Here is a 72,089-nt window from a genome sequence, read left to right as displayed (position 1 = left end):
CTTAATGTAAACTATATGGGTCTTTGTTGTTAGTTTTAAATGGATCTTCGATAGATAAAACAATTACTACAAGAATAATGTAACTCTTACTTTTATTGTCGAGAAGCTTTGTTCTCTAAGTATTGCAGATCTCTGGGACTGTGGGTGCAGAGTCAACTTCCTTATCTTGTATTGCTGATGATTTGAGATGACTTCTTCATAACCCTACAAATTATATATATGATGGAGAATTTTTTATGATAAACTGGGTGTAGACTGTTGAGACAAAATGTTGTGGATTGATGATGTTTATTCAGTGATCTGTACATTCTTTATATACAAGGTGGAGAGTCATGACCCTCGAAGAGTCTTGGTGCCACTTAGAGTCATGCCTCTTCACTGGCATGATTATTGTTATGTTTAGTTAAGACAAAACAAAACACAAATGTGTGCCCATATATGATGTATCAAGGATCCCCATCACATATAATAATGTGACAATATAAATGTGGTTGTCGATAAGTAGACTATTATCTATCGATGCTTATATTGAAAATGTATATTATCCAAAGCATGTGTGTGTGCACGTGCGTGTGCGCATATAGATTTAATAATCAGCAGTATCAACTTCATCTATTAAACATAAACATAGATTAGTATATCAAAAAAATATGAATTACTTCTACTGATGCTAAAACATTAACACTCCCTCTTTAGCAAGGGAGAAGTAAAATACCATTAGAATTTTAACATAGAAATCTAATCACTTTATCTGATCTTTACACAATGAAATAGTTAAAAGTTAGAACACAAAATTATGAACACTTATCATAATGTATATTTAAAATCTCTAATTGTCTGAAACAATATCTAGAGTAGCCATAATGAGAATGTTATGTATGATCTCTAATTTCTCAAGGCAATGTCTAGAGATGTCCATAGTAATAACATAGGATTTCATGATCTCTAATTGCTTGAAGCAATGTCTAGAGATGTCCATGAAAATTTGTTACTCATGATTCTAATTGCTCAAGGAAATGTCTAGAGATGTCCATGATAATAACACCAGTTTGTTATCTATGATCTCTAATTGCTTGAAGCAATGTCTAGAGGTGTCCATGATAATAGGCCTATTACTTACAAGATTGTCACCTTGTAAATAATTACCTTTTGAATAAATATGTACATGAAATATTGTCACCTTTCATTACATATGATGCTACTAACAAAAAATAGAAGCATAAAAACACATGAATTTAAATTTGATATAAAATTCAATATTACAAATTAATCATACCAAGTTTTTCTTTGAAGTATTTCAACTTCACTTTAGCAAGAGGCTTGGTAAAGATATAAATTGTTTGCTCGTTAGTACAAATATACTCTAATTGAATGATTCTTCGATTCACCATATCTTGAATGTAATGAAAAAGAATTTCAATATGTTTGGAACAATTGTGGAATATTGGATTGGTTGAAAGCTTAATGCAACTTTGATTATCACAATGAAACACAGTGGGCTTCAAAGGTCTTTTAAACAAATTAGCCAATAACTTTCATAACCATACTGCTTCTCTAGCACCTAAAGAAGATGTGATGCATTCTTCTTTGGTGGAGCTTAGTGCAACTAAAGTTTTTTTTCTGCTGGACCAAGAAATCATGCCAAATCCTAGATTGAAACAATATCCAGAAGTAATTTTATGTTCAATAGGACTGCCTGCCCAATCAGAATCAGAATATCCATGAAGTTCGATGTTGACCTTCTCATATTTGATTCCCATTCCAATAGTACCACTCAAGTATCTCAAAATGTATTTAGTTGCATGTAGATATATCTTCTTTGGTGCACACATAAACTAACTCAAGGTGTGAGTAGCATAGCATATGTCAGGATCAGTATTAACCAAATATATTAAAGATCCAATAATCTACCTATAGTAAGTAGAATATGTAGGTTCTAATTTGATCACATCATCTTTCAACTTATGTAAATTTACTGCCATAGGAGTAACTACAGGTTTACATTCCATCATCCCAAATTTAGTTAAGATATCTATTGTATATTTTCCTTGATTCAGAATAATGCAGTTATCCTACTACCAGACTTCTAATCCAAGAAAGTAGTGAAGTAGACCTAAGTCATTCATTTCAAATTCTACTGTGAGCTCTTGTTTGCATTTTTCTATGAGATATTCCTCACCTATTATCAACAGATCATCAACATGTAACACATGAATAATCATATCATCATCATCTATTTTGAAATATAAGTTGGGATCAGCTTCATTTTTGGAATATCCTAACTATAGCAAGTAGTTGTCTATCCTTTCATACCAAGCTTTGGGAGCCTTTTTAAGACCATAAAGTGCTTTCTTTAACTTACATACATGAGTTTTGTTTTCATGAGTATTGAACCCTTCTGATTGCTTGATATAGACTTCTTCTTCAATCTTGCCATTGAGGAATGTTGTTTTGACATCCATCTAGTGTACCTTCCATCCCTTGGATGCTGCAATAGCCAAGATGGTTATGATAGAAGCATATCTAGCAACTGGAGCAAAAATTTCTTCATAATCAATGCCTTCTTTCTGTGAGAACCCTTGTGCTACAAATCTGGCTTATTTTTCCCAAGGATGATAATGCTTGGTAGTGAAGGTGACCTAGCCTTCTATGCCAAATTTCAGTGGAGTTTGAAGTTTCATGACTCAGAGCTAATTTTGAATTTTGGCTATTATAGAGTTTATAAAGACTTCCATCTCTAAATCCAATAGAAATTGCTTTCTTAATATTAGAATTCTCGGGCCAAGCTAGAACTTTGTCCTCTAGAAATGTGATTTTGAAACCTTGATCAGCAAGACCAGAGATAGAAACTAGGTTTCTTTTAATTCTTGGTACATATAAAACATTCTTGAGTTTTAGTGTGATTCCTAAATTTAGTTGAATTTAACAGGAACCAATTCCTTTAATAGGATGAGTGCGTTATCTCCAATGGTAACTTCTTCTAAGGCTTGTTTAGAGAAGGTTTCAAATTTGTCTTTAAAATCGGTGATGTGTCAAGATGCTCCACTGTCAATTATCCAAGTGTTGTTATTAGAGTTTAATTCACTTAAAAGGGCTAAGTAAAAGGCATAGTTTTCTCTTTCTTCTCTCTATTCACCCTCTTCTTTGATTTCTACTAGGGCTGCTTAAATTTTTTTCTTTTCAGGACAGAATTTGTGGGGGTGACCAATTTTGTCACATTTAAAACATCTAACTTTTGACCAATCATGTTACTTGTAAGATTTGTTAGACTCCTTTTTATTGTATTTTAATTTTCTCTTCTTATTTGATTTTACATGAAGTGCTTGGATTTCTCCCTCTTGATTTATACTTAGTCCTCTTGAGACCAATCTAGATTCTTCTTGAGTGCATTCATTTTTTAATATATCAAATTTTGGAAGTTATGATCGAGAACTTAACCCTTGAATAAATGTTTCCCATGATAGTAGAAGACCTCTTAGTGTTATCATGTTGAGTTCTTTGTCATCAACTCAACTGTCCATTGTTGCAAGTTGATCTTTTAGTTTAGAAATTCTTAAAAAATATGAGGTGATTGATTCTCCATTTTTCATCTTTATGTATAGTAGATCTTGTTTTAAGGTTAATAATCTACTAGTATTATTGATTTCAAATGTATCTCAAATTGTGGAGAACATTTCAAATGCAATTTGGAGACTAGATATGGATGGTAAGATATGATCTTATATGAAATCTATAATGATCTTCATTGCTTTGTTATTATGTATTTTCCATGTTACTTTCTCTAGTCCATTTTCAGGCATAGCCATGTTTGATTCAATAAATTCTTCTAATTCCATTTCCCTTAATATTATCATTACTCTAATTTTCCATGAAGAGAAATTAGATGCACCCTCAAGCCTATCTTCTAGTCTCACATGATTCACCATTTTAATAATTTAGAGTTTTAGCCCCATTTTCAAAAACTAAGATATATATATATATATATATAGCGTAATGGTTTTTCTTATCAAAATGGCTATGATACCATGTTAGTTTTAATTGGATCTCTGATAGATAAAACAATTACTAAAAGAATAATGTAACTCTTACTTGTATTACTATTTAGCAGCCTTGTTCTTTGAATATTACAGATCTTTGGGGCTATGGGTGTAGAGTCGACTTCCTTATCTTGTATTGCTGATGATTTGAGATGACTTCTTGATAACCCTGAAAATTATATATATGATGGAGAATTGTTTATGATAAACTGGGTGCAGACTGCTGAGACAAAATGTCATGGATTGATGATGTTTATTCAGCGATCTACACTTTCTTTATATACAAGGTGGAGATTCATGACCCCCGAAGAGTCATGGCTCTACGTGCAGAGTCATGCCTCTTCAATGGCATGATTATTATCATGTTTAGCTAAGACAAAATGAAACACAAATGTGTGCCTGTATATGATATATCAAGGAGCCCGATCACATATAATAATGTGACAATATAAATGTGGTTGTCGATAAGTATATTGTTATCTGCTGATGATTATATTGCAAATGTATATTATCCAAAGCACATGTGTGTGTGTGTGTGTGTGTTTGTATGTATATGCATATATATTCAATAATCAGCAGTGACAACTTCATCTATTAAACATAAACACAGATTAGTATATCAGATAAATATGAATTACTTCTACTAATGCTAAAACATTAACATTTATTGCAAGATTAGGAAGATATTGAGTAATGTACACTATCATCTAGTATACCATATATCCCTCAATCATAGAACCCTCAAGACATGCTCTTTGTCGACCAAACCCTTCAAAAAATTTAAGTGTCTCTCAACCATCCACTTTGACCTAGGTTGTACAAGTCCACACAATTCAATTTCCTCAACTTGGTGTATGAGGTAGTGTTCTTGTGCATTGGAAAAAGTTGAAGGTAAATACTTTTGCATTTCACACATTAGTAAACAAATTTTTTTCTTCCAATATTTTATATCTTCTTTATAGATTTCATTAGATGACAAACACCTACAAGGGATTCAAGACACAAAAACATATAAATATGAGACTTTACAATATATTACTTTTTTCGTATATTGAACAAATATCACTGCTTACCTCATGTATTTTCCAAGATCATATATCACTTTTTTGATATTATTGTCAAATTTGTTTGGGAGCGACAGGGGTAGCACATACTTCAACAATTTTCAACTGATCATTTCATTCTTTTCTAACATAATAGAATGAAAATTGAATGCAGTTTCACAAATATATTGTAAATACAAAAGATCGTGACTTACCTTGATGAAGGTATGCCAATTATGCATTTTTAGCCCTAGGTCAAATTCACTTTTCTTTGATATGAGATTTTTTATATTCACAGCATATCCTATAGGAAATTGATTTTTTCGTATGACTTCTTTTATAGCATTACGTTGCTGCTCCATTAATAATCAAGGAAGGGCACTTGCATTAATCTGGTCTCCATTTCTATTTGATTCAATGATATTTTTCATTGCAAGATTGGAATCATGAATGTCACTACAAATTTTGGCAAGTAATTCTTTGTCACACCTTCCATCCAATTATTTTGATAGGGTCTCTGTTACATTCTTTCCAATATGCATAGTATCAAATAAATACATAATTTGTAGTTACTCGTAGTAAGGCAGCCTACTAAATTCTCTGGGATAACATTTTAGTCCCTTTGGAGGGTGGTCAATACCAATGCCTTGATGACCTTGAATTCTATTATATTCCAACTTCCATAGGTGAGGTGTCATTCTTGAAGGCTTTGATGTAGTCTCTTCTTTCCCATTGAAAATATATTTTTTGACACTTCAATACTTATAATTTTTGTCGAGAAAATTCCTATTCTCATCAAACACCTGCTTTCTTAAACTTTTGGAATGACGATATTTCATCTTTGGACCACACATTGGACATGAAAATTTTTCTTTTCTTTGAAGACCTACAAGATAATGATACAATTGGCTTATATATGTTCATTTTTGGAATTAGTATTATCGCGTACAACTAGATTTCACCATAACATACCACAGAAATGTGTCAACCCTAGGGCATCATGAATTGTCCACACAAGCATTACATGGAATTGAAATTTTTTTTGTACAATTCATCTAAAGATATCATACATAGTGAAATCATTCCATAACACCAGCAACTCGTCGATAAGGCACAATATATACATTCATATCTTTCACTTGGTACTTACCTAGTTGAATGAACAACATCAATTAATTATTGTGGTCATTTTACTCCAAGAATTATAATTACATGTAGGTAACAATAAAATAATAAAATACCTGGAACAATCACTGCCAACATAATGTGCTCCCTCTTTATTGACATCCATGGAGGAAGGTTATTGTTGATAGCAAAAGTATGTCATACTGAGTAAACGGATCTTATCTCTCCAAATGGATTGACACTATCAATTGCCAGAGAAAGATTGAGGTTTTGAGGTTATTCTTTAAAGTGTGGCCACTTTTCCTCTATGTCATAAATGTTGAGCCATCTACAGTCATTCAAATAATGTCATCTCAGCTTCTATTGCGTGCATGGTAATCCATAAATTGTGCCAAGATACTACACCTGAATAATTTTTTAAGATGTGGAATAATGGGGATGTAATGAAGAACCTTGTGAGGCACCTTTTTTGTCACTCAATCATCTTGATAACTACTCGTATGGCATTCAGGGCATTCTATTGCCTTTTTTTGTTCTTAATGATAAATTACATGATCTTCAAGACAAGCATCTATTGATTGATACTCTATTCCAATATGTTTCATAGTGGCACATAATTATCGGTACGAGCGAGGGAGAACATTTGATGGTGGTAACAAATAGTCACCTATCAATCTATAGCAAAAAAATATATCGTTAGTATAAACAATCTTAATGGTACATATTTCATCTTTTATATACTATAATGACGTATATCACAAACTTTAGCATACATGACATTGTTATGTTGGATAAACCATTCTTAACCTTCAAATTCACCAACAACAATACAACAGAGAGAAGAGTTGATTGGGATCCTTCATAAAGGGTCATGTTTTCCTTCTCAAGTAGAGGTATATCATGGATGACCTCTATGTCATCCTCATCATATTCATCATCAACAACAACAATAGCAGCACCACCAGTACCAAATGTGTCGTGGATCAATGCATTCATACCATCATCTTCAAATGTATTTTCTAGCACATGGTCGTCATCTTCCATGGGATCATGATCTTCTTCTTCAATACTCACACTTCCAAGTTCCTCCATATTCACACCTTCATGCTCCTCCATATTCACACCTCTATGTTCCTCTAAAATGTGGCAGTCCATATCACATACTACCCTGGGGAGATCAACCTATATAAAAATGATGATAATCAAACCTCCATTTTTGGTTCATATGTATATTAATTGCGAAAACAATATAACATAAAACTTACCAATGGATAATAATCAAACCCCCCTTTAGTGTGATCATTCTCCCTACAATGTCTCTTAGCTGTTTTGATTTTGATTCTTCTTGACTTTAAGTCATTACAACTCTTGCAAGGACAATAGCATTTGTCATTGCCTTCTCTTTGAAAGTTAAACAACAATCTAGTCATTGTCTCCCTATTTTGATCAAATTCCCTTGTATTATCTGACATGATCTTTCTTTACATAAGTAACTTATTCTTGTACCCTTATTGAGTTGGTTGTGTACATCTGCAAAAATATTGGACATGTTGTACTTAATGTTTATATCTGCACATATGGTTTTGAAAGAAAAATTTGCTATAATCAAAGTGTATATCTATAAAAAACATTTGACATGTTTTATTTAACATTTATATCTGCACATTTGATTTTGATAGAAGAATTTGGTGTATTTATGCCTCTTTATTTTGATTTTGTTCAAGGGAAGCCCGTCAATGGTAATAGAAAACAAGAATGCATAGTCTAAGAGTTTACAATTGTTCAACAAAATTAATGTTTTATATGAAAATGTACCTGAAGAACTATTAGCTTAGAAGCAAGAACATGGTGTTAAAACAGTATAGAAAGTGCTTGACATGAGAGGTCTGCAGGTGAGAGTGCTGACCAATCTTGAAAACTTGAATGCTGAAATGAAATCTATTGAGGATAAAAAACCTATGCTAGAGTTACAACACAATGTGAAGTTGATTTTAGATATGGTAGAGGTGGGTATTCAAATGTTTGATCAAAATTTAAGGCAACAGAGAGAGTCTGTGGCAATATACCAGAAGAAGAAGAAGTGGCTTCAAAAAGAGACTACATGGCACAAACAAAAGCTTGACAATGTAGAGGATATTACGAGAGCCCTTGATAGAATCTAGGAGAGTGTTGTAGTAAATAAGATTGCATGAAGAAAACCAAATCCAAAGGTAAATATTAGATCTGGGTTGTTAACTCCTAATGGCTGGTTAGGCTATTATTATTTATCCCCGTCACATTCAGTTTGATAGCCATGTTAGGGAGGTGATCTCACCTAGTTCATCCTCGTGACTTTGAATTCATTAATCATGATCTTGGGTGCTCAAATTAATGTCCAAGACATTTGCACCTTAGGGCCTTATTTGATCATCATTTGAAAGGACCTCAAATTCAACCACAAAATGTCTCTCAATATGTTGTTCTTTACTTTTATTAGAGGGGGAATATGTCTCTTGCTTAATTGGACATAAGGGTGACCTTTGCTTCTTTTTAGGTGGCCCTTGTCCTCTATCCCCTTCCTCTTGATTCATCTTGTTTGTAACTCCTTGTCACTCCCTCCATTCTTCTTCTTGTTTTGGCCTTCTTGTTTTCTTGAACATTCAGGGAGTTGTTCGCATGATTCCTGATTTGGTTCTTCTACATCTTGCATTAGTTCATATTTCAATGAAATTATTTTTTCCTTCAACTTAGCCATCTATTGGTTTACCCATGTGTGAGTTAATGGTGTTAAAAATGAATCATTATTGTGTAAAAACTTCATCTTTGTTTGACCAATCTATAGTAAGAATTACATTCTTTCTTGTTGTGTCATGATCACCTTGGAAATAGCATCTGCATTTTCTTAAACCAGCATATCCTAATATCTTAAATGCAATAAATTGGAGGTATAGTAACTAAACTATATGAGTCGCTTCTATAGTTGATCACTACTTTCATTCATACTAATTTTCAACATACTCTTTTGAAACTTTTGAGCTTATATGTGTTCTCTAATTATTTGTAGTCAAACAATGCTCTTTCCTAGATTTGGCACGAGATCTTCAAAAAAAAATACACTTCTCACAAGATTCTTACCCTCCAATTTATTGCATATAAGATATTAAGATATTAGGATTTGTCATGATCACCTTGGAAATAGCATCTAATCATCTTGGAATTTGTCATGTATTACATCTACATTTGTTTTGCCATTGCTTATAAGAATGTTTCAAGGTTGGGAACCACTTCAACATCCTTTGCATGGTTTAGATGTAATTTCATAGTGGCAGAGGCTTCTACAAGGGAATGAGCCTCATGATTATGGAATTTACATAGAAGCAAAACTTGCTTCTTCAACTCCTTTCAGTCAACTCTTCACTAAAGTTATTCTTCCAACGGTGAGAATAGCTGCTACAAATTCTTGGGAGCCAAGGGACCCTAAACCTATGCTACATTTTTTGGAGACATGGGATAGATAAGTTACTATCAGATACAGTACTTCGTAACATTCTAGATCATATAGGATGCCCAAATTAACAGCAACAATAGATACTTGGGATCCTCGCAAGCAGATTGTGCCAATACATGCATGGTTACATCCTTGGCTTCCATTGTTGGGCCAACGTATGGAGCCTTTATATCCAACCATTCATTATAATTTGGAGAATGTACTTCACTCCTGGCATGCAAGTGATGCATCTACATATGCAATTTTATCACCTTGAAAAACTATATTTGATCCTGCTAGTTGGGAATAGTTGATTGTTCGTTTCATTGTACCTAATCTAATGACAATTCTACAAGAATTTGTAATCAACCCATATAATGAGAAACTAGACCAATTTAACTAAGTTATGGCTTGTTTCTTTCTTAAAATATATTCTATGATTTTTATTTTTTAAATTTCATGTGAACTCTGCCCATTTTTTGTGGTCTGCATTATTTTTGTACAGGATCTTAAGCTAAGTCACTTAGCACGGGTTAAGAAAGTTTTATTGTTTTATTATTTGGATTCTAAAATATGTATGCAACTGGATCAATTTTTCTATTGTGCTAATATTTAATAAGCACCTTCAAAAAGATCTCTCTGTATATATAAAGACTACAAGTTGTGCAATTTGTCATATATTGCATCTGCATTTGCTTTGCCATTGCTTATGAGAATATTTCAAGCTTGGGAACCACTTCAACATCATTTTCATAGTTTAGAGGTAATGTCATTGTGGTAGAGGCTTCTACAAGGGAATGAGCCTTGTGATAATGGCATTTACACAGAAGTAGAATTTGCTTCTTCAACTCCTTTCACTCAACTCTTCACTAAAGTTATTCTTTCAGCAGTGAGAATAGATGCTACAAATTCCTCAGAGCCAAGGGACCTTGAACCTATGCTACATTTTCTGGAGACATGGGAGAAGTTACTACCATATTCAGTACTTCATAACATTCTAGATCATATAGGATGCCCAAATTAATAGCAACAATAGATACTTGGGATCCTCGCAAGGAGACTATGCCAATACATGCATGGTTACATCCTTGGCTTCCATTGTTGGGCTAGCATATGGAACCTTTATATCCAACCATTTGTTATAAGTTGGGGAATGCATTTCATGCCTAGCATGCAAGTGATGCATCTACATATGCAATTTTATCACCTTGAAAAATTGTATTTGATCCTGCTAGCTAGGAACAGCTGATTGTTTGCTTTGACGTACCTAATATGATGATAGTTCTACAGGAATTTTTAATCAACCTAGCTAATCAGAAACTAGACCAATTTAACTAGATTATGGCTTGTTTCTTTCTAAAAATATCTTCTATAATATGGTTTTGTAAAATTTCTTGCGAACTCTGGCCATTTGTTGTGGTCTGCATTATTTTTATGCAGGATTTTGAGCTAAGTGACTTAGCACGGGTTGAGTGAGTTTTATTGTTTTATTATTTGGATTCTGGAATATGTATGTAGCTAGATCAATTTTTATGTTGTGCTAACATGTAATAAGCACCTTTAAAGATCACTATATATATATATATATATATATATATATATATATATATATATATATATATAAAGACTAGGTTATGGCTTGTTTCTTTCTAAAAATATCTGTTATGATATGTTTTTGTAAAATTTCTTGCATACTCTACCCATTTTTTGTGGTCTACATTTTTTTGTGTAGGATCTTGAGGTAAGTCATTTAGCATGGTTTGAGTGAGTTTTATTGTTTTATTATTTTGATTTTGGAATATGTATGCAGCTAGATCAACTTTTATGTTATGAGCTAATATGTAATAAGCACTTTTAAAAAGATCTCTCTAAATATATAAAGAGATACATGTTTAGAAGGAAATATAAAGACATGCACGTTAAGAAAAAGAAAAGAACATTTACATAGGAACCTCTTCTCGCCTTTGAAGAAAATCGTAGAGCAAGGGCACATAGATCACAAGGGCATGGCATGGCAATGAAATTGTAGGGCTACAAAGACACGGCAAAGAAATACAGATATAACGAGGGCACAGCAACGAAATGCATTGATCATAAGGGCACAGCAACATTCACAACTCTCCACCCTCGTTTGCAGCTCTCTACCTCTTTCACGTGCATCTCTCCACAATCAAAATGAATGGGGAATGATTTATGTCATGTTTTTTTTTTTTTTTTGTGCTTATGCGGGCATCGCAATTATGATGTCAAAGTAGGTATTGCAACAGCATTGGGGATAATTGCAAAAAAATATGAAAATCGCCACAAATTACACTACTCGTCGCAAATTGTCATCACAATTTGACCCCAAATGTTGTAGTGTGAGATATTGAGGTATTTATTCACACCATTGAGGTTAAACTATGAAGGATTTTGAAATGAAGGAAATGGACCCCTCTTTATTGCACGATGTCATGGAAAAGCCAAGGTATAAGTTTAAGAGTTCAATTGCACATTTAGAAGATGACCCCACTAGGGAATTTTCACAAATTATATATGGAGTGTTTGTTGTGGAGGATATAAAGTATTACATACACTAAAAATTTGAAACCTTGGGAGATTTTGATATTTCAAATGAATTTGATGAGATGTATAGGCAAGACATGAGTGTTAAGGATGAATTTGAGTACCTAGGGCAATTAAAAATTGTACACTTCATATTCTGCCATGAATTTGATAATGAAGAATGGGCAAGAATTATTTTGAGTAGAACTCATGATAACAAGTTTTGGATTGGAGATCGAATCATTGAGATAACTAGTGACCTAATCCATGAAGTGATAGGTTTAAGCAACAACGGAAAGATGCCTATAAGTGAGAAAAATGTATAAAAAAATTGTACTGGAAAAAACAAAGACTAAATGGAATGGTAGAGGTATGATGCTAAGTTCGATAAAGCAAGATATGTAAGGTTTAATTGTGAGATCTTAGCATATAAGATGAGTTCCATCTCTAAGGAAGATGAATTATTAATGGGCTACATTAATGCAACATATAAGATGTGTGTTAATAAGATAGAAGTCAACCTTTGTGAAATTTTGAAATAACAACTTCTTGATAATCTTGAGAGGATAAAGAAGAATAAATATGTTACATTTTGATTTGGGTCTTTGATAACCTACCTATTCCTCCATGTCATGAAGAGATTTCCTACAATGCCAATATCATATTAGAATTCAAATAAATGCACCATGGAATCAATTAGTTATTATTACATAAAGTCATCAGAAGATTGCATGAACAATAGCACAACAAGTATGATTAAGATACTTCACATTGAGATGAGTAAGAGAGTATGGATACCTAAATCAGTTGTAGAGAAATACAAAGAAGTGATATGCTTTATGGTAGAGACTGACAAGACTTGCATGGAAGCAATGGAAGCAAGAGTTATGTTTGTCAACCCTTTAGGATATGAGGTAATAGGAGAATAAATTGATGAATATGCAAAGAGATATTAAAATCAAATAAGGATGATGATAGTGAAAGATGGGGAACAACAGAAGAAAGCTTGGAAGAGGTTCAACGATTACAGAGCTCTAAAGAATCTAAGAGAAAGGTAGAAAATGTGGTAAATAAAATGCTTCAAGACACTCATATAACAAAGGAAGAATATGTTGAAGCTATAAAAATAGTTGCAGAAATAAAAGCAGGCAACCAAAGAAATATCTTATTAGTACACCCATTTTTAGTAGCACCTGCTGCAAGTTCTCCACCACCAGTAGTACCTACCCATGAAGCACCAAGTCCTATCAATTTCCTACCATCAACAATAGAAGCATAACCAACAGAAGAAGAAAATGTAACAATTGTTAGCGAAAAGAGTACCCCTTCAATTTCTAGGAGGTCTACAAGAACCTCTCCATCAATGACTTTAGCTCCTGTTAAGAAAGAAAAGGAGGGGGGAAAGTAGGAAGTGATACCTAAAAGGTGTAAGAGAATCAAGGAGATGGCTACTGGTCTTGGACCTAAGAAGAAGCCCAAAGTACTGATGACCTATGTTGGAAAGAAGACTACTGAACATGAAAAGGAATAAAATGCACCAAAGAAGATGAGAGGTCAGACTACCTCACCACAAACTCAACCACAAAAGGGAGAGAGCAATGAGAAGGAAAAGAAACGTTGGAATCCAGAGATTGGGAAAATGAACCAAACAATAATAAAGGATAGAAACCTTACCGAATTGAACAAGTATTATGACTTGTATGACCCCTTGTGGAAAAAACAATTAGAAAATGCAGTTATTAGATATATGATTGATTTAAGAAACTTTTTGTGCACATCCATGGAACATCTAACGCTGAAAATTAATCAAGTACATAGGAAGCTCAAGGAATGCATAGAGGCCAAAGAATCTTATGGAAAACTAGTATGTTCTAATCTTAATGCAGTAGAAGTTGCACTTTATGGCTTATGTGCATTGATCAATGTGTTTGAGATAGTCAAGGATAGAGAATTTTAGAGAGTGCATGGTACTTATGAGCATTCAGCAAGCATAATGAGAAAAATGTAACAAATTTTTGATATGTATATAGATTTTGACTTGCCTTTTCCATTGATGTCAAAAGGAAAAGAGAAGGATAAGAAAACTGTTACGTATACTTTATTGTAAGGAGTTATAGATAGGATAAAGTATAGTCAAAAAGGGGGGAGTATAATATGAATATAGGATGGTATATATTTTGAAGATGATCCATAGTTTTGAAAGTTTTGAAATTTTCACAAGGTCTCAATTTTGAAGGCTTTTTGTAAATTAGCTAATTTTTCCATATGTTGTCATCAATGCCAAAGAGGTAGATTGTTGGTAATTTGACTAAGAGGGTGTATGAGGATGATATGGGGTTGTCATTTATTACAACATAAACCTACTACAAAGAGGGAAAACATATTGTGAAGTTTTGGACTCTTGGACATAGAAAATTGTCTAAGTGTTATTCAACAAAACAGTAAATGATCAGAGTATTTTGTTTAGCGCACTTCACATGATTCATTTTAGCATGTGTGTGGTTAACGGAAGATAGAATGGGCAATATAGGACATGTATACAAAAGCACAAACAAATATAAATTTAGGTATAGCAATAGTGCTTTAGTAGCTTTTGGCACTCAAATAGCATAATAACTTTTACTCAAAAGATGGATCAATTATGAATGATACAGGGTTCAATTTATGGGCCAAGGGTAAGGGAAATGGATGGCCAATATGCAAAGTGGAAAGGTTGTGAGGGAGGGCTAGGATGCAAGGAAAGATGAGCACATGGATTATGCCTTCTCAAATCCATAGCCTCATGACAAGTATCGCAAGGAGAACGAGTGTGAGGAGATATGAGTTTTGGAGGGATAGTTAACTGAAGAAGGTGTGAGATGGACTTAACTATTCTTAGGTGGGAGAGGGAGATATGGCATGGAGTGGACTTAGGCTTGAGTTAGGAAGACTTAATTCATGTTTTAAAGTGTGCAAGTGATCTAGAGGAGATAATTAGACTCAAATAAGGGGGATGATGTGGTTGAGACAAGAGGGTGATGTAGCTTAGATAAAGGGGCGATGTGGCTAGTGAATTGATTTGTCATAAACAATCATATGGGAGAATTAATTAAATAAAAAGAATTATTTAATTTAAAATGGTAATTTTTGGTGCATAGGTGAATTTAGGCTAATTGTTGGGTTGAAGGTTAGTTGAGGTTTGAAGGAAATAATTACTTGAATTAATTAATTAGATGGGAGAATTTGGAATTAAATTAAATAAGTTGTGTATTTACTTAATATAATAGAGCAATGGGGATTGATTAATAAATTAGACTATTGGTTGTCATTTGATTGATAATTGGACTATAGTTATTTAATTAAATTAATTAACTGTGAGATACCATAAATTAATTAAATATTTAATATTTAATTAAAATGCCTGAGGTGACTAAATATGACTACATATTTGTGTGATCAAATTTAGGTGTCTACAAAGAGATATTGTGATATATTTAAAGTTGATGAACAAAGAAAGATAGAAGAAGCGTGTTTAGCATTAATAAGGCTTTGCTTGAGATAAAATGACAAGCCTCACCTTCATTGTATAATACTCTAGAAACTAGATAGAAGACAACAATAAAGCAATATAAGGAGATGATTAAATATATGTGTTGAAGAAAGTAAAGTTGCATCCAAAAGAAATCAAAAAGATTCTTGGTCACACTAGACATTACTTCAAAACAAAGAAGAGGTTGACTAAACTACTATGTGGAGAAACAGAGTCGATGTAGGTTGAGACTAAAGAGATTTTGAGAAAAAATCTCAAACTCAATGAAGAAGAAAAGGAAGAAGAGGTACGTGTTGTTCAAGATTAACCAAAGAAGGATGAGCAGGGTTGTCCCAAGATCACTCATACTACAGGACGTTGGGAGATAGGGAATGTAGATATTGCGATTGATGGTTATATTCTTCACATTGTTGATGATCAAATCATCGAAGTTCCTAACATGATTGGAGCTGATTAAGTTGTGAAAGAACTCAGTGTTGAAGACATTGTTCATATCACTGTCGATGAACAAACACAAGACATAAATGATGAGGTTATCTGTGATGAAATAGGCAAAGATGATTAGTAGGAACAACTAGCACAAGAAGAGGAAATTCAAGAAGAAGGGAGAAGGAAAAACAAGAAGACAAAGAGGCAGAAAATGCTACTAGTGAGTTAGTTTAGAAACAAAAGAAGCTGTAACAGTCTTATCATCTCTTAAATGAAGTAACGATAATGATAACCTACCATGCATTAAAGGACCAATAGATTTGAACACAATGAGTCCAAAGGAGATTATGAAAATGGCAATAGTAATAAAGTCCAAAGCCAAGAGATACAAAAAAAAGGAGGAACAAATCATTGAGTCAGCTAAAAACATACTTTTAGACTTAGCGCATAGCACAAACTATGATGAAAATGCAACACCTATTGAACAATTTGGTTGGTGTTTGCAACAAGTGAAGAACTAAAAAGTCTTGAAGAGGTTGCAATCCAAAGTGTGGAAATGGATTATGAAAAGAAAAGTTCTCATATTTTAGCTCAAAGAATAGTATTAGATAGAGGAGCATTGACCATTGGAGTCAATAAGTTGAAGGTAGCAAAATACTAACCACCATTAGTGATTTCACAAATTTTGTTAAGGATGTAGAAAGAGATGTGAAGCTCAACATGAGATTAGATTATTGATTGCAAATTTTGATCCCTATAAGCAATTACTAGTTTTGGAGCGTCGATTAACTAGGTAAATCACAAGCTCAAGTCATGTGTTAGTGAACAAGAGAAGGGAGTCAACGATCTAATAGACCTTCAAAATCAAGTAATTCCCAAAGTTGACATTTTGCAAAAGGGAGTTAAAGATGTTGAAGTTGTCTTAGCACTACAAGAGATAAGTAATACGAATGCTTTGGAGGAGTTAGCATATCATATAAGAAATCATATTGTAATAGTTGAAAATCTGAAAACAAGGGATTTTGATATATACAAGTTTAAAGACAAATTTTGATATAGTGTTTAAGAGTCTATGGGCCTATATTGATAAAATATTATTTTGCAAATTTGAAGTTGTTCACACCTACGTCATTGTTGTCAAAGGGGGAGGGGAATAGCAGAGAAAATTTTGTTGTTTTGCATATAATTAGCGGATGAAACAAAGTAGAGTATTAGATCGAATGTGTATAGGAATCACAAGGAGAGATGTGTAATGTAAAGGGACATATATGTAACTAAAAAATTTGTTTTAGACACTTCGGAAATTTTCTCTAAGTGTTGCCATCAATGTCAAATGGGGATATTGATGGCATGGTTATGATAAATAAGGTGATTAGAGTTGTTAGTTTGGATGGATCATCATTCCTATGTTGTTGCCATTGGCAACTAAATGATTAGATAAGTAAAATTATTAAGTGTTGGATGAATCAGGTAACATAGAGATAATTTGCAAGTGACAAATTAGATACATCAACAATCAAATTGATCAAATAGGTTAAATGGTAAGTGTTGGAGGAACTAGGTAGAGACAAATATGGTAATTTGAGTGTCGACAACTTGGAAGCAAAATCGTAATGTATGGCTTAAGAAATATCATCTACAGAGATATTTACATAGAAATCTAAAGGAAAATCTACCATAAATATAGATAATATGAAGGTCTGATGTGATCTACAAGACAAATTGAAGAATACTGAAATGGTGGAGTACATGATATAAATCAATAACATCAAATACAATTTATGGTGTTGATCAATAAAACAGAATAGTTGTGATGAGACTAACATGAAGGCAGACAATTTGAAGAATTATCTCTTGCTCATAAGATTTGAAATGGTTGAGGTCAACTTGTTAAAACACATTCAGAATTTTTCCACCGCCTCAAGAACAATATAAAAGTGATGAAAATCAATGCATGATAGTAGAAGTTGGTATGAAGTGTGAAGTTTGAAAAGAATAATTGCAGTACATTTTGTTAACATTGGAAGTGAACAAAGAAGTGAACAAGAAACAATTGGATCTATCTAGCAATAAGTGCAACTTTCAAATCAACTAGCACTAGTTGATTTTAGCATATTAATAAGAAAAAACCTCTAACAAGGTCACTCCTAATAGGGTGCGCAAAATCCTTACAAATCTAAACAAGAAATCATATAACTAGGTGACTCTTAGGAGTTTTAAATCGCTTAATAGTATAGATCCTAACAAATCTTATTGTAAAGCTTCTAACAAGGCTTCACACTCTTAACTGATGGATTTAAATGCTCCTAGCAGAAAAACATATTGTAGCAATAATGAATACTACTTCTTACTGTGATTTTTCCTCTAACCAAGAGTTTCCACGTAAAAATAATAGTATCTAAGTGTTTCATGTGTGACTGTTTGAATTACTTTTCTATTACTTGTGTGATTCCTTTACATGTTTCATATTATGAAAAGTGATGGTGAAATTCATTAGATCTTTGGTCACACCGATTCACTCCCCCCACCCCAGTGTCATCTAGCCATAACAAATTAATATCACAAATTAGGTATTTAGTTTATAATGAAATGTTTACACCCAACAAACTTCATCTGCCTCTACAATTACAGATAATTTGTGTTGTTAAATTATAATTACTGTACCTTAACTTTTACAAATCTATCACAAATATAAAGAGAAATATGATATATTCTTTAAGTGCTGCAATTTATTAAATGAGTATATCATTTTTATTAAAGAATTTTTATTTTATTCTTTTAAAACAGAAAAAACCCTACTTTAGAATTTGGTGAAGTTTTACTTGGATTTTTAACAAAGCAATTCAGAAAATGTAGCAGGGCCTGATTTTGTAAAGTCTAAATTTGAAGTACAAGATGGTTAAGATTATCAATCTCTCAACTTGATACATACATACTCACTTCCAAGTTTATTTGGATTATGTTACATGTCAATCCTACTTTACCTGCCTATTTTAAGGCATGACAACACAACACATCTTTCATCATCAAATCTTCTTAGCATCTGAGATGGGTACATGGCAATTGCATGCGAACATCTGGACCTGCATTAGTAAATGAACGACACTCACATTTCTGTTCAGTTCTAATCATGTTTTACAAAAGCATATCCGCACTCGGCATATTGCAAGCTCCTGTGATAAATCTCTCCAATAGAAACATGATTACATCAATTGCGATTAATATTATGTAAAATGAATAATATAGTTCGATATTACAACTTGCAATAATGTTGTAATACTTAAGGTCATAATAGGAATCACTCAATGAATTATAAAGATAAGCTGCCGCATCCTATGTTTCATGGCATCAGTTACCAAAACATGAATAGACGTATCTACGAAGAAGTAGATTCAGCAGCCTTTTGCACTCTAAGCATGCTTTCTATAAAAAACTCTCCAGCCCTGTACGATGATCTAACCTGGAATTCCAACAAAAAGGAAAATTATGTCTTCACTCTACCCCTAAGTTTGTAGCAATTTCAAGCAAAAGATTTTTCCTACATGGCACTCATATGGAATCAAAGAATTTTTCCAGTTTCTAGCTTAATGATTGACAATATATTTCAAGTTCAAAACAAAATATACAAGGAACTTCAGTGCAAGAAGCTCTACCAAAGGTCCACTTGCAACATATCTAAATCCAATCGACTCGCCGTAGTCTTTCCAGAAGGCAAATTTTTCAGGAGTCACAAACTCTTTCACGGTCAAATGCAAAGGCGTTGGCTGCAAAATAACAGGGTTTTGCTTAAAACTATAGGACCTGATCTAAATGTCAATATACAATAAAATATTTACATTTTGTAAATGAAATGAAAATAAATCACTACAGTCTCTATTGTGTTGTTTCTATGGCTTAATTAGTTTATCAAAAAAGATAAAAGATAGACATTTGATGGATAATCATCTTCATAATAACCACTGGTACTTTAGTCTTTAAACATACACACAGGCAACATGATAATAATCAAAAAAGATTTGGCCTGGGTTGTGATATCTATCCTTCACGGACACAGTTTTTCACTAAAAAGTTTTCACTTCTCTTCAATGGTTTAGGAATAAGGCAAATATGTTTCCCAGTCTGATTTCTTGAATGACAGTTTGTGACATGCTCCTAATACAAAACAGAAAATAAAATAGAATAAAATGAAACTTCAAAGAAGAGAATTCTTGGCTGAAAATGGTAGGTTTTTAAAAAACACCTCCATTTGCTGAATTTGCTCCAGCCTTGAATCCTATTCCTTTGAACAACTGTATACTTGTGATATTGTTATCAAGATTTAACTGTGTAGTTTTTGATGCTCCAGCCTTGAATCCTATTCCTTTGAACAACTGTATACTTGTGATATTGTTATCAAGATTTAACTGTGTAGTTTTTGAGTCAAACTCATTGACCCATGTTTCATGAGTAGTGATTCACACAGATCCATCTCTTATGAGAATAAATGGAACACTTAGCACTCACTGGATCTAGGTGATGCTCACAGAGGTGAAGCGCCAGGACTTCCCTGGAAGTCACCCATCCCAGTAGCACTCCAGCTTGAGCGTGCCTAACTATGAAGTTTCCTCCATGGTTAAATCTACTCTGCTTGCAACCCCATTTGCAAAACCTTCACCAAGTGTTGAGCCTTATGAACTTTTCATTAGAAAGCCCCTTAGATCATCAATTGATAAGTAGGAGATATTTTCAACAGCAAGTCAAATTGTGATATTGCTATCAGGATTTAACTGTCTAATTTTTGAGTCAAACTCATGGACCTATGTTTCATGAGTAGTGATTTACACGAATTCATCTCTCAAGAGAATAAATGGAACACTTAGCACTCATTGGATCTGGGTGATGCTCACAAAGGTGAAGCACCGGGACTTCCCAGAAGGTCACACATCCTAGTACTACTCCAACTTGAGTGCGTTTAACTACGGAGTTTCCTCCATGATTAAACCCATTCTGCTTGCAACCTCATTTGCAAAACCTTCACCTAGATCCAATGAGTGCTAAGTGTTCCATTTATTCTCATGGGAGATGGATTCGTGTAAATCACTACTCATGAAACATGGGTCAATGAGTTTGACTCAAAAACTACACAGTTAAATCTTGATAGCAGTACCACAATTTGACTTGCTATGGAAAAAATATCTCCTACTTATCAATTGATGAGCTTAGGGGAATGGTTCATAAGGCACAACACTTGGTGAAGATTTTACAAATGGGGTTGCAAGCAGAGTGGGTTTAATCATGAAGGAAACTTCGTAGTTAAAGCACACTCAAGCTGGAGTAGTACTGGGATGGGTGACCTCTCGGGAAGTCCTAAGTGCTTCACCTCTGTGAGCATCACCTAGATCCAATGAGTGCTAAGTGTTCCATTTATTCTCATGAGAGATGGATTCGTGTAAATCACTGCCCATGAAACATGGATCAATGAGTTTGACTCAAAAGCTACACAATTAAATCCTGATAGCAATATCACAATTTGACTTGCTGTGGAAAATATCTCCTACTTATCAACTGTATACTTTCCAAAACTTTTTGTTTCCAAAACATATAGTTTATATAGATAATCAACTTCAATATTTTCTAGGCACGCTTTAGAGCAGAACTGCTTGTCTCCACCTTTTTGGTGGCAGTGGGGATTATTAACTCTTGACGACCATCTCTAATGATGCTCATGCATATATAAAAAGCTAGACAATAACTAACTAATTTTTTTTTCATCATCCATAAAAATGTATACCATCTGAGATATTCAGAAGTTTGCAGGGATATGAGTTAAACTTTCACAAGGAATCCTCCTTTAACAAGTGGTTCCAAAAAGCAGTTATAGCTTCATTTAAGCCCGTAAGTATTCAATTACAGTAAAGATCGCATAACTTACACCATAGCAGCAAACTATTGGGAAAAATAAGTAAATTTTGGATTTTCAAAAAAATATAAAAAGTTGCAGGAAAGAGACGAAAACTATTTTTTTTAAAACTTCGAGAGCATTTAAATAGCATAGAGATATAGAGCACAAATAAAATAGGGTTTAACCCATAAGTGGTAGAAAATTTCGGTCAGCTTTTTAAGCAGTAGTTGTGGCATAAGATCAAATATTAGCTTAGTCTATGAAGTAACTGAGATAGAAAATTATCACACTTTATAAGAGAGAAGTGGCCAAATAGTAGTCTGCAAACAAATACTAGCTATATCTATGCAGTAACTGAGATCAAAATTTATCAGACAAAGACTTAGCTACTGTTAGGAAAATTGGAAGCCATTTTTAAGTTATCCAAGACTTTCCTTGTGATTGAAGGAAAGAGTTTTGTAAGGGTAGTTTCAACTTTTGCGACAACTTATCAAATTCTATTCCACAACTGCAATGTTTTATGTTCCATAATGGATATAAGGTAGAATTCAACAAAAGACAATTGTTTAGTTCAAGTAAAAGATTCGCAAGCAACTGGAAACTACTATTCTGGGTGGAGACAAATGTTAATAATAAAATTAAGTATATTAATTATAAATTAAAGGGCGCACACATGTATAATTAAAAATTGATATATTAATTTTATATTAAAATCAAATATATACATTGTAAATTTTACATTATTTCTAATCCATAATTTTATTATATAACTATTAATATATATTAATAGTCATTACTAGTTTAAATTTTATAACTACTTTACAATATTGATTATAAACTACAGAGAATTGCTCCTCCGTCAAAGTGCCATCTATAATAATGCATAATAGTTTGGCGACAATCTATAAACGGCAATTGTGGCGGGTAGTGACTCACTATTGAGCCTTGTTGAGAAAGTTGTATCCCTTGCCAAATGTATACCCCAATTCGTTTGCTAGCAAAGAAAAGACATGTCTTATATGGGTGATGTATCTGAGAAGAGGTGAAAAAATATCAATTTCCCACAAGATTCAGTGGTGCATGTTGTTAAGGCCATTCTTAGCGATGAGTTTGTGATGACGTACCACAGATGCAAGGTCAACAGCAATGTCTCAGTGATGTTTATCACTGTGAAGCTGGACATGGGGGAGCCAAGAATTGATGTGAGGATGTTGTGTGAGAAAGTTTTCAAGACTGCTCTCTTGGGAGAAATAGATGAGGTGATTGAGAGTTCTGACAGGGGAAAGACCATTCCAATGCCCCAGGATTTCTCTGAGGTGCAGCGCATGGAAAATTGATCAGGAGGTTCCCAATTATCTTCTCCCTGAAGCCGAAGAAATATGAAGAAAGCCAATTATTGGCCGCAATATTGTCTTCCTGAAAAAGCTTTTCGATCTCATTATGAATGAAGGAGAAGGCTGGATAAAAACTACATCAGAAGCGACGGCTTGGAGAGTGACATGGAGGACAAATCTGCCAAAGTGATAATCATCAAAGAAGGCCCAGCAGTGGAGGAAGACCATGAAAGGGAGAATCACCTCTACTGCAGACCAGGCTGCTTCTTTTAGGCACTCTGCTGGCAAGGAGGATCCTGGTCACTGTCCAGATGATTGTCTTGGGTCTCTGAATACAGTCCTAATTCTAAATACATAGATTATTTTCAATATAGTGACAGTAATAGATAGGGTAGAGACTATATTTTGTAGCTATTACTTGGTAGTCTTGTGCCCCTAGGATTTTGGACAGTTATGGACACTAATAGATTTTGTTTCCATTCTGGTAAAGATAGTTGCCCCACTTTTTGGGGCTTAGGATGAATTTGCATCCTAGCTGGATTCCCAACTTTCTTAGATTGCTGATGTAAGATTTTATATTGATTAATATAAATGGGAGGTGGACCTACCAGGTATTAATCTACAAAACACAATAGTGATTTTAAAATTAGTGTATAATATTAATTACATACTTCAACACATCAAAATTCATAGGGTGGGGCATGTGGAGAACTCATATCATATCAAAGCCACAATTTAGATCAGATTCATCAGTTGCTTCTACGGTGGCTCACATGCCCCACACAATTTAGGATAATTTGAGGCCCTTCCAAATTCAATTGATGAACATCATTGCTCCTCACTCCTCAATTTACAGTTTTCCTAAAGTTGGAAAGAAAACTGAGGGGCAAAATAACAAATTGTCTCCATGTCGATTCTGCACTGACCTTGATTCCGTCCAGGCTGGCCCTGTTTCTTATTGATTCAGCAATTTCACAAATATCTCAAGGGTTTGCTAGGTTTTTGCAATGACTTTTTTGCTTTTAGCTTTTTTTTATTTTTTAGGGATTTTAACATCATTTTAGTGAGCATTGAATGCAAAAAATCATTGAAAAATGGGTCAATTTTTTCACAAATTGGAATTTTGGAGTGAAAAAATCAGCTGGCTCCAGAATTAGCGATTAATAGGGTATAATTGCGATCTTTTGCAGATTATTGCTTCTCTGGTTTATATGTTAGGCCGCGTCATTTGTATTCAGGTACATATCTGAGCCCTTTGTGTACAAAGAAGAAAGGCTAGACTCAGGTTAGAACTCCAAGTATTGTTATTCTCGCAGATCATATTAGAACTTGCATTGGATAAATGCACCAAAAATGTTCGACGCTTATTGAAGAGCTCGCCTCTGTCTCTCTTTTAAAGGAACAAAAAAATAGTTCTAGACAAAACAGAAATTAAATGCCTGATGTTCGTACCTGCAGATACTGTCCCAAAGTAAGGATGTCAACTCCTACAGCACGCAAGTCGTGCATAGTTTCTTTTATCTCCTTATCTGACTCTCCAAGACCTAGCATTATTGAAGACTTGGTAACCATTCCTTTCTTTGAAGCCTTGGCATGCTTCAATACAAGCAAACTTTGATCATATCTGTGCAATGACCAAGTCAGAAAAAGTGATTCCAAACAGCTGTAAAGTAATAAAACAGAACAGAGAATACACATTCAAAAATGTACATGACTATAAACAAAAGGTAAATTGCGAGAAATTGTACATACAGGAAGGAATATTGAGATCCTTCTATTGACCATGTATAAAAATGCATACTGCAAAAGCAAATTTTTAAGCATACAATATTTCTACTGAAGTAGCCAGAAGTTGAGCATATTTCCATGATCCTGAGACAAATTAAATATAAAAGATAGAGAGCTATGTTTTGTGTTGAAGATTAGTAGCTGCAATAGATATCTTTTACCTGTATTCATCTGGTTCAGCTGTGCTCAGAACATGGACATTATTCCTGAACTTCGAAATTGTTTCTCAATTTTGTGCATATGAAGTATTTATTCTTTGGCATCATATGTGATGAAATGGCACCATATTTGACCATGGATTAGCTGGCCGTCTTGTTCAGAATCTAGCGGATTTATTATTTTTCATCAAGTCATTTTTCTGAAGCCATTGTTTGTGTAATGCTTGCCACTGTTCATTATGATCTACCGTTATTTATGTTGGTCACATCTTTTGAATGGATGGGCCTTCTTTGTATAGAAACTCCCCATGATTATTGAGTGTTGTTGATTGTACTATTATTTTTTATCCTACTCATTAGGTTACTGTTTTTCCTTTTCTTTATGCCGTCAGCGGTTTGGCAGTTTGACATGGCAGAGCCTCCTAGAGGTTCTCTACAATGTCAACTATTGGAATGACAATGGCTCTTTATGGTCCTTGCCAAGTTTTTTTCAGAATGCCCTTTGGTTTTGCCGACATTCTCCTTGTTATAGAGACTCGTTCTAATTAACCATCTTCCCCCCTTTCAATTCTCTCTAGATGACCTTGTTCACCTCCTTCCTTCTCAACAAGAGTTGAATGAGCATGTCAAAACCAACATTTATAGAAAGTATATTATCACGACATGGAGTAATCCTCCAAGAGGACTCCGCCCCAAGATGGCTTTCTACGTTGAGCACTACATGGATATTTAGGACGGGCTTATTGTGCACCTTTGGTACCTCACTCGTCGCTGGACTCATGCTCTTTACATCTCTTTGGGATCTTTCGGAGGGGATTCTTATCAGTTACATATTCAAACAGAGGACAGGATTTTCCACCTCTACCTGCTTGGGGAGGCAAAATCGGAGACCTATTTTGGTTTTTGTTGTCCCATCTTTTACAAGATCAAGAGGTTTCAATGCCTATTAAAAGAGTACAAATCTCTTTCATCTTTCTTCAGATACAATGATCGGTGGTGTCTTGTCCTTTACCTGCAAGAAGCCCTGCAGCTCTGTGCTTGCACTCTATAGCTTCAGCTACCATCGACACAGATTTCAAACCAACTCGTCACCTCCTCCGCTCCTAGGTCTGTCACCCGGGAGACGAAGTGGTTCCTCGACCATGCTTTGGGCGACACTAGGTTTGTGAGACCTAGTAGAGGGTACACTTGGCAGCAACACCAACCTACTTCTAAGTTCTAACAGCTCCTTAAGACAGTCCGAGGCACACCCTTGCCCCGAAACGAAGCCTTCGATTTTGGACTATTTCTCACCTGTGAGAAGTATTTAGGCTCTCTTGGTTTTGTTCTTTTGCTTTCCTATTTTGTTCTTTCCACAAACACAGATTGGTGCTCCTATTGCTGGCATTTGCCCTTTTTCTACGTTTTTCAATCGCATAGACCCTTGTGGTCTCTTGTTGGACATTAATAATTTTATCTTATCTCCTGGATTATGGATCGATTGATTTTCCATCATCTGTCTTTGCAGGGGTAGTGGAGTTGAGCATATTTCATTTTCTGATATCTCTCTCTTAGTCTGGTACTATTGTAGTGTATGATTCGCAATTGTACTCTGTTATTTTTGTAATCAGTCTTACTTCATTTGAGATACTTAGTTTATTACAGAGGATTATTGATTGGTTGACTGGTCTTGAAGACTTCAATCAATAGTAGCAATTTCATAAGTTTGAGACTCTAAACAAAGGGTTCATATTTTTGTGGGCTAGGTTGTTTCCCTCTGTAACAACCACTTTTTTCCCAAGCATTAACTAACAACTAACATATCAAAGAAATACATTATTACTTCATTTTCATAGGAAGACAGTTATATTAGTTACGTTCAAGTGAATGAGATTAACGATTACAATCAGTTAAATGAAATTTCATAACCAACAATTGGAAACACCATCAATGAATTTACTATGGAAATTAAAATCTACATACCATGGAATTGGAAACCAAATTCAATATAGGGATGCTTCTATAAACACTCAGGTTAGTCCACAAATACCACACAAAATCAAATGACGATTACCATCCAATACCACTATATCAAAACCAAATGATGATTACCATCAAATACCACTATATCAAAATCAAATGACAATTACCATCAAATAACACTATATTAATATCAATTGACAATTACCATCAAATACCACTATATCAATTAGGGTATCGATTACCATTGAATCATTTAGGGCATCTATTATCATTAGATCAATTAGGGCATCTATTATCATTAGTTCATTTAGGGCATCACATACCACTGTGTTAATTAGGGCATCCATTACCATTGGATCATTTAGCGCGTCAAATACCACTGTATCATTTAGGGCATCAGATACCACTGTATCATTTAGGACATCAGTTATCATTGTATCATTTGGGGCGTTAGATACCACTATATCATTTAGGGCATTGTTGATGTCAGTTTTGCACCACTACATAACATATAGCGATTGAATACTTGACATGGAATGTCGAACACTTCCCTCTCTTGAAAAGTTAATACTCATGAAGACATGAGAAAAACTCCAATGTTCTTTAAACCTATGGATACTAACTCATTTATATTGATGTGATTTGCTGGAAATCATGTAGGCGGCATTACATTGTTCATTCAAGGATGACTTGGGTTTTGGATGATGGTGATGATTTTGTATGTGTCAGATGATGTTGATGGTGGTGGTGATGGAGGCAAAAATGCTCTAATGACTTTTACCTTCCTAACTTTCTTAGAATGAAATCTGACTACTCAACTACTTGCTATTTACTCCTACTCCTATGAATGGAAAGATTAGCAAATGGACAGGGATCGAATTTGATGAAAGCTAACCAACGACTCTACCTCCATAGATGCAATGATTCAAGGGAAAATACTAGTTTACCACACAAGGCTTCCCAACAAGCCGCTAGGATGCTAGTAGCCTAGTTTATAAATCCTTATCAAACATCCACTAATATTATCATGCAACTATCCATCTACTCTTACTCTTACTTAGCAACTTCTGACATGAAATCTACTTTAACAGCTTCAAAGGAAATCTAATTCTAACTATTGGAAGTAGAAACCATGCAATAACACCAAATGTTCTTAATCACCATGCAAGTCACAACAATGATAAAGAGAGGCAATTTTGGTATTATCTTAGCAACAATTTTCTCCGACCCTTAACAAATGAGAGTAAATGGCCTTATATAGAGGCCAAAATTACAACCAACAGTAGAGATTAAGAGGCAAAACCAACTATCCAGATTAGATCCTAGAAACCCTAATTAGGGTTGCCACCCCATCGGCCAATGAGAAAATGCCACCTCATCAATGGACCAATGAAAAAAAAGAAAAGGTGGCAACCAATGAGAAGGCACCAAAATGGTAGCCAATCAGAATTAGACACCTATCCTACCCAAGAAGAAGGAGAATTTGCCACTTGGGCTTACATCAAATGATCTTCTAATATAGTTATACCCCTTTCTTTCATCTTTTTAGCCAAAGCAATGAACTTGGCTAGCTTGTCGTTGACTTCCTTCATGGGAGGGCAAAGTGTATGTTTCATCTTGAGTTCAATTGAATTCATCATGTTGCTCGCTGCTTGCAGTGTTTTCTCATGATCCTTCTCATATTCTTTCGAGTATCTAATAAAGCCATTAAGGGAGGCAAGGGTGCCCAAATGTTTCTTCTTGATGGAAACCTTCCCCAACTCATCCAATCTTGATTTAAGTTCTGTCTCATTGATGTTCTCCTCTTGTCCACTTGAATTATCCCTTTGGTCTCTAGCCTCAAATATTTTCAAATCACTTCGTTGAAATTCACTCTTCCTTGAGATTCACTTTTCAATTTTCACCGCCTCTAAATCAAATAAAAAAGGTAGGACTCCATATAGAATTGCTTTTGATTTTACACGGTCCTAAGTTGCAATTCTAAATTCTCGCTTATAATCCTAGCCCAATCAAATCTTCTTTTCCATTTTCAATTCCATCAATAAAATAATACATCCAGTTTTCGAATTGCATATCATGAGCTAAACCCATGATCCAACTAAGAAGCACAATGAGATCGCCGTACTCTGATTTGAAATCTGACTTAGTGAGTTTCGACGACTTGGTGACTCCCTTCTTGCTTTCGTGTAACCAATTTTGCTTTAGGTTAATGAAGAAAGCCTCCTGATTATCCTAAAATGACTTGGCCGCCTGATCCATCATTACCATTGTCATGCTTTTATACTGGGGAATATTAAATGCTTCTTCGACCACTTGTCCGCCGATGTTGACCAACACTCTCTTCCCTTCATCGAAAATGGACTTGGTTACAATAACAAACCGAGATGCACACTCCATTACCAATTCTGGACAAGGCAAGGTAGGAGGGAAGGTCGTCGCATGTACAATTTTGCCTTTGTAGATTTTCTTTGCCATGGGGGATTGCCCTTCCTTCAATATGTCTTTTAACTATATCATATTCACTGTACTGATATTGGTGTCCCTTATTCACCTCACTTTCGAGAAGAAGGCAGTTTTAGGTATCATGTCTTCCTTGTCTTTTTTGGTGTTTGTTCCCTTTGGGCTCTTGCTTGCACTAACATCTACCATCCTAAACACTTATTTCTGCCCCTTCATTCTAAATGATATGAACTACACTTATCGATCTCCAACCTTATTTCTATCGATGGAATCTAACTTATTTTTGCCTCACCAAAGTCCTATCTCTACACTTATCAATCTCCAACCTTCAACCTAAGGGTGGGGCTACCACTTATTTATGCCTCTTCGTTTCCTTAAGATGGACTACACTTATATCTCCCAACTTCAACCTAGGGTAGTAGTCTAGCTTATTTCTGCTTCACCAAGTGTCCTATCATGAAATCTACACTTATCTCTCCAAACTTCAACCTATCAATGGAATGATGTAGTGGATGATGAATGCAAGAAGAATATAAGGGAAACAAACCAAGCAAGAACAAGAAATAGAATCCGCCTTTAAACCAATCTTCACCTCTAAAATGAATAGAATTTACCTTAATTTTGTCTTTACCAATAATCAAGGCCCTCTTTGAATTCGGATCAGATCTCGAAAATTTCAAGCCTCCTTGCAAATAATGATGCCCTAGCAAAAATCAGAATTTTGACCTCCTTCAAATTGCCCACATTTTCAAAAATATCAGACCTTGGATCATGTATTTCCTTTGCCAAATAAATTTGCCCAAATCTAGGGCAGAAATTCGCAACCTTTGGAAGAAAATTAGACCCCACAAAATCGTCCAAGCAAGAGAAAAATTTCAGATCTGCTCCCAAATCACCTAGGGCAGGAATTCACCCATGATAGAAGACGAGAAAATGTCGCCAAGGAGGAGAAATCTGCTTCAAGAAGAAAATCGCCTAGGCTGGAAATTGTCTCTTCAAGAAAAATCGCCCAACACATGAGGAGGATGGTAGAATGAGAGAATGAGAGAGGGAGAAGCCCCTCTTATACCAAATTTTCCCATCTCTCCAAGTTGGTCGACTTGCCCTAGAGGAAAACAAAATTAAATTAGCATTTTTATTAATGGCCCAGATTTAAATGTCATGCTAAAATTACTTAGCTCAAAGTGAAATTAGCCCATTTAATTGTCAGTTGTGATCAAAAATTGCAAAAATAAAACAAAGAAAGCCTAGGAGATACAAAAAATTTCATTTAACAACGATTTGGCAATTAAAATATCATTAAAATTGGATTTAGCAAAGCTAATATCGATTTTCAATTTTAATTTACCAAATTTTTTTCAAAATTTAAAAATCTCCTAAGCAATATTTCAACCAATTTAACGAAATTTTGCAATTTAATCCACTTTCAATTTTGCAAAGCAATTTTAACTTTTAAACCAAAATAAAATCATTTTTCTAGCATTCAAAATCGATTTTCCAATTTTAATTTCACTATCAAAAATTTCCTTTTTCACTGAAAAATTCAAGATTTTCCAAAACAATGAAATCTAAAAAATATTTCATTTTGGAAATATTCAAAGTCTATACAATTAGATCAAATTTCCAAAATCCGTCTAAGTCCAAAATTTTGCAAATTTATCCTGCCGAATACTGTTCTAACCATCGAAAAATGTTGTTTTTTGAAATTTGTCTGGCCTAAGGATAAAATTACATGCTCCGGAAAATCAAGTTTTGCACCGGGTGAAAAAATAAATCCAACCACATCGCTCCTGGCCTGAAGGCATCCAAAGTGTAAAATTTTCAAATTGAAAACTTTTGGACAACTTCGAAAAACTCGCTAAGGTGACAAAAAAATCCAAAAATAAGCGAAAATTGCCAAGGCTTGCCCAAAAAAGGGGGGTCTCCAAAAATTTTGGGGTGGTGTGAAAATCTGACAACAGTCATTAGATACCACTATATCATTTAGGACATCAGTTATCACTGTATCATTTGGGGCGTCAGATACCTCTGTTCCATTCCTTTTCTTCCTATTGCTAACTGTGGCCATAACATAAGATTAAAAGATACGCTCATAATCATTATTCTTATAAATGAAAGACTGAAACATCAATCCTATAGATATATTACATATTCAGTTGGAAGGTCAACCGATCTAAATGGTTACCAATACATTGACGAAAAAAGCCGCTTTCATTAAAGGAAATAACTGAATTCAACAATATAAATTAATCCATCATATTTTCTACTTGTATAAATATCATAAAAGTAAAAATACTTGTTACCAATAAAAGTTTGAATACTCAACTTATCTTTATCTAATGCACATCCTGACATCTTGTGAAAAGGGGAAACATTGTCAGAGGCTTAACCTCTCAACCACGGACCTCAAACTTATCCCCATACTTTCTCTAACTAAAAAGGCCCTCCTTACCCCGAATAGACATGGAACACCAAGTCAACCACTGAGCATCCCAGTAGTTAATCACACCACTTGACTTGACAACAGAGAATGAATTTGGACATGCATGAGCTATCAAATGATTCATTTTAAGATAATAAATAATTGTTGTCACATCTGATTTTGTTTTCATGCTAATGCAGATTCTTTTATCACCTCTTCACCTCTTCCTTGGCCATTCAACCGAGTGAGTCCTAGGTATTTAAATCTCAGAATAGACCAACTCAATCTACTGATCCCTTGCTAATGTATGATTAATTACATATTCAATATATCTCAGCTTTTATGGCTTAAGGAAACAATCTTAAGACTTGCAAAAGTACAATTCAATTTCGTCTTACAACAATAAAAGAACGATGTTTGAACTCAACATGACAATTTGTCTTTACTCAATAAGGAAAAATTAGTCTCTTTGATATTACAGTGCAGACTTCTCATAGACGTACTTCCTTCTGCTATAATTTATAATGCAGAAATAAAAGAATGAAGATGTATCACTCAGAAAAGAAGTGACCAATTAACTTGGTCTAACGTAATATAGAAACGTGAGCCTTGGCTTGATGTTTAATAGCCGACTTCCTCACAAAAGCAATCCGTATGCAATATCAGAACGAGACTGATTTCCGCCTTCAACAAGGGTCTAAAAACAAGGAGTAAAACTATGGAAAGAAAATGTAGGAGTAAAATCATGTGGAGGCAAAATACATATCCGACCTCTCTCGGCTTCCAAATATAAATTGATAAGGAAAATATATATACATATCAATCGAATTATGGAAAGTTGGCCACATAACCTGGTTGTTGAAAGAAGGAAGAGCCTTGGCTGAGCACTAACAATCCAATTCTTCCACTGGAGAAATTCCAAACGCACAGCTCCAAGTGATTAATAATCACGACTTTCAGCAGAGGTAGAAAAAAGAAGGTACGGACGTGACAAATACTGTAGAGATAAGTTGGAAATAGAATGGGGAGAGAATATCAATTCCTATCCTTGGTTTCTCACAACTCCCAAATATATAGAGGCATTTGATTTCTCCCAAGCTTCCAAGAAGCTATAACTCTTAAAGAAAATGTTTTGCCTTTTTGGACGCCAATATAATATGCCAAGTGTGCATTTCAGTTTCAACTAAAAAATTGAATAATTAAATAAAAGAATTTGAAGGATATGAATCAAAGAATATTATAATCAAATTTATTTACTTGCACGTAAATATATTTTATTAAGATGATACATAGTAAATGTTTATCGAAGGTCGTACCTTTTAAATATGTACACCTGAATACATGTTTCATCTTGGAAGATTTATTTTATCTTCTTGTACATGCATTTAAATGTGCGTATTAAATAGATAAAATCTTATATAAAAATAATACTATGATGTCACCTTTAATTTATATCTGTGTACGTACATAATTATGTATTATAATGATGTGGTGGAAAAGTCAACCAAAAGCCATTTGAGGTACACATTAATTAAGTTAAAATGATTAATATTTTAAATGTTTACTTAATAGCTCATGTGTGTCTAATGTATGTATCCTATTATGCAGTCGCTAGGTCCTCGACCATGGTGATTCTTGATTCATACCCATTTGCCTAGTGATGGTGATGCTCCTATGCCCTATTCTTTTATAACAGTGCTTCCACCCCTTTGACGTGCTCCCTACAAGGAAATTCTCCACAGTTAAATCATATTACCATAACAAGTTATTAATCATAACGGCTAACCACCTTTTCAATTACATGAATTCATAATAAATAATCTACTAGCAAGTTATCTTCATATGAAATTATAACGACTAACCATCTTACCATTTCGCAAGATTATAACAAATTTAATTGTCCACTGACTTCATGTGAACCTCAACGGCTATATGAACATTTTAAATTGAGTCAAAAATTGGGATGTAACACCCTCAGTGAGGAGGGTTTTTCTCAAGATAAAAAATCTCATTGTCTTTTGTTTCCTAAGTTTCAATGTTTTTTATTTGTGCATTTATACACTTCTAGTTCTAGAATTAACACAGTATCAGAGCGGATCTAAGGAAAAGATCCAAAACTAGAAGTATTAAGTTGTACTATTTGCTCTACTTTTAGTTGTTTGTTTTCAGTTATTGACAATGGTGAATGGTCTAAAGGTTGAAGACAGTTTACACGGTTCTTCTAGCTTCCCTTCATGGAAGTTCAAAGTTCTAATTGCTCTTGAACATAGCAATCTTCTTGACCATATAAAGGCTTCTAAAGAAACTAAAAAAGCTCAATGGAAAAAGAATAAGGTCATGGCAAAGAAGATACTGACTGAGTCAGTTAAGGATCGTTTAGTTCCTGTTATTTCTAAGTTGAGTTCAAACAAAGGGATGTTTCAGACTTAGAAGGACCTATACGAATTCAACAACACCAACAAAGCTCTGGCCCTAAGATGTCAACTTTTGCATGTTAATATAGCTAGAGGGGGAATCAGTAGTTTCATATTTCATGAAAATTAATGAATTAAAAGATTAACTTAGTGCAACTGGAAAATCATTTGCAGATAAAGATTTGGTTATGCTTGCCATGAATGGACTTCCCCATTTTTCAGAATCATTCATTCAAGGTGCGAGTGAGAGACGATCTTCCAAAATTTGATAGACTAAGAGTTGATTGCATTGAAGAAGAATGCAAGCTTGAAGCTAGAGGCAATGGGTGTAAAATTCATCATGGAGACGATCAAGTACTTGCTACCCACACCTCAAAATGAAAATTAAAGAAACGTAATTTCAAAGGATTCAAATAGAAGAATTTTCAGTCAGCCCCTAATTCCAAGAAAAAGAACTTTTCTAAGATCCAATGCTTCAAATGCAACAAATTTGGACACTTTGCCAAAGATTGTACTCAAGAGAAAAGCCTCAAGCAGCTGCTGCAAATGTTGGGAAGTCTTCTCGTCAAAGAGAGTCAAGAAAAACTTTTAAGGATTTTTATTTATTTCAGCACTCTCTAGTGATGTCCCTACCAATAGTGATACATGGTTAATTGCTAGTAAAGTATCTCGTCATTTTACTTGTTATTGTGAGCACCTTTTTCAACTTGAAAGAAAGGGACTATCATCTTCAAGCTATTATTGGTGATGGTGCAAGTTATTCTGTTAAGGGTGTCGGTTCTACTTTCTTCCAATTGGATCATAGAATTTCTTCATACTTGAGTGATGTTCTCTTTGTTCCCGACATTAAGAGGAATCTGATTTATATATCACCATTAGAAGGCAAAGGTTATCATGTTTCTTTTGTTGATGGAAATGTTCTTGTGTGGAAGAACTCTAACATTAAATTGGCTTGGGAGATTGGAGTTTGTCATGACAGGCTCTACAAGCTTTCAGCTCGTCCTATACAAGCATTAGCTCATGACTCTTCAAGTTCCTATGAGCTGTGGCGTAAAAGGTTTGTTCACTTAAATTTCAGAACTTTGCTTTCAATGGAGAAAATTGTAGTTGGTTTTCCAAAGTTGAATCAAAACCATGAAGGAGTTTGGCTTGAAAAGGCAGCCAAAAGATTGGTTCTTATCCTTGAGAGTCTGTAGAGGTCCTAGTGGAGTTTGGCAAAATTTGCATGTGTGGAGGATCGAGCATCATTCATTGTATCTAACCTACATGAGTTTACATCGGGGTTAGTGTGCTCTCAACAAATATTATTAAAATCTCCATTAATCAAGCCCTTGGCCTTCTCAAATGTCAGTTCAATCTTGTAGAAGGCCAAAAGTTGTGTCTCTCCCACTTTAGGCCTGTGGATTTGGCTGTCTCAATTGCTAGGCAGATTATTACTTCTTATTGGCTGAATTTTCCTAGTGGAGATCTCTACGTCGACCTTTATCTGTTTTGTGGACATTGTTTATCCTGAAGCAGAATACATTGCAGGTTCATTTTGTATTTGATCAGCCCATAGTTTGTAGACCTTTTGCTTTGGGTGACTGAAGCAGATTTTCATCTATCTCTCTCATGAGGTAATCATTGGACATAAATGTGTGAATTTGTTGACCAGATCCCAATTCTAACAAACAACTATTTTCATCACTCGTGGAGTGATTGAGATTCCTTGTGCATCATCTAGTTGATAAGGCTGATATGGAGCACTCGATGTTTGCCATTGAGACTACACTCATTCTTTAGCATAGTTGAGGTTGGTTTGCATGATGAGCTGCCTGCGAGAATTCATGGTCACTAGCCTAGCTTAGTTTGGTCTTCTTTGGCTATACTGCTAATATAAAGGAGATACATCAAGGATCTTCCACTCCAAAGCTTGGAGTTGTGGAGAATGTAGCCCTTGTTGAGAGGGAGTCTCAGCATCAATGATCCTTGCTATTGGCTAACATGCATATTTCTTTGAGACGGAGAAAAATGAGGTGAAAGCCCTTTGAGAGATGTTGCTCTTTCCACCCATGGGAATAACCATGGTGGATGTCATGTTGAGAGACTCCATGGTGATATCACGTTGAGCGACTCCGTGATGAGCCTTAGTGCATATGCTTCTTTCCACACATGGGAGTAGCCATAGTGGACGTCATGTCGAGTGACTCCATGACATTATCACAATGAGAGATTTTGTGATAAACTCTAATCCACAAAGGAGAGTAGCCACACTTGACATCATGTTGAGTGACTCCATCGTGTTATCATGTTGAGAGTTTATGTGATGAACTCTTTTCCACTGGATGTAGCCATTGTGTCGAGAGACTCCATGACATGAATATTTTGAAAAGAATCGATACTTCCCTAGCTAAGAGGAAGTGTTGATGTTTTATCAATAGGAGTTATCTTTCTCTCCTGTATTTGAAATAAATATATAAATTACTGGGTCAATTCAAGTAAAGTGACGCTTCATTTCCAATTATATCTTATTGAAGCCAAATCAACATAGATTTGCCTCACTTTGTAATGTCATCTTTGCATGTAAGAGGTCAACCCACAGTGAAGGGTCAAGACAAGTTTAATATTCTTCAAGAAAACATCCACATGAAAACACAGGTGAACAATTTTGATTCAAGGAGAAGCAATACTAAGGAGAATTCATTGTTGTCTATATATTCACACCTAGAGCGGTGTTATTACTATTGTTTTAGTTCAGCCTAGTGTTTGGCTAAACTATAAATCGGTATTTTGCTCTTTCATTATATATAAGTGATATATTTGTGATTGAGTTTTTCTCCCTCAAGTTGGAGGGTTTTCCCAAGGTATTTGTGATGTCTTATTGTTCATTATTTTTTGTTTTGCTACTTGTATTCAAGACAAGTTTAATATTCTTCAAGAAAACATTCACATGAAAACACAGGTGAACAATTTTGATTCAAGGAGAAGCAATACTAAGGAGAATTCATTGTTGTCTATATATTCACACCTAGAGCGGTGTTATTACTATTGTTTTGGTTCAGCCTAGTGTTTGGCTAAACTATAAAAAATTTATTTTGCTCTTTCATTATATATAAGTGATATATTTGTGATTGAGTTTTTCTCCCTCAAGTTGGAGGGTTTTCCCAAGGTATTTGTGATGTCTTATTGTTCATTATTTTTTGTTTTGCTACTTGTATTCATTTTGGTTATAAAAATTAACAAAACAAGCCTTGACAACACAACTTAAGGTGGAGAGACTAGGAGTTGTAAGGGTTTCTTGTGGGATGATTGTTATTCCAACGATGGCGGAGGAGAGTCTGAGGACGATGAGCTTGGTGGAGGAGGGGATGTGCCCGTGCCCACTTGGTCTACTATGCATGGCTGCAAGTTGTTAGCGGTTTTTAACTGCAAGACTAGTTGTTTTGGTTGCATTGAACGCCTAATGTGGAATGTGAAGGAGAACATAGGCGGTTTTGGGTTGTCTTATAGGGATTTCTTCTGCTTTGGCATCATGGGTGAGCCCTTGTCTCTATGGAAAGTCTTCCCTATCGGGACCATCTCTGCTTTTGGGTTTGAGTTACTCTAGCTACACTAATTCCTGTAGTTTCCAGGGGTGTTTTGTCGCTGGGTTGTTCAAATAAGGGGGCTCTGTGGAGTTTCTGTGGCGGATAGTCATGGGTCATCCCATTCTACCTATTCTTTGAGCTTTGACGAAACTCTGGTGAGATTGCAGGTGCCTCTTGCTCTGCTTCACATTTGGGCTCTTTTTTTTAATTTTCCCTTTGGATGCCAAGTGGATGCTATAAGTTTTCAATGGCCCTCCTTGGATCCTTATTTTTGGTTAAGGGATTTCTTTTTCTTTTTTTTGGGGGGGGGTGTTTCTCCTCCCATTAGATTTCATTTTTCGATCTTGTGGTGGTCTCTGTGCTCTATTTTGTTTCCACTCCTAGGTATCACTTTTGAGGCAAAGTCTCTCCTTAGGCCTTGATGATGCCTCTAGGGACTTTTTGGTTTGATGGTTATTTCATGTTTTTGTCTCTTTGGCACCCTAATCCTATGGAGGTGGAGATATCATCTATCGAGGTGGTGATATGTCGTGTGGATGAAGATGTTGATGGACTGGATACGACATCTCCTTGTATTATTGCTTGAAAGGTGGGGTGGTTTCAAAAGAGATCTTTTATGGGGATGTTCTTCCTCTCTATCTTCCCTATTGAGGTTGAACCCTTTGTGCAAGGGAGCTCCGGTGAGAGGTTGGTTTATGTCTCCTCGATTTTCAATGACATTGTTTCTTGGTATGTTTGGGGTTTTTTCCCAAATAACTTTTATCCAATCGAGCTTCATTTGTATGGTTATCTGATGATGCTAGATTTTGTTGAGGGGGTTTCTCTGGCCTCCATTAGGGATGAGACTATCATCCTTTCTTTCTTCTGGTCTTTAGGAGCCAAGTTAAATCCCAGGATTGGTATGGAGAGGCTATCCCTCTCCTTCAGTGTCAGTTGTTTAATGGGCATGAACTTTCACGAAGTTGATCATGATGTGGTCCATTTTAGATTCGACCGGGTCAAGAACATGTACTTTCAAGTGGCTGATCATGTTGTGCCTGAAGATTCTTGCTATGGTTTGGGATTGGGGGGTAGTCCCTCCTTTTTCCACATGATCTGGTAGATCTTGGGTTTTTTGCAGCCGCTGCTCCATTTTTTCTATCATTTAGCTGTTGTCTCTCTGTTGGCCCTTGGCGGACTTTTTTCTGCTAGCCCTTGGCGGACTTTTTTCTACTAGCCCTTGGCGAACTTTTTTCTGCTAGACTATTGTTGAATATTTTTATGCAGAATTTCATCTATGTTGGGTTCCAGATCCCTCTCAAAATCTCATTGTAATGGGTTTCAGGGCCCCATTAAAACATGTTTTATCTTAATCAAAAACACAACTTGAGATGGAAGCAACTAGCGGAGCAAATCAACTCAGAACTAGAAAATAGAGTTGTGCAAGGGTTTAGGGTTCAAGGTTTAGGGCAAATAAGGACAAACAAGCCCTAGAATGCTTTAACAAACCCTAAATTTTGTAGAAGCGCAATCACAACAAAGAAGTAACAATTTCAAAGCAAGGAAATTGTTGAAAGTGCGAATGTGAGGATTAATGAAAACTTTCAAAAAACACCAAAAAAGATTGTTAATTATGAGGCAAATACAAAAGAAAAGGAAGAAGATAAGAAGGTAGAAGAAGAAGAATCAAAACCAACACCTACATCTAACAAGAAGACTCCAAGGTATGTACAAAGACATCATTCTGAAAATCAAATTATCAGTGATAAGAACATAGGAATTGTTACCAAGAGTAAAGTGGCACAAAACAAGCTTTATTTTGTCTATTATCGAAGTTGAATATAAAACCATGACAGAAGCTTGTAATGATCAGAGTTGGATTTAGATAATGAAAGAAGAACTGAATCAGATTGAGAACAGAATCAGACCTAGGAGCTTGTTCCCAAACCGATAGGGAAAAATGTGATTGGTACAAAATGGATCTTCAGAAACAAGTTGGATGAGAATGGAAAGATTGTAACAAACAAACCTAAATTAGTATGCAAGGGTTACTCTAAGATTGAAGGAATTGACTTTGTTGGAACATATGCACCTGCTCTAGTGAGTGTTCCTGGCAGTTAGACCTTATTGTAAAATCACCTTAATTAGTGTCACCCTAACAAGTGTTTTCATTTCATGAGAATTAGCTTCTCCATGTATCTCCCAAATTGGGTTTTACACGTAAATCTTCATGTTGATTGTATCGGTGATTCTTTGTTTTCATGCTTATCTTTGTTATAGTGGTTTATTGTTCTTTAACTGATAGATCTTAAGTATTGGTTGATGGTTGTTAAGGATTTACTGACAGTTAAAAAGTTTTGAATAAGTGTGTGGGAATAACCGATTCACCTGCCCCCCCCTCTCCTCTTAGTTATTCGATCTATTCAACAGAAATAGCATACAAGTAATTAAAATTATATAGACAAACGCTAATTGGGGCTCAAGGTTATATCCAATTAAAGCAGACAAACCCCGAAAAGAACAATTACATGAACATGCAACCACTTACAAAAGAACCTCAGCATCCATTACCCAAAAATACAATTAGACAAATAAAGATGGAATTTGTAAATTTTACCATGGGTTAGCAAAAACCTCTTATGTTATTGGCTACCATGCAGTTTTTTTACTATTTCAAGGGCTATTCCTGTAAAAAGTTCTTAGAAGAAGACCATATAATCCAAATCCTAAATATCCTATCCTTTTTTACACTGGCAACATTCAACTGAAAAAAATGAAGTCACGTGGTGTACTTACCATTAACTAAAATTTTGATTACAATAAGATTGGATCTATTTGATTAATTCTACTTATTAATATCCTTAAGATGTTAACACTCATGCTTACTATAAATAGGCATATTGATTGGCATTTAATATCCTTTAAAACAAGTACCTAACATATAAATTTATAATCTAATGATTTTGTAATATACCAACCTAAACCTCTTACAAAATCAAGACGTAAAAAATGCAACTCATATTCTCATTAATCAAAGGACAAGATTCCACCAAACCCAAAAAACAATTTTCTGGAGCTTACTACATTATCAAGAAAGCAAGATAGATGGGTTTTTTACCCTGCCCTTGGATCTCTTACTATCCGTTGAAGCCGTTTTACTGTTTCAACATTGTGGGCAAATACATCTAGCCCGGACTTAACAACCATTGCTACTGCATCTAGATCACCTCTGAAATCAGATGTCAAACACTCAATAAGAATCTCTGGTTTAAGTTCCTGCAACAAGAAAAGGATATTCAGCCTAACATTATAATAATTCAAAAAGGAAGTCAGTAAAAAGTGCTGAAAATAAGTTGAGTTGAGAAGTTCATAAAAACATAGAAAAATGTATTAACATAGATTTTCTAATATAGACAAATACAATAAATCAGGTGCTGTAAGCTTAACTTCAGAGTGCTCACAGTACGAGCAAAATGGCTGCTGCCACCATCTGGGATGTCATCTCGATCTACACTTGTCAAAACAACATACCCAACCCTAGCAAGGAGAGATGTTGAGTTAGCTAAATGTAAACAATATATTAGTTCAAGCTAAGGCTGGTTTTCATTAATATGGCCAAGAAAGAAGAAGAGAAACAACAAGTTTGAACTTTAACCACATGATTGAGCAGCCGAATAAAAAATGTGCCCAGTTGACAGACACAGGTGTCTTGGCATCAATCTGATAATGCCCAAACCAAACAGATTGACTCAGGAGCATTGTGGCTTAAGAACTGCCAAACCCATTCTAATGCTACTCGTTAAGAAATCTATTTAATACATCCACTGGGAGGATACATATCCTTGTGTCGCAAAAAATCAGTACAAGTGTACCATTTCCTATTCAATTAAACAGCTTAAAGATACAAAGGAAAAATCACCTCTAGGCAGTCATAAGAGAGATTTTCCATTGTCAAGTTCTATTAGTTCAAACTGCAAACATATTACTCAATTTGAAATTCACTTGGTAAAATTAATGCAGGACAGGTTTCGTTACTGCAAATTAATTATTTGATAGCTCAAGTTTTTGTATGATCCTATGTATAGGGCATCTTACCATCAATTAAAACATATTATTTGTCTCTGACTTTATTAGTTAGAATCTAGATACTACAAGTATTGTCTTGTGAAGCATGTCCAAGCTCACACACAGACATTGGTTGTGCCTAATCAGTTATATAAGTGAATGAAAATGCCATGCTTGATTAATATGAAGTCCACAATTTTCTATGTACATCTTCAAGCTAAAGAGATAAGATAAAGGAAAAGAATTAGCTACAGAGTTAATCAAATCCTTTCAGGTGACAAAAAAGGCAAGTGGATTTCTGCTCTGATGTTATTTTCTGCAAGTAAGCTTTAGCCTATGATTTGGTTTTCTTGAAAAAAATTGAACACTCTTTTTCTTCCTTTAAAAAGATGACAGAGTTAGCATTTCAAAAAAATTGATTGCTATATTTTAAAGGAAAATATCTATATGACAGAACTGCTTAGCATAGGCTTATATATATAGTCAATGAAGAGTGCTGGTTACACAATATGAGCCATATCAGCCAAAAGATAGGCCACAAGGGTTTAACTACAAACAGCACTTGGAATCACCAAAAATGCCAGTCTGAGAGGCAGTGAAGTATCATATTCCAGATTATATATTGTTCATAGTTACAATGATCAGCCAAACAAGCATTTAAACATCACACAACTCTTGTAATGCCGTCAAATAACAACACCCAAATTTTTCTATTTTACAAATCCAACAATTGCTGGTGAGAATATTAATGTTAGCCTTTGACCTATTTCCCAGGCGGCAACACAAATTGTTGATGGCAACTAGTGGATGTCAACTGCCATTTGGAAGTGGTTTTTAAGTCCCAAAATGATTTACTTGTGTATATTGTAAAGAAACATGATCTTAACACTAATAGTAATAAGACTTAGGTAGCTTGAGGACTGAAATTCATTAAAAAATGCCCCAGGTCTAGTAGATGCAGATATCATGCAAGCTTAGATTTCGTTCCAGACAGTTCTGATGAGTCAATACTGGGTATCTCCAGGCTGCCAATGTTAATAATAGAATTGTTAATGTTTGATAACTTCTGTCAGATAAAAATATATATAATTATATGAGATATAATTAAGATATAACTATATGAGAGAAATATGTGTGTGTGTGTGTGTGACTAAATATATTATTGTATTAATTATCTGATTAACGAATAGATATGTCCCATAAAGGGACATGTCTATTCATGGCTTATACTCAATATAAATGTAAGGGATTGTTGCATTTGGAAGACACATGCCTAATAAGGCAGTGCTTAATACATTTGCAGCAGATCCATGAAAATTTAACATGGTATCAGAGCCAAGTTCATAGGAGGATTCAGAAATAAAATTGATTAGAAATATTTTGAATAAACCGACATGAAAATGCAGATCTTCCCATGTTTAATATCGTTGGGAAAGCCCACATATTGATGCAACGAGATCTATGACGTAGAAATTTGGAAAATATTTCTTAGGAGTAATATCACTGTGAGCCTATTTTAATGTTGACCAAGCTAATACTGTGGACAATGTGGTTATGTATTTCTAGGTCCAACTTTGAAATACTAAGCCTGCGTAGAGAACTATTCACAATTCAGAAATCATCACTTAAAGATGGTAAATTACCCTTGGCAGTGTTTTACATAAGTGTATGTATGGAGATCATTCAAGTGCTTTATGAGAAGAATTTAGATTCAAAACATGCCCTGGTTGCTAATCCAATCGAATAGGGAATGATAATATATATCCGCAACGAACACATAGCAGATGATATAAAACAAACAGGAAATGATGAAACGAAATATAGAGACTTCGTGAGAACTATTAATCTAGAAGAGGACTGACAGATTATGAACATTGTAGAGAGATACTTGAAACTTGCACTGACTGATTTACTTATTCCATTTGATCTAAGAGACACCCTATGGCAATGCACAACTATGTCATTCGTGTATTGTGAATTATTATCTGATTAAGAAGTATCACGTTAAAATGAGTCATGAGTGGTATTGGTTATGACCAATAGCGGCAGTATACAGACTAGTGACATTATGTGAGGCACCCGATATCACATATGGGCATCAATCATTTTCTTGGGATGTTTGGAAATCATTCTTGGTGGGATATGGATCATTCCAGTAAAATTAAGACATAATATTTTATCATAACAATGACATTAAGTGAATACTATTGAGGAGCTATCAAACTAGAATGCACAAGGGGATCTAATATTTCAAAAGTTTTCGCTAAGACTCATGCTGAAGATATCGAAAGTCATTATAGGCCTGCAATTTTCAGTATTTGCATGGTCTGTGTGGGGGTTGACAGAGATTAAAATAGTACCGAAGTTGATAACCATTTATTGGTTACTAAATTGTTTTAAATATATTATCAAGAGTATATAGTTTAGAGCAATAGTTGAATTTTGGATTTGGCTTGGAATATGTCAACAACAATAATTTCCTCTTAAATGCCCAAGGTTCCCATTTGCAAAGTTACAGTGCACTGTATGGTATTCTCACACAATAAGTTGTCAAATACTGTTAGAAAATATTTAAGAGAAACATTGTAAGTATCCTAACAAGCAAAATCTAAAAAGGAGATATTGGTATTTAGAAGTGCATTCAAGGAGTACAATAAGAGGGGACATTACTAAAGTATTAAGGATACGCAAAAAAGTATTTATTATCCTTAAGTTTTTCATTTGTCTACTCATTATTTTTGGTTCTATATGTACTATTAAAAATTATTTGCCTTGATCTTTTCCTCTGAGAATGTTCGTGCAGGTTAAAGAGGGAGATTGAGATTCAGAGGGAGACTGACTTTTCAAGTAACCTTGAAAGACAAGGAGTAGACAGGGGATGAGATTCAGTCAACCTTCAATGATCTTGGGTGTAAACCATCTGAAATGGATTCTCCAGTGATCAATAAATTGTAGCAGTCAAGAGGACTGCGATTCATGAATACACCTCATGACTATGTGATTTTAATGGGCCTACCCCCTATGTACATCATGAGGAGGTGACGACTTCCGAATGATATCACTTGTACTTGCAAAAGTTACTGTAAGGTGATGATCTTACAATTACTTGTATTATGAGATCAAACAAATTGAGTATATGGTGAACGTCTTGCATCTCAACATTTTGAATGGCCATTACTCAAAGAGTATTTGGTGAATATCATTGGTATTTTGGGAGGCCAATACTCTTGATATCAAATGTGATATCAAACCTTATTTTGAGTATTTGGTGAATATCATTGATATTCTGGGAGACCAATACTCTTGATATCAGATGTGATATCAAACCTTATTTCGAGTATTTGGTTAATATCATTGATATTCTGGGAGGCCAATACTCTTGATATCAGATGTGATATCAAACCTTATTTTGAGTACTTGGTGAATATCGTTGATATTCTAGGAGACCAATACTCTTGATATCAAATGTGATATCAAAAACTTTTGAGTATTTGGTGAATATCATATGTTGATATTCTGGGAGACCAATACTCTTGATATCAAATGTGATATCAAAATGATGGATATCTTCTAATCAAAGATATCCTTAATCTTGCTAACTTGATATTACTTTGAGGTAATACATGTGTTTATCCTCCCTAGCTAAGAGGGAGTGTTAATGTTTGATAGCTTCTGTCGGATAAACATATATATAATTATATGAGATATAATTGAGATATAAATATATGAGAGAAATTACTATATTATTATATATATGATTAAATATATTATTATATTAATTATCTGATTAACGAATAGACATGACCCATGAAGAGTGACATGTCTATTCATGACTTATACTCAATATAAATGTAAGTGATTGTTGCATTTGGAAGACACGTGCCTAATAAGGCAGTGTTTAATACATTTGCAGCAGATCCATGAAAATTCAACAAGAATAACTGACAATTACGAGGACAGTACTTAGAAATATATAAAAGCACTAAAGCATATCTGAGAATTTTTGCCATCTATAACCTACTTTTGTATATGAAAATCTTTCCCCAGCTTTTGCAAATTTTCTGATATTATGATCTAAAGGGAGTGGTCCCCAAGATACAGAATCTACTGATTAAAACAAACACATAATTATCAATAATAAGGGTATATAAGTCTCAAAGATGTGAATGAAAATTCAACTGACAATGATTAATATTTCATACTTAAACATGAAAGAACATGTCCATACAGCTGCTGTTTAGTCATAAATTTAGCAGAGATTCATATACAGAATACCCAAAATTGATTCACTCCAAATGCATTCTTCACAAACTGAATGGCATGTGAACAAAAGTAATGAGACCAGATCAAAGTCCCAGATGACCTTGGCAGAACACATCCTAAAGCAAAAAAGAAGTGAACAGCACCTCAAGAAGTGTGGTTCAGGAAGCTTATAAGCTAAAAAGGAAAAAGACATAAGGTAAATACAGATAAAGACTAACCCCCAGCTAGCTATTTCTTTTGCAGTATTCTCAGGTTCCATTGGATCTGGAGGAGAAGGGTTTCTACTAGTTTTCACTGCACAAAATCGGCAACCTCGAGTGCATGTATCTCCAAGAAGCATTATGGTTGCAGTACCAATGCCATCTCCCTCCCCCCCTGCTCCTCCTCCTCCATTCCAGCACTGCCAAGCATAACCATGAGCAGCATTTTCAAACCTTCCACACAAAGTCATCAAATCACATATCTCCAAACAAAAATTGTGCTTTTCTATCAAATTAAAAAATCTCAATGAAATGTCATATTTTAATTTTTCTAAATTAACATTCTCTTTTCAACCCCAGATAAATTGCATCAATGCATTGATTACGTTCATGTTAATTTGAAAGCAGTTTTGCCTTACTGGAACTCTATTTGTCTATCAAACTACAGAATTGTGCTCTACAAAACTAATCAAGTAGCAAGCATGGTTCAGATCCAAAGGGATTGTGATCTAACATAATTGGGAGTGAAAATGTACAAGTATAAACCAGATTCAAATACTCTTCACCACCCTATAACAGCCTAAATGTCAACCAATCAAATAGTAAGCATTGACTAATTCCAGAGAATAGTGATCAGAAACAATTTAGGGCAAACCTGCGAGAGCACCACCCAGAGTCATATCTCTCTTACTGTATTGAAAAGACCAATTAACATTAATTGAAAACCCGATTAACTATAAGAAGTTCTAGTTTGCTGTAGTTCAATTTCCCTAGCAAAACAAATTAAATACGAAGCATTGATTGGGTCCAAGGGGCATTATCTAACAAAATTAGGGATGAAGTTGTAAGAATGATGCCAGTGCAAATCCTACTCACCACATAAAGACACCTAATCTATGAAGTTGTTCTTTTCAAACCTCATCAAGTAACAAGCATTGATCAGGTCCAAACAGTGACAGTCTAACAGAATTAGGTGGTGGTTTCCAGAGCACTATCCAAGTTTAAATTCTCATTACCTTTCTGTATTGAAGTGGCATAGATCCATGAAATTGTAATTCATGAAACTAATTAAGTAACAAGTATTGATCAGGTAAAGGGATCGTAATTAAATAAGAAACTGAGTTGCATTCATTTGAGCTGTGATCGGGGTTTAAATCTCTCTCACCACATTAAAGAAGTCTGAATCTATAGGACTACACCTCTTTAAAACTAAGCAAATAACATGCATTGATCAGGAGCAAACCACTGCTGTCAACCATAATCAGGGGTGGACTTACAAAAATCATGACTCAAGTTTAAAACTCCATTATCACAGTAATGTGGGCCAACGTCACAAATGCACACGCGTGCACTAAGGCAGTTCACATCATGATAAGGCAATTGGGCTAAGCCGGGCAGAGTACAGTTAGGCAGCCACACTGATGAGGCGATTAAATAAAACCAGGCATAGGTATCATGAAATAGGGCATAAATTGTTAAGGCGGGCGGGCCTAGGCATCAAAGATAGGGCATTAGGGTCAAGGCAGGCAGGCACCTTAATCGAGTGCCTCTGTTGAGAAAGGCACCTTTCTAATTTGCTTCTGTTAAGAAGGCTACCATGATAAGGCAGCCATAGTCAAGTGTCCGATGAATAAGATTGTACTGTGTAGAGAACCCTATATCTCATCAAACGACAAATTATAAACCTAAATAGTAAAAACAAAACATTAACAAAGCCAACCAAAAACATAGAAGACTAAACATTAGTTAGCTTTTGTTTGGGATCCTAAATCAGATTGAAATATAACCAATTCAAAATTGAACAAGTAAAATTTAAAGTTGGCAAAAAAACACAGTTCCACAAATTTTCGGATACCATACCTCTCCAATATTAGGGCACTGTGCCTCCTCGCAGACGGTGTTGAGCTTCAATGAAGACAAGGAGCTCTTCAGTTCTTGGTACCTTGATCCTTGCGGGGCTTTTTGTCTCAGCCACTCTGGCTTCTTCACTGTTGGATCACGCCCGGTATAGGGACCCATTCCTCCGGGATAAGGAGGGCTAGCCTTGGACTCAAACAACTCTGAAGATTTTAATGTGGGAACAGAAGGGTCCTTCTGAACATAATTAGATGTGTCCACAGCTTCCACTCTTATTACAAAAGAGCATTGTTTTAGAGAAATTCTTTTGTGGGGGTTGCAGGGACGAATAGTGGAAAGGCCTGTAGAAGACAAAAATGCCACAGAAGAAGCCATTTCGATAGCTGGATCTGCTCGTTGCAATACTTCTTAGTAAACGTAAATGCAATGTAATTTGAATTCAAGCCTGGGAAAAAGCATGGTTGTTGAGTATTGGGCAACGTAAATACCAACTCCAACTATACGTGCGGCCTGCTGTTAATTGCAATAAACGACTCTCCCTCGGTGGCATCGATTTTTGTTTTGGTTTCTTGAAGATGATTTTAAAACTTTTAAAATCTTATTTTCTGTTGAATTGTGTTTAAAATGTGGCCTTAAAATAGAAGTTAAGCCCTTTTGTTTCTTGGAACTAGTAAAATTGGATTTTGATTCATATTCATAATTTGTCAAAATCAGGTTTTATTTTTTTTAATTGGGTTTTGGAAAACTAATTGATTGTGTTTGTTTCACTCAGGAAATGAGTGGGAAGATACATCTTCTATGTTTGGTGTAAAGTTTTTACAAATTATGTCTGATCAAACTGAAATTATACCTTCTCCTATGCTTGTTGAAGATGATCTTACTTTAAGTCAAACTTGTATAAAGAGATGTCAATAATATATGTATTATTCTGAAATGTTTTATTTTTGCAAGGATTCGTATGGGGCAAACTTGCTTAAAGGAGCAGACTATATTATTTTTTTGTGTGTCCTTTAACTACAACCAAACCCCATATAAATAAGGTAACCAAAGGGCATGTCCCTTGAAGGGACATGACCCTATCTAGGTCGGCCCTTAACTGATTTCTCATAATCGGCACCAAGGAGGGATATTAATTGTTTGTTATCCAAACTAACTATGATTAGTTTAGTTCAAAATTAAATGCCATCATCCAAGAGAGACGTTGATCATGGCTTAGACAAGGAGCAATTATTTATATGCCTTCCATGCAAGAATAGATCTATATGATCTTGTGCAATCATATCAGTATTATATCGAAGTTATAGATTTAACACTCCTTCTTAACTTGATAATCATAGTAAGAGATAACATATCTAGCATCATCAATTACAATGAATAAGCATAGACTGATATTCTATATCTATCTAAATCTTCTTAGCATGTGATATCATCAAACACATGATACTATGTCATATTACTATACCTGTGATATGACTTATCACTGATACTAGTGATAACAGTATTGAAAAGAATGCAATATACAGGATAAAATTTGGAGAATAATTAAATTCTTCATTTATCCAAGTTGTGACTCATAGATATTGGCATTCCTATATCACAACATGATCCTAAGTTAAGATCTACTAGAACATAGGATAAACTCTGGAGAATAATAAAATTCTCCCTTTACCCAAATTGTGACTCATAGGCATAGCAATGTCTACATCACAATGTGATCTTAAACTCATCTAGATCTGACAATAGATCTCTACTATTTAGTACATTATCTAAGAGATTGTCATCTCTCATAATGTCTTTTATACAAGTGCTCATTATCTCTGAGATCGTCGTCTCTTAGATAATGAATACAAATGGTGGAGCCCATAACAGTCAATTGTCTGACAATAAAAATTATTTTAATAATTGTTAGGAATAAGGTGTCTCGACCTTGGATAATTCATATTCTTATTATTTGTTTTGTAAATGTATTTTTTGCAAAGAATGTAATTAAGTGTGTGTACATGTCTAGTTGGCATGTTGATGTGTCACTCCACTTGCATGTGTCGGCATCTTGAATTATGATGGATTCCTATGAGAGATTCCTATGATGCATAAGAGCTATCTTTGGAATATTTAATTGTGTGTAAGGAGATCATGACTAAAAATGGTTATGATGGATTCTTATGATGCGTAAGAACTATCTTTGGAAGATTTAATTGTAAGGAAATCATGACTGAAACGGTTATCACAGAACGGTTATGACAGATTCCTATGATGCGTAAGAGCTATCTTTGGAAGATGCCCTAATAATGGAAAGTGCATTATATAAGCACTTTGAGGGCTGTAGATAGTTGGAGGAGTGTGTGAGTAGTGTATTGTTGGTAGCTACTGGATAAGTCTTCCATATCCTGAAAGAGCTTGCATTGCAAGTGTGTTGTAACCTTTGAGTTGAAGATAATACATTGCGCAGGTTTTGGAGGGGTGGGGTTGTTTTACCAAAAGGTTTTTCCCCTTTGGCATATCTTTGTGTTTGTGTATTATTTCTCTATCTATTTTATGTATTCATGGTTGATTGCAATGTTGTTGTTTACATAATATCAAATCTGAAATTGTAAGGATTTAAATAGAATTTTCACAATACTTTTCTTAAGAGATTAGTGTAGGAAGTTGTTTTCACGCCTGAGTTTCCTTACAAGTGGTATCAGAGCTTGATCAATTTTTTATCCTAGTTGTTGGCTAGGGTTGTTTGAGCTAATCTCAAGTTGAGTGGGATTTTTGTGCAGAGCATTCTGAATCTTATTTGCAGATTGAGATGGCTAGTTCATCATACAGAAAAATGGAGGTGCAGAATTTTAATGGCAATAATTTTGAGTTATGGAAACTAAAGATGGAAGACTTGCTTGAAGATTGTGATCTATGGGAGGTGACTTCACTTGATGTGAGACCCACAATAATATCTCAAGCAGATTGGGATCTCAAGGATCAAAAAGCTAAAGGTCTCATTAGACTCTATTTAGTTGATTCAATTCTCTTGAATGTTCGTGATGAGAAGATTGCAAACAGTTTGTGGACAAGGCTTGGGTCTATGTATCAAGCCAAATCTCTGGTGAACAAGTTGTTCCTGAGGAAGAAGTTGTATTCTCTAAGAATGGAGGAAGGAGGATTTGTTCTAGATCATCTAAATGCTTTTAATTTGTTGATTGCATAGTTGACATCATCTAGTGTCAAGATAGAGGAGGAGGATTGATGTATGACCCTATTATGTTTCTTGTCAGATTCATGGGACCATCTTGTGATGGCTCTTGGAAGTACTTTAGTCACTTTCAGAATGGATGATGTGGTGTCTTCGTTATTGTTTAAGGAGACGAGGATAAGGTCATCAAATTCGGCTAAGGAAGCTCTTGTTGTTTGCGATAGATCCAATGATAAAGGCAAGCAAAATGACAACAAGTTTGGAAAGGGTAGATCCAAATCCCATGGAAAATCAAAGAATCTTGGAAAGTCTAAGGCAAAATGTTGGAACTGTGATAAGACTGGGCACTTTCGTAAAGACTTTAAAGATCCAAAGAAGAAGAAGAAGGCCTTAAATTCAGGTTCAAAAAAATCTCAAGAAGATGGCAATGCTTTCATTGCAGCCTTAGCAGTGCATGCATCTAATGATGCGTGGTTAATAAACTCGGGTGCTTCTTTCCACATGACCTCTCATCGAATCTAGTTTTCAAAGTATGAAGTTTTTGATGGTGGAAAAGTGTACTTGGGTGATGATTCTCACCTAAAGATAGTTAGACGAGGATGAGTCACTATTAGATTCCCTCATGGACGAGTAAAGTGAATCAATGGGGCAATGCACATCCCTGGTTTGGCACAAAACCTATTATTTGTAAGTATGTTGAATGATGTAGGTGTGCAAGTTGTTTTTTCTAAAGATGGATGTAAGATGATGAGAGGAGCTATGGTGCTTGTTAAGGGTACTAAGAGAGGTACTTTGTTTTAGCTTGATGCATACATTTCTCAGTGCAATAGTTCTTTTTTTTCAAAGAAGAGAGCAGCTATCACTCCATCCCCACCATTTGAACGAGCAGTAAAGAAGACTGTGGTTATTGGTTTCGATGGCAGTACAACATGTGTACCTGAGGGTGCAAACACATTGGAAGGAAAGCTTCCTGTAGAAAAGACAATGTTGTGGCATATGAGATTTGGCCACATTGGTGAGAAGGGTCTCAGAACCCTGAAGAACAAGAACCTCCCTAAGGGGTTAAATGATTGTAATCTCATGTTCAACTTTCGTGAACATTATGTCTACCTTAAACAAAATTGTGTTCAATTTTACTCTAGTTCTCAAAAATCTTTTGATGTTTTAGATCTTATTGATTCTGATGTATTTGGTCTTGTAAAAGTTCCTTCAATCTCCAAGTCTATATTTTTTGTATCTTTCATAGATGATTAGAGTAGGACATGGATTTATTTCCTAAAAAGTAAGACACAAGTCTATAGTCAGTTCAAGGAATTTAAAGCTCTTGTAGAGAATTGGACTAGTAAGAAGATTAAGTGTGTGAGAACTGACAATGGTGGTGAGTTTTGCTCAATAGAGTTCGAACAATTTTGCAAAGAACAAGGTGTTGAGAGGCATAAGACAACTCCTTATACCCCACAACAAAATGGATATGCAGAAAGAATGAACAGGACACTGATGGAGAAGGCTAGGAGTATGCTTAGTGGAGTTGGCCTTGAATAATGGTTTTGGGTTGAAGCTGTGGCCACTGCTTGTTATCTGGTTAATAGATCTCCTACATTAGCTCTTGTTGGTAAGACACCCATGGAGGTGTGGTCTATTAAGAAGCCTTCAATTAGATATCTTTGCATTTTTTGTTGTGAATCTTATGCACACGTTCCAAAGGAGAAAAGATCTAAGTTGGAAAACAAAGCTGTCAAATGTATTTTCATTGGATACGGTGTTGGTATGAAAGGATACAAGCTCTAGGACCATGTGACTAGTAAGGTGTTGTATAGTAGAAATGTTATTTTTAGAGAGCTAACATACTCTCCTATTGTGCTACAACCAAATGAAAAAGAGAAGAAAGAAGATATTGTTTAGTTGCCTCCTACCCCTGAGAAGACTAAACTGAAAGACCATGTTGGGTCTAATGATGAGGAGAGCTCTAGTAGCTCTGATAGTTTAGAAGAAGAGGAAGAACAACCTTAACCTCAACCCTTGAGGAGATCCACAAGAGTAAAGAAGTAGCTAGAAAGGTTTGGTTATTCTATGTTAGATTCTAGTTGTGCCTTTGCTTTGATTACTAACACTGATGAGCCTACATCTGTGAAAGAGGCTTTGGATTTCAAAGATGAAGGTTCCTGGATTGAGGCCATGGATGATGAGATGGCTTCATTGGATAAAAAAAAAAGTTGGGACCTTGTACCTTTACCTAAAGGACAGAAACCTGTTGGTAGCAAATGGGTGTTCAAGAAAAAATTTTGTGTAGATGGCAGTGTTGAAAGGTACAAAGCTAGATTGGTTGCAAAGGGGTATTCACAAGTAGAGGGAAAAGATTATGGTGAAATATCTTCTCCTATTGCAAAGTTGACATCCATTAGATTTATATTGTCTCTTGTTGCATCATATGATTTAGATATAGAACAGATGGATGTGAAGACAACTTTCCTTCATGGTGATTTGGAGGAAAAGATTTATATGTCACAGCCTGAGCGCTACATTGTTAAAGGTAAATAATCTTTAGTTTGCAGATTAAAGAAGTCTTTGTATGGTTTGAAACAATCTCCTAGGATGTGGTACCTTAAGTTTGATGTCTTTGTGTTGTCAATTGGATTTGTAAGATCGAAATCAAATCAGTGTTTATTTCAGATTTGAAAATGATTGCCTTCTTATCGTTGCATTATATGTTGATGGTATGTTGCTATTTGGGAAGGGTAAGGGTATGATTTCTAATTTTAAATCTGAGTTCTCAGCACAATTTGAGATGAAAGATCTTGGGGCAGCAAGGTACATCTTGGGTATGGCAATCGATAGAGATAGGTCTAACATAAAACTTTGGTTGAGTCAAAGTAAGTATGTGAAGTCTATGTTGGACAAGTTTAGCATGGCAGATTGTAGACCATTGTGTGTTCCTATTTCTATGGGAACAAAGTTATATGTAGATGATTGTCCAAAATCTCCTAGTGAGGTGGAGGAAATGAGTAGAGTACCTTATGCTAGTGCAGTTGGTAGTCTTATGTATGCTATGGCCTATACTAGACCAGACATTGCCCAAGCAGTGGGAGTTTTGAGCTGGTTTATGGCTAATCCTGGACAAGTACATTGGGATGCAGTTAAGTGAGTATTCAAATATTTGAGGGGTACATCATATTACTCCATTTTTATCATGGTAACTCTTTTGGAGCTCCACATTTAGTTTGTATTTGTGGGTTTGTGGATTCAGACTAGGTAGGTGATATTGACAATAGGAGATCCACCAGTGCTTATGTGTTCACTATGTTTCATGGTGCCATCAGTTGGATGAGTAAGCGACAACCTATGGTTGCTTTGTCCACTTCGGAAGTTGAGTACATGGCTACTACTCATGCTTGTAAGGAAGCCATTTGGCTTAGGAGATTGTGTTCTGATATTGGTGTTCATGTAGGACAGATTACTATTTGTTGCAACAGTCAGAGTGTTATTTGCCTTGCAAAGAATCCAACTTTCCATGCTAGAACAAAGCGCATTGATGTGTAGTTTCAGTTTGTGAGAGATATGGTGGAAGATGGAAAGGTAAATTTGGAAAAGCTAGATACTATAAAGAATGTTGCAGATGCATTGACGAAACCAGTGGGCACAGAGAAGTTTAGATGATGTTCGGAGTCTATGGGCCTTTTGGCCTATAGTGGTTAGCTCTTGTTATGTTCCTGTTGCTCTTACAAGGTGTTCGACAAGTGGGAGAATGTTAGGAATAAGATGTCTCAACCTTGAATAATTCCTATTCTTATTATTTGTTTTGTAAATGTATTTTTTGCAAATAATGTAATTAAATGTGAATGTACATGTCTAGTTGGCATGTTGATGTGTCACTCCACTTGCATGTGTAAGCATCTTGAATTATGATGGATTCCTACGACAAATTCCTATGACACGTAAGAGTTATCTTTGGAATATTTAATTGTGTGTAAGGAGATCATGACTAAAAAATGTTATGATGGATTCCTATGATGCATAAGAACTATCTTTGGAAGATTTAATTGTGTAAAGAAATCATGTCTAAAATGGTTATGACAGATTCCTATGATGCGTAAGAGCTATCTTTGGGAGATGCCCTAATAATGGAAAGTGCATTATATAAGCACTTTGAGGGCTATAGATAGTTGGAGGAGTGTGTGAGTAGTGTATTGTTGGTAGCTACTGGATGAGTCTTCCATGTCCTGAAAGAGCTTGCACTGCAAGTGTGTTGTAACCTTTGAGTTGAAGATAATACATTGTGCAAGTTTTGGAGGGGTGGGGTTGTTTTACCGAAAGGTTTTTCCCCACTGGCATATCTTTGTGTTTGTGTTTTCTTTCTCTATCTATTTTCTATATTCATGGTTGATTGCAATATTGTTATTTACATAATATTGAATCTGGAACTATAAGGATTTAAATAGAATTTGCATAATACTTTCCTTAAGAGATAAGTGTAGGAAGTTGTTTTCGCACCTGAGTTTCCTTACAATAATAATTTAAAGAATACAAATGTATTATAATTCAACCATACCAAGTCTTTTCCTGAAGTGATCTATCTTCATGAGAGAGAGAGGTTTGGTAAGAATATTTGTTGTCTGATCTATAGTGCAAATGTATTCTAATTTTACAGTATTCCTATCTACCATATCTCTTACATAATGGTAAGGAATTTCAATATGCTTAGACCTGTCATGAAAATTTGGATTAATAGAAAGCTTTTTGGAACGTAGATTATCACAATGAATAATCATAGGATTCATAGCTTGATCGAATAACCCACAAGTAACTTTCGAAGCCAAACTACTTCTCAAGAGGCCATTGTTGCTACAATGTATTTGACTTCCATGGAACTTTGTGCTATTGACGACTGCTTTCTACATATCCATGATATCATCATTGAGCCTAAATTGAAATAGCATCCTGAAGTGCTTTTCTTGTTAGTAACACTTCTAGCTTGATCTGAGTTTGTGTACCCATGTAGGTCCAATTCAACTTTCTCATACTTGAGCCCAAGGTTAAGAATGCCTTGTAAGTATCTCATGATGTGTTTGACTACAACTAGGTGAATCTCCTTTAGCTCACACAAAAACCAAACTTAAGGCATTAACAACATAGCGAATATTAGGTCTTTTATTTACCAAGTACATAAGAGACCCAATCATCTATCTATAGAGAGTAGAATCTATGGAAGGTGATTTTGTTTTTGCTTCCTTAAGTTTATGTAGATTAGTCTGCATTGGAAAAGACATAGGCCTACAGTTCCACATTCCAAATCTCTTCGAGATGTCTAATATATACTTTCCCTAATTAAGTATGATGTTGTCAAAATTCTAACATACTTCCAATCCTAGGAAGTAATGAAGGAGTCCTAAATCTTTCATTTCAGATTCTCTAATTATATCTTTCTTGCATTGATCTATAAGATGATCATCACCTGTTATTAATAAATCATCAACATATAATATCAATATTATCATATCATCTTTATCTTTTTTTTATAATAGAGATTTGGATCAGCTTCATTCTTCAAGAATCCTAAACCGGTGAGATACTTATCAATTCTTTCATACCAAGCCCTTGGAGCCTATTTAAGTCCATAGAGAGCTTTCTTGAGCCTACAAACAAAAACTTTAGGGTTTTGAGTTTCAAATCCTTCAAGTTGCTCCAAATATACCTCTTCTATAATTTTTTCATTTAGAAATGTTATTTTTACATCCATCTGATGTACTTTCCATCCCTTCAATGTTGCAATAGCTAAGAATGCTCTTGTAGAGGTGTATCTGGCAAAAGGAGCAAAGGTTTTTTCATAATCAATTCCCTCTTTCTGAGAGGATCCCCTGGCTACAAATTTGGCTTTATATTTTTCAATGCTACCATCAACAGCATGCTTGATTTTAAATATTCACTTACAAGAAACAACGGATTTTCCTTTAGGTCTTGGAACAATTTCGCAAACATCGTTCTTCATAATGGATTGGTATTCTTCCATCATGGCATGCTTCCAATTTTTATGTTTAATAGCATCTAAAACATTAATTGGTTATGATTTAGACAAATCACTCATGCTAGAAAATCTTTTGGGTCTTTTGCTTTCTCTAAATGTTCCAGATGGTGCAACGAAGTCTTGCGCTTCCTCTATTGTCTTAATGGCCCAAAGTGGTCTTTTCTTTGAATTTTGAGTTTCCTCAAGATTGAGATTTTGAATTTCATCTTCAATTTCTTCAATGTTATCCCTTTGAACTCAGATTCAATATTTTCTTTAGAACTAGTTAAGGGAGAGGCATCTCCATAACTTAGGGCTCTTTTGAATGCTAAATCTTCTTCAAATATTACATCCCTACTAAGTTCAATATTTTTCTAACCAGGTATGAAAATTCTATATGCTTTAGATGTTTCACTATACCCAAGAAAAATACCATTACTCCCGGAAGGTTCTAACTTAGTTCTCTTTTCTTTTGGAACATGTATATATATTGGGCACCCAAAAATCTTAAGATGACTTATATTAGGTTTAACCTTAGTAGAGGCTTCTTCAAGAGTTTTATCTCTAAGGTAGGAGTGAGGACTTTTTTTTTGAATATAGACATCAATACAAGAGGCTTTTGCCCAAAGATAATAATCTAAATTTTGATCAACTATCATAGCTCTTGTTGCTTCTATAATTGTTCTATTCTTCCTTTCTACTACATTTTTTTGTGGGTTTTAAGGAACAATATACTCCCTCTTAATTCCTATTTCTTTACAAAATTCTTTAAAAAAATGTGAGGTATATTCCCCTCCATTATTAGTCCTAAGAGTTTTAATTTGGTGCCCTGATAAGTTTTTAGTTAAGGTTTTGACTTCTGTCAATCTCTTAAGTATTTCTTTTGATTCTTTACATTTTAATAAGTAAATCCAAGTTTTCCTAGAGAAGTCATCTATAAAAATCATATAGTAACATAGTCTTCCAAGAGTAGGAACAGACATAGGTCCACATAAATCTGAGTGGATTAATTACAAAACATTGTTAGTTTTCATAGTGCTATCATGAAATGGACTTTTGGTATTCTTACTTAGAGCGTATCCTTTGCATATGCTTGAGTGATCTTTATTCAACTTAGGTAGACCAGTTACTATCTTCTCCATGGTTGATAAGGTTTTTAAATTTAGATGTCCTAACCTTCTATGCCATATTTCATTATATTAACAGCTTCATGAATTAAGGCTTGAATAGGTTGACAAGGTTCTAAATTTAGCTCATACAAGTATCCCTTTCTTTGACTGATCAATTTTGCTTTCTTAAAAAAAGAGTTTTTAGACTAGGTGATTACTTTACCATCCATGAATGAAACATTATCTCCATCATCTTCAAGTGTTGTAATTAAGATTAGATTCCTTTTTATCTCTGGTACATAGAGTACTTCTTTGAGATGGAGAGAACTACCCAACTTCAGTTTCAAGGTGCAATTCCCAATTCCTTTGACTGAATGAGTGAAATTATCACTGATGGTAACTTTGCCATCAACTTCTTCAGATATGGAGTCTAGTGCTTAACATCTTAATTCATGACAATCATGTTGATTATGAAAACGCAATGTAAAAAATCCAATTATATTGATAGAAGGCAAGTGTCGAGATGATCTGCTATCAACTACCCATGCTTTGCTTGATACTTTATTCGATTGTGTAGAATACAATACACGATTCTAAAGATCATAGTTATCTTCTTTCCTAGTAATGTTAGTACAATTTGCTTGTGCTTTGTATTCTCAGGGCAATTAGATCTATAGTGTCCAAATTTTTCACATTTGAAGCATTTTATTTTGGATAGATCTTTCTTAGGTTTTTCATTTCTTTGATTACCCTTCTTCTTCCTGAAGTGCTTCTTCTTACCTTTATAAGAATTTATATTGAGAACATGAAGTTCTTCATCTTCAATTTTCAATCTTCCTCCTTTCTTAAGTTTCCTAGATTCTTCTTGCATGAAATCTCTTTTAAGCCTATTAAAGTGTGGAAGATTATCTCTAGCACTTACTCCTTGTGAGAATGTTTCCCATGAATCTGTTAATCCATCTATATCCATAAGTATTAGTTCCTTGTCTTCAATTATGGTCCCTATACTTGCAAGTTCGTCTTTTAGACTAGCCACACTTAGGAAGTAAGTGTTCATAAATTCTCCCTTCTTTATCTATATATGATTTAGTTACCTTTTGAGTGTAAGGGTTCTAGTCGCATTGTTAACCTCATATGCATTTAATAATACATCCATCATATGAAATGTTGTTTGATGTTTCATTAGCATAGGTACTATTTCATTTTTCACTCCATCTAATATGATCTGCATGGCTTTTTTGTTTCCTTTACTCCAGATAGTTTTATTAGGTTCAACAATAGGTTGCTTGGATGTTGAATCAACATACTGTTTCACATCATTGTCTTCAAGAATGATCATAATTCTAAATTTCCAAGGAATGAAGTGTTCTTTCCCATCAAAGTTGTCCTCAGGTCTGATTGTGCTTTCCATTGAAGATAGAAAGATGTTGCTAGATATATTAAGTCTGATTGTCAATTTATAGAGCCTAGATTCGACTACCAGAGCTCTGATACCATGTAAAGTTTCTGCAAATTATGTGTGATTAAACTAAGATAATACCTTCTCCTATACTTGCTAAAGATGATCTTCCTTTAAGTCAGACTTGCATGAAGAGATGTCAATAATATATTTATTATTGTGAATTTTTTATTTCTACAAGTACCCGTATGAGGCAGACTTGCTTAAAGGAGCAAACTATATTATTTTTTTGTGTCCTTTAACTACAACCAAACCCCATATAAATAAGGTAACCAAAGGGCATGTCCCTTGAAGGGACATGACCTTATCTAGGTTGGCCCTTAATTGATTTCTCATAATCGACCCCAAGGAGGGATAGTAATTGTTTATTACCCAAACTAACTATGTTTAGTTTACTTTGAACTGAAATGCCATCATCTAAGAGAGACATTGATCATGCCTTAGACAAAGAGCAATTATTTATATGCCTTCCATACAAGAATAGATCTGTTTGATATTGTCAAATCATATCAGTATTATATCAAAGTTATAAATTTAACATTTGGTTTGTGCAATTGAAATTGGAATTTTATTTTTTAAGGATCTAATAACACACAATGAATAGGTAATATCTTATCTTAATTTTCAAATTTTAGAAAAAAAATGAAGTAACTCAACCCATTTTTTTGAAACTTGTCTATAACCCAAGCCAAACTGCAGTTCACCAACTATGAAGGCATAGTAATTTTTAAACCCATTGATAGAGCATCATAGAGTTCGAAGAGCAAGAAAAGACTCCATTGTGGCTCTAACTGTGTCCCTCACATTCGGACAACTTTCTTCATAACATGTCTACGACAGACCATCCACGTTGTGGGAAAATTGTTAATGTGTTTTTATAGAAAATGCATAAGCATTATAAGATAATATAGTTAGGAAAACTACCACAAGAAATATCACCATTTTTGCTTCACCTTCCAATCGTCTCTATATGTTGAGTCTCCATATACATGTTATATAGAATATCGCAGTGGATTGGAATTTCAGGGAGTTCTTTTGGAATTTTTCTCTAGTTGTAGACCAAGCAAAGAGGAGGTAGTTGTATAGAGAAGAAACAGATTATTTATTACCTACTCTTGTAAAATCTCAAGAACTAAACACAGAGATGTAAAATGGTAAAAGTTCAAATAGTATAATGGTAAAATAAATTAGGTTAAAAAGCATTGGAATTGAAAAAATAATACATTCTGATTTGTCTTCAATCCTCAAAAAGTAAAACTTGAAGTCAATTCCCAATTCCACCTATTTGGATGCAAGACTGGTAACTTGATTTCGGGGCACAATTATATTTATGAGATTCAATTTCCACTTTATCATTTTGGACACAAATGACAAATTTGAAAAAATCAAGTTACCATTATCCCAATTCTTGTCTAATTTTGTGAAACAAATGGTCATAAATGAATTTCAATTAAGGGAGGGGCGGTTATGTGTTTTCTATCTTTAGGGGTTCATGGGGACTACCACATAGATTTAAAGAATTATTTTTTAGATGTCATATAAAATGTCTAGTTTTTTTTATCAACTTTATTAAAAATGTGATTTTCAACCTTTTTTATTACATGTGTACACCAAGTTGGCATCTAAGGTGTGTAAATATGAGCACTTTGATGTTTTGATGGAGACATGTCTTGGCTCACCTTGTCAAGTTTCTTGCAATGGCATGTAAAATAGCAAGGGTGGATGTGTGGCACTGAATCGCATGGTAACCTTTCAAACAAACTTCTCCACATTTTAGAGTTGTCGTCGCCCATCATTCTTCCTTACAGTGACATTAACTATGTCAGACCACCTTACTTCCCTCCACAAGTCTCCTAGCTTTCAAGCACAAACACATTGAATGTATATGTCTTCTTGTCATTTGAGCTCGCTTTTGGTCATTCATCTCTCATGCATTCTACAGTTGTGGGAACATTGCATACCAAAATGTGTTTTCTTGAAAACCATTAGTGGTCCACCTTTTAACAAGAGTATAAATCCCATTGTTAGCACTTTTAATGGGTTTTATGCAATGGGTACACTCCTTGATACTGACAATTCTCTCATCATGTCATTCTTGCTTCGTAGTTTGGAGGTATGTTTTTCCAATTTCAAGACGTCATTTTTTTCATGCTTCGAATTTAAGATATTGCCTACATTGCACAATTATTTCTTCCCTATTTCAACTTACAAGACTATGAGTGAGGGTTGAAAACCAAGGATGCATGAGAGGATTTTAGGCATTTTCCAAGCTAAGTATTCAAACCAATAGAGGATAAAACCTCATGAAGGTCTTCATTTTCTATTTCTAGGCATTTTTCTTTTGTTTTTTTTTTGTTTTTTGTTTTGTTTATCTCTGACTTGAATGTGATCTATATTCATGGTTTGTTGTTGTATACATTGTAGCCAAATTTGTGTTCATGGGTATTTTTTTGTTTATGAAAATAATAACATGTGTTTGTAAACACAATTAAATATGTGAAGAAAATGTACTCTTGCTTAAGTCTCGTTGCTATTTTCATGGCAATATAAACCATTTTTATTATTTTTCTTTACTGTTAATATTCATTTCTTGGTTGAGTATTACAATTTAATGTCCATTGTTATTGTTAGAGTTTAATATTCCCTACCAGTATTAGGGTTTTCATATGATTGTTTCACTGGAAAAATTGATATAGCCATATGATAAACCTTTTATTTCTGATCATATGTATGTTTCACATTTACTATTATGGTTACTACTAACATTAGAGTTTCCAATTTTCTATTACTAACATGACTCAAATAGTTTTGAATCTCAATGGAATTCTATGAACAATTTCTTCTTTCAACTACCTTTAAGCCCTAATATTAACATTGAATATAAAACCCTAATGTTAGTTGTGAGTTATAGTGAATTAAAAATTGTAATGTTAGTGCTTCAAACCTTATGTTGATAGTACAAATTAATATGACAAGAGTTAATTATGTGAATAGTGCACAATTTTGATTGTTAGCTTGGCAATTAGTTTTACCCAAAAATGATGTTTTACATCAACAATTACATCACTTCAAAATTTTCTTGACATGTAATTGAATTTGGTAGAATAAAAATAAATAAATCAGTGGATTTTAGTACGGAGCTCCCAACCCTACAATACAATTGAATGGTAGCATATTAAACAAAAAGATTATACAGAAAGAGCTTCAACCATCATTAGCTCAAATGACCACCACTTGGCCCTAGAGCCATCATTGTTGCATTATTTGGCACATCTTCACGGATCATTATTCCAAAATAGTCAGGGACATCCTCCTCTTCATCGAGGCCCTTGTCTATTTTCTAGTCTTCTCGCTAATTGTGGTCATGAATAATTTTAGACCTACATACTTTTCTAGAAATTCCACACTCCTTAATATCTCAAGAATACTACAACTAAGTAATTCTTGATTCCACATGTAGTGAGTACTAGCCATTTTTTAATATCTTTGAGATGATTGAATAAGTTATTAGACTTGGAATCTTCATGCCTTCATTGGAATTAGCTATCATCCCATCCAAATCTCTAAAATGGTCACCCTTAAACACTACTTTGCATAGGCACTTGGAAAGCCACATTTGGCTCTATCGACATTAGAAGGGTTTCCAAAAAACTACACAAACATTAGTGTTCAGGGGATATTGGTGGTCTATATGTAGATACTCCTCACCCAATATCTTTCTCAATACATGCACAATGTACCCACACTTGTAATTCATTATTCCTTTCAACCTCTTTTGTTTGTAAATAACCCAAGAAATCCAACCTATGGATTCTCACCCACTACTTGAATAAGTGAATGCATGATAAACCAAGAAAATGAATAGACAAAAGGAAGGATAACCCACAACACAGAAAGTGTTTCATGGCGAGCCAATTTATAGGGAAAAAAAAACATTCCAACCCTCCTACATTAGTAATTAATGCTTCTTAATAGGTGGACATACTTAATTTTTTAAATATTAATGAATTTCAAACTTTCCTATGACACATTAACTATACATCAAGACTTAATTAGGGATGTCATCCATAGCGAAAAATCTTCTTCATGCATTCAAGTCTAAAGAATTATGGTTCATCAATTAATTAATAAATGATAGCACACCACTATATTTTGTTGTGTTAAATTATGTGTGCAAATTCTCTAAATTTGTGTTGCATCTACAAAGAAACTATAGTAGTCATTACCCTTCATTATTCCTTGCATTGCCATTTACTTTACCTCTATCATGTCTATCCCACTTCAATTTCGTGGATAGCCCAAATTATAACTATAGTGTTCCATTTCATAGATACTCCAATTCCATCCCACTTTAACTTTTAGTAAACATGTCTTCTCCATATTTCATTATTGTGTCTATATGTGTGTGTGCACACTCACACATATGTCTGTCTCTCTATACATATATGTGTGTATTTTTATGTTTATATATACAACTTTGTATATTCATCTATATGTATATATATATCTATGTGTATATATGTACATATGTATGCTTGTGTGTGTGTGTCGCATTTGTAAAATTTTAAACCCTTGTTGTTATACATCATTGTCATCAAATAAATCTTGCTTTGAAGTCTTTTGTCTCTTGTTATTATGAGGGAAAATTCATAGGAGCCCATCTATCAATACGATGAATTCAACATCTAGATGATGCTAACAAAGATGAAGTATCACCATCATATTATTTATATCCATACTATTTTATAGTATACTCCATGTTCAACCATTGTTTATTTACATACTTATTATTGTACTGACATATATGTGTGTATATGTGGATATGTATGCATATATATTGTAAAATGTTCCCCATCTTTTAGACCCTTAATGGAGTTCTTAGCTTTTCATTCTCCGAAGGCTACGTGGAGAAATAAATTAAATTAAAGTCAATAAATAAATAAATCTAAAGGTGACTTTATATTTAATTAATTTAAGTTTCTAGATACACAACTAATTATTGTATTGGAAAGGAGGAAGCTTCTAAATAGTGTAATTAAATAATATTTTATTTCCTTCTAGAAGGGTGAAGGAAAAGAATAAATAGAGGCAAGAACTTCATTGTTATGATTATTGTCAATTGAATTTTATATAAGCTTGAGAGAAGAAACTAAGGGTTTTTGATTTAGTTAGCCATTGGAGAGCATCAATTCTTCAGTGTTGCAACCATTTTAGGTGGTGAAATATCCACTAAATTTGGCATTCAGGAGAGCTTCATTTTGGAGTTCTATTTGTGCTTAAATTGGAGAATACATTTATTGTTGGCTGCTACAGTGTCGTGAACAGTGTTGTGAACAATACCCATGCTACAATGCTTGGATTGATTATGATTGCAATTTCATCTCTTTCATTGGGTAGTTTGTATATCAAGTTATACAATCAATTTGCATCATTTAAATTGGTTAATTATCACTGTAAAGGTGGCTATCATAAGTAGTTGCATATGCACATTTAATATCAGATTTATATTGTCATTTCTATTTAGTTTTTTTTTTGGGGTTGCAAAGCCAAGAGCCTTTTAAGCATTGAATTAGACAACATCTCACTAAAGGAGTGATAAGTTGCAGGTCTATATATTTGATGTAATGTGCATATATATATATATATATATATCTTCCATGATTGACATAATAGTATGCATGCCAAGTGTTTGACAAAATACCAATTCACTGTAAGTGCACATTTTTCATTCAAAATTCATCTATATGCATTTGAAAAGCCAAAAGAGAATTGCATATGCATTTAGTTCTTTTCTTAGATATAGTAGTAATCAATTATAGGCTTTTAGATTCCCTTTGATATCATTTCAAGCAAGCATAATCAATTTGAAACTTAGAAGCAACAAGCATAGAGATTGTATTGGAAGTGTTTGACAATTTTCCTTGACCTACAAATCAACAAGTTGAGGTTTGAATTGACAAGGGATATTGTAGTGGTATCAGAGCTTGCTTTGCAAAGTGTTTGACAAAATGTCAAACAATTGAATTTAAGAAGGATTTGGTGTTTCAAAAGTTATAACCAGTTGGGATTATTATAGTGGTATCAGAGCTTTCTTGCAAAGTGTTTGATGAAATGTCAAACAATTGAATTAGAGAAGAATTTGGTGTTTCACGAAGTTATAACTAGTTGGGGTTATTACAGTGGTATTAGAGTGGTTTCCTTCCATCCTGTGGGGTAGGAAAATATTAATTATTGTTAGGTTTGTTGTTGCATTTGGAGTGACCAACACTCTACCATTGTCTAGCCATGCACGAACATAGGAGGACTAGAAGTTCTAGAAGTTGGTGGAGTAATGAGGAAGTTAGCGTGAAGATGATTGCTTTGCAACAAAGTATGGAGAAACTTAAGCTTCATCAATAGAGGTTGGAAAAGAGCTTGTCAAATCCAAAGATAGTTGAGAGGGCAGTGAGGTATATGGTTTATGCCTTTAGAAGGCCGAAATCGAGGTTGCAGGGAAGGAAGCTTGAGTTTTTCCCGATGTGTCCATGATGCAAATGTACATGTATTTAGTAAGACACTAGCTACTCCTATCTACAATGTTGATGATGGATTTATTTCACAAGGACATGTGGATGTGTTAGTGCCCTTGGTGGATAACAACACTGATCGTAGTAGTAGGTTGAGGCTCCTAGAGTAGTAACTATAGTTAGTTCAAAGGTAGTTGATGATGTAATTATTACTAACTGTTCAGATTCTCTTGAGGAGGGAGTAGTAATTGGAGACTTATATGTTAGCTATCATAGAGTTTCTCTAGTGCACAAGGCAGTTGCTTCCTTAGGTGGGACTGAGGCACGTATAGAGTCACCCAGTTATGATATTGGTGATTTGGGTGTTTCAACAGATTCAGTAGATGTGGGTTTATGCTTTAGTATTACTGATTCATAGCCTAGTGTTGAGTCATGTGTATAGAGTCAGGAGTCCATAGTTGAGGCTTTGTCAAGACATGTTGATGTAGATAATATAGACACATCTGATGATCCATTTGATGATGCTATGAGATGTATGGGGTATGATACCCCTTGTCAAAAATTGGGTGATGAATCTAAGGAGGTTTTGGATGGGTCCCAGGATTGATGCTTATAGGATCTTACTATTAAGGTGGAAGCTAAGACATGCTAGGAGATTGATATGGAAAGGGCTTCCATTTCTTTGAACGGGGAGTTGGTTGAGGTACATGGCAATTGTATATCAGATGCAGAATTGTGTGAGGAAGATAACACCTATATGAGCAATTTTGTGGTGGAGAGTTCTAATTTAGTTTCCTATCTCAATGCAGTTAGTGACACAGAGAGCTTGCATATGAGTCATTGATTATAGAGGCATCATGTGACTTGTTAGTTGAAACTAAGTGATAGTAACATTTCTTTAGCTCTTGAGTATTATGATGCTATCCATTAGATGTTATCTACATCTGGTTAGGGTGCTCCTATGTTTGATGAGCATGGTGATAGTACTCTTTCTCTAGTAGAGGTTCATGCACTTTGACAAGCTTTTAGGATCTGGAAGCATAGTTACTCTTAGTTAGTTGCTAACAGGGATTGCCTTCTGGAGTAGGGTAGCATCTGCTATGAGATGTTGTTAGGGAAAGAGGAGGAGGTGGTTGAGCTCACCCGAGAGCTTGAGGTGATTATGGAGTATCTTTAGTATATTCAATTGGCTCTTTAGGAGTCATAGTCATAGTTGGATGAGGTTATCATGGAGTTATAATGGGTATAGTCAACACTAGCACCAGACCCTGTTGAGTTACATATTGTGGTTGGTGGTGAGTTTTCTTCAATAGTTGAGGATGAGGGTTGTGATAATGTAGCAAACACATTCATCTAGGATGAGTGTAGTATGTGTAGAGAATGTGAGAGCATCAATGGAGTCTCATGTGATTTGATTCCTTAATCTATTTCTCCTTTTCATACGGTTGGTAGCATTTTACAATTGGCATTGTCACATTTTTAGAGGGACCAGCTATGAATTGTGGGGGAGAAGATTGATGCTTCCACATCTATTTCTAATGTACTGAGTCATTCATAGAGTATTTTCTTGAGAACTTGGATTTGCGAGAGGTTTCATACAATATATTTGAGAGTATTAGCATTCGGGGCTCTCGTGCTATACGATAATTGGTGAGGAAGATTGTAGAGACATTAGCTACAAAGCTTTCCAATAAGGATTTTGTGGTTGGGTTTGATGAGAGGGTTGCCTAAGATCCTGCTTGACCAATAGTTGAGAGTCAGAGAGTGGAGCCATCTTCTGATTCCTAGTTTGGTGATGTGAGATTGGGAGTTTTTATTGGCATTACACTATGAGAAGTGCCATCACTTTTCTTTTGACCCACAGGTAGAGGACTTGGTTTTCAAAATTATGCATGGTGATAGAAGGTTTTGTATTCATTATACCTATAAAGGGCATACTTCTTTGCCAAGGGATGGAGATTCTGAGATGCAGGGTATTGTGAAGCAGTTGGATGTGCTAGTGAATGATGAATAAAAATCACAAACAAATGACCTAACTGATTTCAAATCTAAGATTTGAGCAGAGCATCATATCACTTTTTTGAAGAGCGAAATGTGATGATACAGTTGCAACTTTCAATTTGTTGGACATTTCTTATGAGACATTGCATGAGTTGGGCACAATTGAGGTGGAATGTGATGAGAATTCATGTCAAGTTAAGTTTGATGATGCAGTTGTTAGCATGAGTTCCCCAAATCATGTATTTGATGGCGATGCAACAATAGTGGGAGTAGGAGCATGCAAGAATACTATCATATCAGTAGCCACTTTTGTGTTAGTTGAACCATCCAATGAGGAGTTTAGTAGTATGCATGTAGTCGTAGATGTGTTCTCTAATGATAGTACACTTGTTATTGTTGATGAGGTGAGTGATACAGTGATAGAGTCATGTTATACTATTGATCAACAAAGTGTTGATGTTCACTTCATGGATAGTAATATTTTCGACATGGACATAACATTGTCTTATGAAAATGTGATGTTTGAGGTTGATGTTGATCACTCACCTTAGTGGAGTTTGGCTCAATTTTCACCATCTATAAAGATTTAGTTTTGTGTTGCGACAGTTGGTAATGTTCCCGTGCCCACAGATTTTGATGTGGCTACACCTATTGTTGATAAAGTTAGCATGGATGCATATGGTTCTCCTATATCTATGTCTCTTCAAGGGATTTTAAACCAGGATTCCAATCCAATATATATTATATGGGTGGGGACTAGGATGAAGATATTTCTTGTGGGATTTTCTTCCAGTGATATTCTAACTCCTACATCATTAGCACAGGTTTTGAGTTCTTTACTGCAAGTTATGTTGTTAGTCCTGATAATGTTAGTGGTATGTAGTTGGTTCAATGTTCATAGGGGTGTCACATACTACTTCATTTGGGAACCAGGTAGAGGTTGGAGTTCATTGTCTTGCTGGATTGCTTGAGGACAAGCAATTTCAGTGAGGGCAGACTGTAATGGTCCCCATCTTTTAGACCCTCAATGGAGTTCTTAGCTTTTCATTCTCTGAAGGCTAAGTTGAGAATTAAGGAGAAATAAATTAAATTAGAGTCAATAAATAAATAAATCTAAAGGTGACTATATTTAATTAATTTAAGTTTCTAGAAGCACAACTAATTATTGTATTGGAAAGGGGGAAGCTTCTAGAGAGTGCAATTAAATAATATTTTATTTCCTTCTAGAAGGGTGAAGGAAAATAATAAATAGAGGTGAGAGCTTCATTGTTAGGCATCCAATTATTTTCAATTGCATTTGATTTAAACTTCGGAGAAGAAACTAAGGATTTCTGATTTTAGTTAACCATTGGAGAGTGTCACTTCTTTAGTGTTGCAACCATTTGAGGTGGTGAAATATCCACTAAATTTGGCTTTCAGGAGAGCTTCATTCTAGAGTTCTATTTGTGCTTAAATTGGAGAATACATTTATTGTTGGTTGCTATAGTTCCATGAACAGTGTCATCAATAGTACCCGTGCTATAGCACTTGGCTTGATTATGTTTCCAATTTCATCTCCTTCATTGGGTGATTTATATACTAGGTTCTACAATTAATTTGCATCATTTAAATTGGTCATTTAGCATTGTAAAGGTGGCTATCATAAGTAGTTGTAGATCCACATTTTATATCAGATTTATAATGTCATTTCTACTCAATTTTTTGGGGTTGCAAAGCCAAGAGCCTTGGAATATTATGTTAAGAATTGAATTCATATACCAAGTGTTTGATAAAATACCAAGTATGCATGCCAAGTGTTTGACAAAATACCAATTGGTTGTAAGTGCACATTTTTCATTTAGAATTCATCTATATGCATTTGAAAAACCAAAAGAGAATTGCATATGCATTTAGTTCTTTTCTTAGATATAGTAGTAATCAATTAGAGGCTTTTAGATTCCCTTTGATCTGATTTTAAGCAAGCATAATCAATCTAAAACTAAAAAACAACAAGCATAGACATTGCATTGGAAGTGTTTGACAATTTTCCTTGACATACATATCAACAAGTTGAGGTTTGAATTAACAAGGGATATTGTAGCGGTATTAGAGCTTTCTTGCAAAGTGTTTGAAAAAATTTCAAATAATTGATTTTGAGAAGCATTTGGTGTTTCATGAAGTTATAACTAGTTGGGGTTATTAAAATGGTATCAGAGCTTTCTTGCAAAGTGTTTGACAAAATGTCAAACAATTGAATTTGAAAGTGTTTGACACATATGATGATCGATTTGATGATGCTATGAGATGCATGTGGTATGATACCCCTTGTAAAAAATTGGGTGATGAATCTAAGGAGGTTTTGGATGGGTCCCATGATCAATGCTTACAAGATCTTACTATTAAGGTGGAAGCTGAGACATGCGAGCAGATTGATACAATAAGGGCTTCCATTTCTTTGGATGAGGAGTTGGTTAAGGTACATAGCAGTTGTATGTTAGATGTAGAATTGTGTGAGGAAGATAGCACTTGTATGAGTGATCTTGTGGTGGAGAGTTTTGATTTAGTTTCCTATCTCAGTGTAGTTAGTGAGATAAAGAGCTTACATAGGAGTTAGGGATTACAGAGGCATGATGTGAAATCTCAACCGAAGGTGAGTGGTAGTAATATTTCTTTAGCTCTTGAGAATTATGATGCTATCTGTCAAATGTTAGCTACATCTGGTTGGGATGCTCCTATGTTTGATGAGCATGGTGATAATACTCTTTCTCTAGTAGAGGTTCATGCACTTCAAGAGGCTGTTAGGATCTTGAAGCATAGTTACTCGTAGTTAGTTGCTAACAAGGATTACCTTCTGGAGTGGGGTAGCACCTGCTATGAGATGTTATTATGGAAAGAGGAGGAAGTAGTTGAGATCACCTAGGAGCTTGAGGTGACTATGGACTCTCTTCAGTATACTTAGTTGGCTCTTTAGGAGTCACAACCATAGATGGATGAGGTTGTCGTGGAGTTAGAATGGGTACACTTGACACTAGCCCTAGACCTTGTTTAATTACATATTATGGTTGGTGGTGAGTTTGCTTCTATGGTTGAGGATGAGGGATGTGATGATGTGGTAAACACATTTGTCTAGGATATGAGTGTATTATGTATAGAGGAGGTGAGAGCATCAGTGGAGACGGGTTCTCATGGTGATTTGCTTCCTTCTTCTAGAAGTGAAATAATTTCTTCTTTTCATATAGTTGGTAGCATTGGATAGTTGGCATTGTTACATTGTTAGAGGGATCAGTTGTGGATTGTGGGGGAGTAGATTGATGCTTCCACATATAATTTCTACTATACTAAG

At 34.8% G+C, this 72,089-nt stretch overlaps 1 protein-coding gene across 2 annotated transcripts; it reads right to left on the bottom strand.

Annotated features, from left to right (window-relative positions):
* Window positions 1-19,039: 19,039 nt before the first annotated feature.
* LOC149560347 (Radical SAM superfamily protein) lies at window positions 19,040-49,064 on the bottom strand. Of its 2 annotated transcripts, none has more exons than XM_089824643.1 (7): window positions 48,526-49,064; window positions 46,684-46,865; window positions 41,586-41,674; window positions 41,256-41,415; window positions 24,841-25,012; window positions 19,827-19,937; window positions 19,040-19,633 (listed from the first exon to the last, which is right to left on the bottom strand). In XM_089824643.1, the coding sequence occupies exons 1-7, from the start codon at window positions 48,895-48,897 to the stop codon at window positions 19,550-19,552; spliced, it is 1,170 nt and encodes a 389-aa protein (XP_089680769.1). In that variant the 5' UTR covers window positions 48,898-49,064; the 3' UTR covers window positions 19,040-19,549. The 2 variants fall into 2 exon arrangements, with proteins under 2 accessions (XP_089680769.1, XP_089680770.1); XM_089824644.1 differs by having other exon boundaries at window positions 41,256-41,413; window positions 41,599-41,674.
* Between the last annotated feature and the right edge of the window lie 23,025 nt (window positions 49,065-72,089).

This window comes from Cupressus sempervirens, chromosome 4 (assembly GCF_028749045.1).
Source record: "Cupressus sempervirens isolate cs-2001-9-10 chromosome 4, ASM2874904v1, whole genome shotgun sequence".
Classification (NCBI taxonomy): Eukaryota; Viridiplantae; Streptophyta; class Pinopsida; order Cupressales; family Cupressaceae; genus Cupressus; species Cupressus sempervirens.
Note: the sequence above shows the minus strand (reverse complement) of the source record. Positions and strands in the feature narration are given on the sequence as shown.

What these genes read in the sequence shown, in the direction of transcription:
- LOC149560347 (XM_089824643.1), bottom strand. Translation starts at nt 48,897, where the DNA reads ATGGCTTCTTCTGTGGCATTTTTGTCTTCTACAGGCCTTTCCACTATT. An exon ending in TCGTACTGTGAGCACTCTGA is followed by an intron (nt 41,416 to 41,585) that starts AGTTAAGCTTAC and finishes TTTTCTTGTTGC; the next exon opens with AGGAACTTAAACCAGAGATT. An exon ending in CTTTGGGACAGTATCTGCAG is followed by an intron (nt 19,938 to 24,840) that starts GTACGAACATCA and finishes GTTATTTTGCAG; the next exon opens with CCAACGCCTTTGCATTTGAC.